The sequence below is a fragment of the Manis javanica genome, chromosome 7 (assembly GCF_040802235.1).
Source record: "Manis javanica isolate MJ-LG chromosome 7, MJ_LKY, whole genome shotgun sequence".
NCBI lineage: Eukaryota > Metazoa > Chordata > Mammalia > Pholidota > Manidae > Manis > Manis javanica.
The window spans coordinates 66691376-66761918 of record NC_133162.1 but is presented as its reverse complement, the minus strand read 5'-3'; the positions used below and the strand labels follow the sequence as shown (position 1 = coordinate 66761918).

General features: G+C 45.0%; 3 protein-coding genes across 8 annotated transcripts in view; 2 read left to right on the top strand and 1 right to left on the bottom strand.

Annotated features, from left to right (window-relative positions):
- The window catches only part of LOC140850302 (epidermal growth factor receptor kinase substrate 8-like), a 14625-nt gene extending 4699 nt beyond the window's left edge, over window positions 1-9926 (bottom strand). The window contains 2 exon segments of the mRNA XM_073240041.1: window positions 7702-9380; window positions 9382-9926. Coding sequence (XP_073096142.1) covers window positions 7702-9380; window positions 9382-9737 — 2035 coding nt within the window. The 5' untranslated portion in view covers window positions 9738-9926.
- A 24895-nt stretch (window positions 9927-34821) lies between these two features.
- MAT1A (methionine adenosyltransferase 1A) lies at window positions 34822-52297 on the top strand. 5 transcript variants are annotated; one of them, XM_037002768.2, is made up of 11 exons: window positions 34822-35059; window positions 35247-35487; window positions 38776-38853; window positions 39695-39817; window positions 40335-40448; window positions 42620-42732; window positions 43124-43267; window positions 47522-47740; window positions 48864-49046; window positions 49390-49523; window positions 50179-52297. In XM_037002768.2, exons 2-11 carry the CDS (start codon window positions 35394-35396, stop codon window positions 50279-50281), a joined length of 1305 nt encoding a protein of 434 aa, XP_036858663.1. In that variant the 5' UTR covers window positions 34822-35059; window positions 35247-35393; the 3' UTR covers window positions 50282-52297. The 5 variants fall into 5 exon arrangements, with proteins under 5 accessions (XP_036858663.1, XP_036858662.1, XP_036858664.1 ...); XM_037002767.2 differs by lacking the exon at window positions 34822-35059 and having other exon boundaries at window positions 35145-35487; XM_037002769.2 differs by lacking the exons at window positions 34822-35059; window positions 38776-38853 and having other exon boundaries at window positions 35145-35487.
- An 11698-nt stretch (window positions 52298-63995) lies between these two features.
- On the top strand, window positions 63996-68104 carry SFTPA2 (surfactant protein A2). Of its 2 annotated transcripts, none has more exons than XM_017668432.3 (5): window positions 63996-64128; window positions 64902-65096; window positions 65363-65482; window positions 66219-66296; window positions 66792-68104. In XM_017668432.3, the coding sequence occupies exons 1-5, from the start codon at window positions 64065-64067 to the stop codon at window positions 67166-67168; spliced, it is 834 nt and encodes a 277-aa protein (XP_017523921.3). In that variant the 5' UTR covers window positions 63996-64064; the 3' UTR covers window positions 67169-68104. The 2 variants fall into 2 exon arrangements, with proteins under 2 accessions (XP_017523921.3, XP_073097185.1); XM_073241084.1 differs by having other exon boundaries at window positions 63999-64128; window positions 64905-65096.
- The last annotated feature ends 2439 nt before the right edge of the window (window positions 68105-70543 follow it).

Genomic DNA, 70543 nt, shown 5'->3' with positions numbered 1-70543 from the left:
CTTCTTCTGGTATCCCTACAACCAAATATTGTTCTGTTTGGATTGGTTGCAGAGCTCTCTTATTATTCTTTCAATCCTAGAGATCCTTTTTTCTCTCTGTGCCTCAGCTTCTTTGTTTTCCTGCTAATTTCTATTTCATTTACTGTCTCCTCTACCTCATCTACTTTTAAATCCCTCCATTGTATGTTTTATTTCAGATACTGTATTCTTCAAATTTCCTATCTCTTTGTTGAAGTCCTCCCTGAGATCTTGAATATTTTTCTGTAGCTCCATGATCATGTTTATGACTTTTATTTTGAACTCTTTATCAAGCAGATTGGTGATTTCAGTTTCACTAAGCCTTTTCCTGGCATTTTTTTCTTCTAATTTGGTTTGGGCCAAATTCCTTTGCTACTTCATTTTTTAGTGTTTTGTATGGCATAACTTTGTGTAGGCAGTGCTCTCTTGGGCCCAGAAGCTCAGTTTCCTGTATGGAAGCCCTAGCTATTGATGAGCAGTGGGTGTGGTGCCTTTCTGCCTAGCTTGTAAAGTGAGCTGTGTGGGCCATCAGCTGATTGTGAGAGCAGGGAGAATACTCTCTGGAGCTGCCCTTCTGCTGACCTGCAGCAATGGAAGTAGTCACAGATGAGTGGAACCGGCATCTGCCATGAGGAAAGTGCTCTTCTGGGAGGGATTCCTGCCTTCCTGGTTGTAATGCCTGCCTCCCCTGCCAGGTCAAGTGGGCTGTGCGCACCAGGAGGAGCCTCTGTGCTACACCCCTGTAGCTGCTGTGTGTGGAGTCACCCTCTGGCTGCCTGGTGCAATGTCAGTGCAGGCAGGTGAGCAGGTCTGGCATCTTCCAGGAGGAAGAAGAGGCAGGGTGCACACTGCAGGGGAGAGCCTTGGGGCTGTGTAGGCAGAGAGAGGAATGGAGCATCTGAAACTCCTGAGATTTCCCAACCTGCTGGGCTGAGTCTGCTGGGAAAGTTTTGTCCAGCTGCCCTTTCTCCTGAGCAGAGCGCTCTGTGTAATCTTTGCCCCTTTAACACCTGTCTTGCTTCTGGGAAGTCCTTCAAACTCCCCACCTTTCTTTTGTCCTGGTTGTGTGTACCTGTTCTCCACAAGCAGCTGGAATCTTAGTCTTTCCAAGTATTCCACCTGTCTGTGCTTTCCAACCCCACTGATCTCCAGAGCACCATGTGAGGTAGGTTTGTGCTCCTGGAACAGGTCTCAAGGGCTGGGTGTTCCGAGGTCCTGTGCTTCTAGTCCCTCCCTGCTCTGTTCCTCTTCCTCTGCAGTAGGGGAGGGGGAGGGCTTGGGTCCTGCTGGATCACAGCTTTGCTGCCTTACCCTTTTCTGTGAGGTTTCTCTTCTTCCCCAGATGTGGGTAGTCTGTTCTCCAGTCTTTTTTTTTTTTTACTTTTTAAAAATTTTGTTATCATTAATGTACAATTCCATGAAGACATTATGTTTACTAGGCTCTCCCCTACCCCAAGTCCCCCCCACAACCCCATTACAGTCACTGTCCATCAGCATAGTAAGATGTTGTAGAATCACTACTTGTCTTCTCTGTGTTGCACAGCCCTCCCCTTTCCCCCACCCCCCACATTATACATGCTAATCATAATACCCCCTTTCTTCTTCCCTGCCTTTATCCCTCCCTACCCTCCCATCCTCCCCAGTCTCTTTCCCTTTGGTGACTCTTAGTCCATTATTGGGGTCTGTGATTCTGCTGCTGTTTTGTTCCTTCAGTTTTTCCTTTGTTCTTATACTCCACAGATGAGTGAAATCATTTGGTATTTATCTTTCTCCACTTGGCTTATTTCACTGAGCATAATATCCTCTAGCTCCATCCATGTTGTGGCAAATTGTAGGATTTTTTTCTTCTTATGGCTGAATAATATTCCATTGTGTATATGTACCACATCTTTATCCATTCATCTACTGATGGACACTTAGGCTGTTTCCATTTCTTGGCTATTGTAAATAGTGCTGCGATAAATATAGGGGTGCATCTGTCTTTTTCAAACTGGAGTGCTGTATTCTTAGGGTAAATTCCTAGAAGTGGAATTCCTGGGTCAAATGGTAAGTTTATTTTGAGCATTTTGAGGAACCTCCATACTGCTTTCCACAATGGTTGAACTAATTTACATTCCCATCAGCAGTGTAGGAGGGTTCCCCTTTCTCCACAACCTCGCCAACATTTGTTGTTGTTTGTCTTTTGGAATGGTAGCCATCCTTACTGGTGTGAGGTGATATCACATTGTGGTTTTAATTTGCATTTCCCTGATAATTAGCGATGTGGAGCATCTTTCATGTGTCTGTTGGCCATCTTAATTTCTTCTTCTTTGGGGAACTGTCTGTTCAGCTCCTCTGCCCATTTTTAAATTGGATTATTGGCTTTTTGTTTGTTGAGGTGCATGAGCTCTTTATATATTTTGGATGTCAAGACTTTATCAGATTTGTCATTTATGAATATGTTCTCCCATACTGTAGGATACCTTTTTGTTCTATTGATGGTGTCCTTTGCTGTACAGAAGCTTTTCAGCTTGATATAGTCCTACTTGTGCATTTTTGCTTTTGTTTCCCTTGCACAGGGAGATATGTTCATGAAAAAATCGCTAATGTTTTGTCCAAGAGATTTTTGCCTATGTTTTTTTCTAAGAGTTTTATGGTTTCATGACTTACATTCAGGTCTTTGATCCATTTTGAATTTACTTTTGTTTATGGGGCTAGACAGTGATCCAGTTTCATTCTCTTACACATAGCTGTCCAGTTTTGCCAGCACCATCTGTTGAAGAGACTGTCATTTCCCCATTGTATGTACATGGCTCCTTTATAGAATATTAATTGACCATACATGTTTAGGTTAATCTCTGGAGTCTCTAATCTGTTCCACTGGTATGTGGCTCTGTTCTTGTGCCAGTACCAAATTGTTTTGATTACTATGGCTTTGTAGTAGAGCTTGAAGTTGGGGAGTGAGATCGCCCCCCACACTTTATTCTTCTTTCTCAGGATTGCTTTGGCTATTCGGGGTCTTTGGTGTTTCCATATGAATTTTAGAACAATTTGTTCCAATTTGTTGAAGAATGTTGTTGGTAATTTGATAGGGATTGCATCAAATCTGTTTATTGCTTTGGGCAGGATGGCCATTTTGACTATATTAATTCTTCTGAGACTGAAGCAGGGGATGAGTTTCCATTTGTTAATGTCCTCTTTAATTTCTCTTAAGAGTGTCTTATAATTTTCAGGGTATAGGTCTTTCACTTCTTTGGTTAGGTTTATTCCTAGGTATTTTATTCTTTTTGATGCTATTGTGAATGGAATTGTTTTCCTGATTTCTCTTTCTATTGGTTCATTGTTAGTGTACAGGAAAGCTACAGATTTATGTGTGTTAATTTTGTATCCTGCAACTTTGCTGTATTCCAATATCAGTTCTAGTAGTTTTGGAGTGGAGTCTTTAGGGTTTTTTCATGTACAATATCACATCATCTGCAAATAGTGACAGTTTAACTTCTTCTTTACCAATCTGGATTCCTTGTATTTCTTTGTTTTGTCTAATTGCTGTGGCTAGGACTTCCAGTACTATGTTAAATAACAGTGGGGAGAGTGGGCATCCCTGTCTTGTACCCAATCTCAGAGGAAAAGCTTTCAGCTTCTCGCTGTTCAGTATGATGTTGGCTGTGGGTTTATCATATATGGCCTTTATTATGTTGAGGTACTTGCCCTCTATACCCATTTTGCTGAGAGTTTTTATCATGAATGAATGTTGAATTTTGTCAGATGCTTTTTCAGCATCTATGGAGATGATCATGTGGTTTTTGTCTTTGTATTTGTTTATGTGGTGGATGATGTTGATGGATTTTCAAATGTTGTACCATCCTTGCATCCCTGGGATGAATCCCACTTTGTCGTTGTGTATGATCCTTTTGATAAATTTTTGAATTCTGTTTGCTAATATTTTATTGAGTATTTTTGCATCTACGTTCATCAGGGTTATTGGTCTGTAGTTTTCTTTTCTGGTGGGGTCTTTGCCTTGTTTTGGTATTAGGGTGATGTTGGCTTCATAGAATGAGTTTGGGAGTATTCCCTCCTCTTCTATTTTTGGAAAACTTTAAGGAGAATGGGTATTATATCTTCCCTGTATGTCTGATAAAATTCTGAGGTAAATCCATCTGGCCCGGGAGTTTGTTCTTGGGTAGTTTTTTTTATTACCGCTTCAATTTCTTTGCTGGTAATTGGTTTGTTTAGATTTTGTGTTTCTTCCTTGGTCAGTGTTGGAAGGTTGTATTTTTCTATGAAGTTGTCTGTTTTTCTAGGTTTTCCAGTTTCTTAGCATATAGGTTTTCATAGTAGTCTCTAATAATTCTTTGTATTTCTGTTGGGTCCGTCACGATGTTTCCTTTCTTGTTTCTGATTCTGTTGATGTGTGTTGATTCTCCTTTTCTCTTAATAAGTCTGGGTAGAGGCTTATCTATTTTGTTTATTTTCTCAAAGAACTATCTCTTGGTTTCATTGATTTTTTCTATTGTTTTATGCTTCTCAATTTTGTTTATTTCTTCTCTGATCTTTATTATGTCCCTCCTTCTGCTGACCTTAGGCCTCATTTGTTCTTCTTTTTCCAATTTTGATAATTGTGACATTAGACTATTCATTTGGGATTGTTCTTCCTTCTTTCAGTATGCCTGGATTGCTATATACTTTCCTCTTAAGACTGCTTTTGCTGCATCCCATAGAAATTGTGGCTTTGTGTTGTTGTTGTCATTTATTTCCATACATTGCTGGATCTCCATTTTAATTTGGTCATTGATCCATTGATAGTTTAGAAGCGTGTTGTTATGCCTCCATGTGTTTGTAAGCCTTTTTGCTTTCTTTGTATAGTTTATTTCTAGTTTTAAACCTCTGTGGTCTGAAAAATTGGTTGGTAGAATTTCAATCTTTTTTATTTTACTGAGGCTCTTTTTGTGTCCTAGTATGTGGTCTATTCTGGAGAATGTTCCATGTGCACTTGAGAAGAATGTCTATCCTGTTGCTTTTTGGTGTAGAGTTCTGCTAGTTGTCTATTAGGTCCATCTGTTTGAGTGTGTTGTTCAGTGCCTCTGTGTCCTTACTTATTTTCTGTCTGGTGGATCTCTCCTTTGGAGTGAGTGGTGTGTTGAAATCTCCTAAAATGAATGCATTGCATTCTGTTTCCTCCTTTAGTTCTGTTAGTATTTGTTTCACATATGCTGGTGCTCCTGTGTTGGGTGCACATATATGTATAATGGATATATTCTCTTGTTGGACTGAGCCCTTTATCACTATGTAATGTCCTTCTTTATCTCTTGTTACTCTCTTTGTTTTGCAATCTATTTTATCTGATGCTAGTACTGCAACACGTGCTTTCTTCTCTCTATTGTTTGCATGAAATATCTTTTCCATCCCTTGACTTTTAGTCTGTGCATGTCTTTGGGTTTGAGGTGAGTCTCTTGTAAGCAGAATATAGATGGGTCTTGTTTTTCTATCCATTCAGTGACTCTATGTCTTTTGATTGGTGCATTCAGTCCATTTACATTTAGGGTGATTATTGATAGGTATGTTCTTATTGCCATTTCAGGCTTTAGATTTGTGGTTACCAAAGGTTCAAGGTTACTTTACTTACTATCTAAGAGTCTAACTTAACTCACTTAGTATGCTGTTACAAACACAATCTAAAGGTTCTTTTCTATTTCTCCTCCTTTTCTTTCTCCTTCATTCTTTATATATTAGGTATCAAATTCTGTACTTTTGTCTATCCCTTGATTGACTTTGGGGATAGTCTATTTAATTTTATGTTTGCCCTGCAATCAGCTGCTCCACCCTCCCTACTGTGGTTTTACTACCTCTGGTGACAGCTATCCAACCCTAGGAGCACTTCCATCTATAGCAGTCCCTCCAAAATAGACTGCAGAGATGGCTTGTGGGAGGTAAACTCTCTCAGCTTTTGCTTATCTGGAAATTGTTTAATCCCTCCTTCAAATTTAAATGATAATCTCACCAGATAAAGGAATCTTGGTTCTAGGCCCTTCTGCTTCATGGCATTAAATACATCATGCCACTCCCTTCTGGCCTGTAAGGTTTCTGCTGAGAAGTCTGATGTTAGCCTGATGGGCTTTCCTTTGCATGTGATCTTATTTCTGCCTGTGGCTGCTTTTAACAGTCTGTGCTTATCCTTGATCTTTCCCATTTTAATTACTATGTGTCTTGGTGTTGTCTTCCTTGGGTCCCTTGTGTTGGGAGATCTGTGGATCTCCATGGCCTGAGAGACTATCTCCTTCCCCAGATTGGGGAAGTTTTCAGCAACTACCTCCTCAATGACACTTTCTATCCCTGTCTCTCTCTCTCTCTTCTTCTTCTGGTATCCCTATAATGCAAATATTGTTTCGCTTTGATTGGTCACACAGTTCTCTCAATATTCTTTCATTTTTAGAGATCCTTTTTTCTCTCTGTGCCTCAGCTTCTTTGTATTCCTCTTCTCTAGTTTTTATTTCATTTATTGTCTCCTCCACCATGTCCCACCTGCTTTTAATACTCGCCATCGTGCTCTTCAAAGATTGGATCTGTGATCTGAATTCATTCCTGAGCTCTTGGATGTCTTTCTGTACCTCCATTAGAATGTTGATGATTTTTATTTTGAACTCCCTTTCAGGAAGAGTCATGAGGTCCATATCATTTAAATCTTTCTCAGGAGTTGTATTAATAATTTTACTCTGGACAAGGTTCCTTTGGTGTTTCATGTTTGTATATGGCACCCTCTGGTGTCCAGAAGCTTTACTCTGGAGCGACTCAGTCCCTGAAGCAATGTCGGGGGTCGCAGGGGAGTGGTACTGGTACCTGGGGGAAGGAAAGAGCTGTTTCCCGCCTCCTTGCTGCTGTGCCTATCTCCACTGCTTGAGCCAGTGGGCCGGTCACAGAGGTATGTTTTTGTCCCAGAGCAGCCGGATATGGATCCCTGCTTTCCACAAGCAGCTGGAATCCCAGTCTCCCCAGGAACTCTGCCTGTATTAGCTTTCCAACCCGGTAGTCTTGCGAGTCTCATGAAAGCACCATGAAATGTAGGTTTGTGCTCTCAGCGCAGATCTCTGGAGCTAGGTATTCAGCAGTTCCAAGCCTTCCACTCCCTCCCTGCTCCATTTCTCTTCCTCCCGCTGGTGAGCTGGGGTGGGGGAGGGGCTCTGGTCCTGCAGAACCACAGCCCTGGTATGTTACCCTGTTCGCTGAGGTCTGCTCTTTTCTCCAGGTGTATGCAGTCTGACGCTGTCCTCTTTCCTGTGGCTCTCTCAGGATTAGTTGTGCCAATTAAATTTTCTAATTGTATCAAGTTTTAGGAGAAAGCCTCTGTCTCTCCTCTCATGCTGCCATCTTTAATCTGTTCTCCATTCTTAAGGTCATTTTTTCAGGATTAGTTGTATTTGCTGTATTTTCATGTTTTATGTGATTTTGGGAGGAGGTTTCTGCCTCACTTCTCACACTGCCATCTTTTCCCTCTCCTCAAGTAATGCATTTTCACAGAATCAAGACGTTATTTTTGTATATTATATCACTTAAACAAACTGTGTTTCATTTGCTCTAATTAGTTTTAAAAGTCACATGGAGATGGCAACTGAAGTCTTAGAAAATTGAAATATAATTTTTTTTTTACACTCAGAAGCACTTTTAATTTGCAGAAGAAACTGGGTATTTTTGCCTCTGTGGGACACTTACGGTCCACAGGAAGTTGCTTGTATCTCTGGCTGTCGTGCACAATACTGCCACCGCTGTCGCTGGAGCTGCTGTTCTGACGGGTTACATTTGCTGGGACCTTTGACACAGGAACAGGTGCAGGAGTAGAAGGTGGAAGGGGGACGGGAATAGGAGCCGGTATTGGAGGAGGAGATGGAGCGGAGGGAGGGTCACCTGCTCTTGGACCATATTCCATCCTTTGTTTCTGTATGGCATGTGTGTACGGTTGATCAGCACGCCCTGATCCCGATTCGGGAGGTCTCACAACATCCAAAATGTTATTTGGCACAAATTCGGAGTGTCCCCTTGCATTTTGGACTCTCCACCATTGCTTCCTGTCGTCAAGGATCTCTAAAATATCATCCTTTAGAACGGAGAGCTCACTGCTGTTCCTCGCCACAAAGTCGTACTTGGATTTGGCATATTTCTTGGGCTGTGTTTTGAGGGGATCATAATTTCTATCTACATGGCGATCAGGAGTTGGTTTAAAAGGGGCGGCGGCTTCCCCTGGGTCCATAGGAGGCCCTCTTGTGTAAATGTTGTTGAAGCCATACCCATCAGCCAGAGGATACTCTGATACACTCGATTGCTCTGTGGATAATCTTTTTGATTCTTGTTTGCGCTGATTTTCTGCATTTGCCACAGATTCCACCAGCTGATAAATCTCTTGTTCCACTGGGGGTCCCATGAAGTTCAGCACTGGGGGCTCCCAACCATTGCGGAAACGTGGAACATATGGTGGAATAAACTGTTCTTTTGGCCATTCTGTTCTGGCTTTCATCCAAGCATCTTCCAGTGACACCCACAGCTGCCTTTCTTCGGCATTGACAGTATAATTTAAGAAATCAATTGTGTCCTTAGTCAGTAGGGGGCTGAGTACTGAACTGGCTAGTTCAGGACCTCCTGTTGCCTGCACCACCATATTTAATGGAGTAAATAAAATATGAACCAAATCTGCAGCACTAGGGTTCTGGATATGACACTTTAATTTGGCCAGAAGGTTAAATCCCTGTTTAAACTTTTGGAAACAGTCAACAAATTCATCAGGAGGTGGAGGTTTTGCCCGCAGAGTTAAGACACCCTCTCCTGGTCCTTTCCTTTTATTTTTCTTAGTTTTCTTTCTTTTAGAAAGTTCAGAAAATGCTTCAGCTGCTTTTTGGAGTTTTGTGATAAAAAATTCAATGTCATCCAAAATGTGGTTTAAGATTTGCACATCTCTGTCAATTCGGGCTGCTGTCATCTCAGGTGTTCCTTCCTGCTCATGATACTGCCTTGGTTTCTCAAGGTCGCCTTGGTCAGCTGCCCATGCAGACCAGGCTGCCACCCGACTCTGAACATCCACTTGGGTAACAGTCCCGGGGGGCACAGGGGCAGGAGCTCTTGGTGGAGGTGGTATACCAGGGTCTGCTCTGGCCATCATCCTCAAGGCCTCGGGACGCCTCTTCTGCTTCCCTCCTTTACTGTCGCTGATTGCGTTTTCAAGATCTTCGCTAATTAGGTTTGCCTTAATTTCATCACACTGGAAAAGGTGAAGATCTGGCTTGTTCTGAGTTGGCTCTTCGCACACCAAGGCAAGAACTGAATCATAGCTACAGGAATGCATCACAGCTTGGCAGTGTTCGATTGTGCTTAAAGGAAAATTCTCCAGTTCATTCTTTGACTAAATCAGTCAGGCTCACTGCTCTGTCATCCACTTGAAGAATCATATCTTGAGTCCATACTTTGCCTTTGGCATCTAGTAATTTCAGTTTCCTTATTCCATCATCAACAGTAATCATAGCATCTTTCCAGTCCAGAACAAAGGTAGTCAAGTGTTCAACACGGTATTGAGATATATCCGACACACTGCTGACACTGTCCCGTGCATAATTCTTCCTTTGTTCGTAAAGGGCCTTTGCACTTGCTTTTGAACTGTGTTCTCTGTCCATCTGAGAAAAGGTGGGTGATGATCCATAGCCATTTATTTGAGATGGATACACTCCCAAACCACTAGGATGATTAGAAATATGACCATTCATTGTGGCCTTCACTCCTATATTCTCAAAAATGAATATATGCTAATTCTCACGGTTCCGCTTCAGTCCAACAAGAGCTGTTTTAAAGCTGACCTTGGATCCGCCCTCGGGGCCGCGGCACTCCGCCGAGGCTCCGCGAGCCCAGGCGAGGCAGGAGGCGGCCCGGAGAAAGCCCTCGAACCGGACCGCGCCCCTACGAGCCTCCGCGAGACGAGAGCCGCCGTCCGCCTGCAGCCGAAGAGCGGCGGTCTCCCCGGCGAGCACAGGCACCAGGCGCGCTCTGGGCAGGACTGCCGCGCCCGCCGCCGCCAGCGAAGTAGAAATATAATTTTTAACTATTCAATAAAGCTGGAGGAGGGAGGAGAAAACAAAAAATACTATGAATGCCTACTGTGCTCAGTTTCCTCATCTGTATCATAAATAAAGTAATGGTGCTCACCTTGTCATGACAATTACATGACTTTATTCATGTAGCGCTTTTACAGCAGGGCCTAGCAATTATTAAGCACTCGGCAAGTGGTGACGTGGTTCCTACTATTGCTCCTTGTAATTGCTAGGCACTGTGCGAGGTAAAGAGAGAGCTCCTCAGAGTGTGTAGGGCATGTTCTCCAGAAGCCCAAAACAAACTCAGAGGTGGGACATAGTCAGTGGACAGTGGAGGCGCCTAGAATTGAGGACTGGCTGGCTTTCATGAGACCAAGGGGATCTAAAGTCAAGTGAGAGCAGCAATAAAGTGTGTGGCTCCCATGCTCACTATCGGCTGGGTGACAGCATTGTGGCTTTAGGAAAGGCGGTTGGAAGAGGATTCCTGGCTACGCACAGAACTGTGGTAGGAAATGGGAGGAGTCACGGTAGGAGAGGATACAGCAAAGGGCACAGCTCATGGGAGAGAAGCTCAGTGTTTAGAAAGGTCTGTGGCCCTTCCAAGAGCTTAACTATGAATCAGGAGCAGGACCAATGCCCATTGTTCAGCTTAGACACATAGTGTATGGACTGGGGCAAACAGAAGGGTGCTTGTGACTGAGTAGGAGACGTCAGGCATGAAGGTGGTGGAGAGGGAGGACTAACATTGACTATTAATACCAAAGGCTTTACTGAAAGTTTACAGGACTGTTGATAAAAGCCTGTGGAAATACGTGGAGAAAGGAAGTTTCATAAAGTAACCAGAGTTGTTCAGCTAATAAGTGTTGGAGCCTTGCTGCTCTGTTCTGTTCTGTTTGATGTATTATAATGACTAAATATATTTGGGTGTAATGAGGGCTTTAGAAAATACCTATGCCTAAAACAGAGCTGACTATTTTCCTAAAAGCTTTTCCCCCTCTCAATTCTTCAGTATTGTAATTTTCTTATTGTTGAAGTGCCCCATTTATAATGTAGGAGTCAGCCTTGGCCCTTCTGTGGTTATTATACCTCTAGCCCAATGTACTGTGCCTACTATTTGCTCTTTCTCTAATATTCTGAAGTCAAAGGTGATGGGTTTCACCAGCTTAATTCTGCTGGGGTCACCTTCTCCATTTCTTGTCAAAATGGAAAAGATCAGCTTGTTTAAAACATTACTCAGAATCATGTGCCAGCACTTCCAGATTAAGGATTGCAAGGGTTTATTCCAACGGCAATCAATGCCATCCACCCTTTACCTAGTTTTCCTCCTTTCAACAAATCTCTCTTAGTTGGCTCCCCTCTGAGGAATTAGTTTCTGAGTGCACAAGCTGGTGTCAGAGGCGGTCAGTGCCACTGAGAAGCACGCTTCTAGCTGGTGAGCAGGGGCCTAGGCGAGAAGGTAAAATGGTGATGCAAACTCCAAATGACTGTTTGATTAATAGTGCTGTGACCTTTCTCCATGGAGAGAAGTCTCTTAGAGCTTCTTGGAAGTGAAAGACCAACACACACACACACACACACACACACACAGAACACAGGAAACGATTGATTGTGGGTGGACAGGAGGAAAAATGTGAGCAGAGCCATGGAGATGGAATGCCTGCAGGATGCTTGAAGAATAGCAGATCCATACAGGGATGCAGTGAGGGAGTTCAGGAATGTCGATCTGCACCAGCTAAGCGTAGCATATTAAATCCCAAGCTAATAAGTTTAGAAGGTATAGGCTGACTATGGGAATGGAAATGAGAGTTGTACATGGAAAAGCTTTATTGGGAATGGGAGATGAGAAAGTGCTTTTATGTTGCAAAGAGATGTTTTAATATGCTTAATTGATGGTATTAAGGATAGATTAGGCTTAGAAAGCTGTTGTCATACTCTAGGTCTAAGGTGATGAAGGTCTGAACGTGGGTTGTTGCAGTGGAAATCCATTCAGTTAACTTTTGTTGTGTACCTACTAAGTGCAGAGAATAGTACTAGGTTTGCATGGGGAACATATGTGCAAGAAATGGTTCTCTCAAGTTCTTCCCAGTTTAGTAGGGGATGTAAAGAAAACAACTGGACTTGGAAGCTGACTGGATAGGTTTGAAGGGCATAAGAAGAGTCTGGGACCTGGAGCAATGGTGGGGCCACTGAAGGTTCAGAGATCAGGCAGAGTTGCAGGTCTGGGACAGGAAGGGACACCTGGCCTGCTAGGTGTGTAGCAGGGTGTAAGGGAGAAGCTCAGAGCTTCCTCCTGCTGTTCTCACTCACACAGAGAGTGGGGTGGGGGTGGGGCACTGTTTGGGTGACAGTAGAACTGACATCATTGGTACATTTTTCAGACCAGTGGCTGAGCCATGTAATTAATGTATATAAGATAATAAGCCTATTCCAAAGTGTCATCCCCACTAAAAAATTAAAATATAGACCACTGAAAACAAAAGCACAAGCTTTTAAATTTTTATGAAAATTTAATTAAACCAACAATTCAGATATTAATACATTGAAACAAGTTTGCTTCTAATTATGTATTAAATTGAAAGTATTTCTGCTACCACTAGATGTCACAAAGATTCAGTTTTTAAAAACCCTATCTCTTGCTGCTGTGGCTTTGAAAGATTTTTGTACAGAAATAAGGTTTTCTAGTATTTACAATTATAATGAAATACTCCACATATGCACAAGATTTCCTAGAGTAATCCAAGTAATATCTAGTATCCCAACTCAGATTTAACAAATACTAACCTTTTATCATGTTTGACAGCTTTAAAAAAAATTAGTTGGTGTTTTCTTGTATTCTTCCATCCCATCCCTGTCATTCTTGCTCACAGATAACCATTATCTTTTTTTTAATATAAGTATCATTGATATACAATCTTATGGTGATTTCAGATACACAACACTGTGGTTCAACATTCACCCATGTTATCAAGTCCTCACCCCCTCTGGTATGGTCACTGTCCACCAGTCATAAGATGGACAACCATTATCTTAAGATCAGTAGATGTACATCCTTGATGTTTTCAGGCGAATGTTTATCCAAAAATAACATCAATATTTTAATGAGATCTTAATGTTAAATGGTATCATACTATAAGTATCATTCTGCAACTTGCTTTTTTTCATTCAGTATTGTGTTTTCAAGATTTAGTCCTGCTGATTCCTGTAAATCTACTGCATTTATTTTAACTGCTGTATGTAAATGTACCATTGTACATATTCTTCTATTGGCAGGTGTATAGACTGTTTGAAATGCTTTATTTTTAAACATACATCCTTTTATATATCCCTTTATGCAAATGTATTACATTTGAGGAAATCTGATTGCACACTCCCTTGACTCTCAGTGACACTCTGTATTAGTGTAAACCAAGGGTTGTCAGACCGCTTTCCTAGGGAATGTATCGACCTTGTCCCTAGTATTCTGACACAAGACCATGGGTGAAATAGGTGAGAAGTAATGTGTAAATGTTCCTCTGGGGCCATGGTTCTGAAACTTGAGCTTGCGTCAGAAATTGCACAGCCAGTAAGGCAATAAGTCTGAGCCAGGGCTGGCAGGCTGGCCTTCCTACCAAGCTCTCAGGTGCTGCTACTGCTCAGCAATCGCACGTTCGAAAACACTGCTCTAGCATAGATAGGCCCATCTGCCCAATTCCTGGTGCGTGTTCTCTGCATCATGCCACATTGCTTTCCAAAGTGGTCATGAGAGTTTATTAGACAATCCTACTAGCAGGATAGGGGGTCCCTGTTTTGCCATTTCCTCTGCAGCAGTTGGCAATGTCACAGTACAGTATTTTTGTCCATCACAGAAATGTACTGTGGTAGCTTCTTTGTTGTTTAATTTTTATTTTCCCTGATCATTAGAGAGGCTACAAATCTTCCCATGTTTATTGGACAATGGTTTTGCTCTTCTGGGAATTGATGTTCATATTATTTGCTAATATTGCTACTGATTTGTTTGTGTTTTATTATTGACTAAGTGTTGGGAAATCTCTTGGTGGATTGCCTTTTAATTTGGCTTATGGTGTTTATTGTTTGGCAACAATGTTAAGTTTTATTATAGTTAAATGTACCCTTTTTTCAATTATGGTATGTGCTTTTTAATCTTTTGTTTAATAAATTAATGAAACATTATAATTCTGAAAAACTTAGAAGATACTAGTCTGATTTAAGGATTATCTTTAAACATTAATTTCATGTATTTTAATTTAGAGTTTTTAAATTAATTTCCTTTAAATATAGCCAATAATCAAACTGACAATCTAAATATCAGGCAAAGCGTAATTTTTCCAGTAATATTGAACAATTAAAACAATTCTAGCTCACTCCTCACACACTGATGAAGTTGCTGAGGTATTTTAAGTGCTGAAAATAAATCTATTGCAGTTTAAATATTCCAGCTTGCTTTCACCCTTGGTAATATTTTTGTCCTCTTAATTTGATGATTAAACACTTTCTCCAAAGAAAAAGGAAAAAAGAGCTTTTAAATAAGAGGATTCTAAAGTACATTAGTGCAGGAGAAGTTATTAAGTGGGAGGGGTGCAGTGAGTAACTTCACTGCAGCAAGGCTGATGGTGGTTGGCAGATGTGATTTTATACATCAGAAGAACTGCTTACTTACTTCAGAGTGTCTCCCATGTGGCCACACTGGCTGGAGCAGCACCAGCTAGATAATTATTTGCATCAACACTATTTTGAAATTCATTTATCTCCAACATTATGGTTCATGTATCCAAAAGGAAGAGAGGGTATTTACTGTGTGCCAGGTGTGGTATGCAAGACACTTTGCATTATGCCTACGCCCTACTCCTATGCCTACAGAGACAGAAATAGAAGTTCAGAGAGTTGCTTAAGCTTCTGAGATCCACACAGCTGATCTTCAAGAGAGCTAAGATCAAAACCCATATTTTTCTTATTTTTTAACACTTTCTTTCTACCACTGTGTTCTCTCAGTAACATTTCACCAGCATCTACTGTTTGTAGGCATTATTAGCTATTCATATTTTCGTGGAAAGTAGCCCAAGCTGTATCGCTAAGCCATAAAACCCAGCTGAATTGGATGTACTCAGGAATAGGTCAGCAGGTAGGCTGGTGCTGGAGGGTTTGAACTTAGTCATGACACTCTGAGAGCCTGAAGAACTGGGACCCAATGATTGCACAGCATGGCAACCATACAGGAGGAAGTTCATTTGCTTTGTCCTTTTTCCTAGGGCATTGCTTCTCAAATTTTAATTCCTTATAAATAATGGAAATTTTGTTCAACTGCAAATTCTAATTCCTGAGTCTCAGATGGAGCCCCAGATTCCACATTTCTATGAAGTGGGCGGGTGATGCTGAAGCTGCTAGTTAGGGGACCACACTGAACAGGAAGGGCCCAAGGTGTACTGAGAAAGTGTGTGTGGTGGAGAATGGACTGGAGAGAAAAGGAAAAGTATTTGATAGAGACTTGGGTCACTGGAAGAGTTTGAGCAGCAAACTAAGGAAGCAGTTCTAAGAGTTTGAGCAGCAGTTCTAAGGAAGGTGGTGGAGGGCCTGGGCGATGGAGGCAGGTGGGTGGTATGCGCAGTGCTGGCAGTGCCTTTAGCTCATACCCTATGTTCTGAGCCCAGGCTGAGCACAGTGTCAGATGTCTGATGATTCCCTGGACACACTACTGCAGTACAAGTGATCCTTATGGCTCCAAAGCCAATGGAAACAGACCATGCTGAGTGGTGGAATTAGGGATGTGTTTGCAAGGCTATCTCTATGGACTTATTAACATGGGAGACTGGTGTTAGAAATGGAGTAAGGATGGGAGACCGCTTCCGCATAGGTTTTCAAAATATGCTCTCAAACCCCCCAAATGACACTATTATATGGACATTTATAAACATGAAATACTTCTGACCAAACTCTGTTTTTTTTTGATGGGAGGGTAGGTTTAGGCTATATTACTTAAATAATCATTTTAGTTTCTTATTTCATTTAACATATTTAGAAACCAACAACACTATAAATTTATATAAAATATTTTCTAGAGTATAAGGGAAAGACAGTGTGTCAGGAGAAAACTAAAGCCAGATTACTTCATGACTATAATTTTCTTTTTCTACAATTTTTGCCTCTGATCTGTTCTAACTCCCTGTTTGGTTGTTTGGGATGGGGATTTGTTCATTGAAGAAATTGTATTCTGGGAAAAGATGACTCAAATTCTGTCTCTGCCATAGGCTTTGGCTGTATTGCACAACCTTAGGTCAGTGATTAACTCCATTAAGCAAGGTGTGAATGAGGTCATACAGTTCTTTGTCAACCTGTGCACTTCGAACATCTCCCACCTGTGTTGTTGACTGATGGTGAGGTGACTTAGAGGGAAGGATACGATCTTTTAAATTTAAACTGTAAATCTAATAAGTTAGTTGAGATAATCTTCAGTTTTGAAAATAAACTGATTTATACTGATGGCTATGGCCATTATGGTTATTTCAAAATGGAAGTTGTGTGCTTCCATGTAGTCTTTAGGGATGCTGACAAATCCCTAAAGACACTTGTCTTCTAAGTTTAGAGCTGGGAGTTGATAGCTAATTTCTTGAAGCAAGTTATAGTGTATTTAACATTCATATTGATTGCTATGAATTGATTCTTAGATTTAACTCAGTATTTTTCTACTTTAAAGTATTAAGTCATTTTACAGCAAAGCTATTATTAGCCAAGTTGAGGGTCCCACAGACATGCTCACAATTTGTGCTTCCCTATCTAACAAAAATTGAGCTTGTGTAATACAACCCCTTCCTTCCCTCTACCAAGGTTACACCTTGTGTTCGGAGATCAACTGGCCAATCATATGCTTCTCTTCCATCCCACCCAACTTCCTGCTTTTTCCCTCAGAAATTACTGGCTAATTTTAAAAACACCCATGCTGGCTCCATTTTTACCTCAGTTGGATATTTATCTGTGAGTGTGTTTGTTTATGTAAAATGAATACTATTTATTTAGTGATAACAACATTCAGAATATTGCTTATTTAATATAGAATCACATATTTATAGAAATTTTTGTAGAGGTATTTTTCAGGATGTGAGATTTTTGTATTTTATATCTATAAAGAATGTTTACTTTAAACATTTTGGATGCTCATTTAATACAACCTGACCTGTTGAGCAAGACGTTTACTTGGAAGAAGGCCTGAGAAATGCACGTAAAAGGCAACACTAGTGTTTGTAGGGTAAGAGACTAGAACAGGTCGCTGAGAGCACCCAGTTCTCCCTAGGGCACCAGTACTCACTCACCTCCTGGCAGTGTCTAACACATCCTGGGAACACACAGTGTCTGTGTTTATTGTCATTATTACTCTGCTCTGGCATCACACATGTTCACCTGACCCAGATACTGGAAAGTCATCCCTGAATCCTCCCATGCCTTTATCTCCTACATCCAGTGAGGTATCAAATTCCAATTCTACTTTGGCTATGCCATGTAATCTCCCTGCCTCCAGGGTAGCTCTGTCTAGTCTAGTCTCCACCCAACAATGGCAGCAGCTAGCAAAATGGTTTCTAGAAAAGGCTACATATACATATGATCTTGTGCCCCATCCAGACACATCTTTTGTTTTTGAAACCTTTTCTTGACTTCTCTTTGGATCAGGAAAAAGTCTGAATTCCTTATAGGATCCCCAGAACCCTTCACGATCTTGGCTCTGCCACCACCTCCAGTCTTCTGTCTTGCTGTCCCCAGCCCACACTCCATGCCTCACTGAACCACTTGAAATGTGATGAAGGTTTCATGCTCTCTCCAGGTTGTGGGCTTTAGTAAATGTTCTCCCCTTTGCCTGAAACATTTTCTCCTGGTGTTAGTTGGCATGCCTGTGTTTGTCTCTGCTGTGGAGGGCCTACCCCATTTGTAGCATGTAGTGGGTGTTGGGTTCATGTTCAGTGAATGAATGAGTGGCATGTGAGAATGGGAGGATGGTGGATTCATGGATCCCTGTGTGGTATGGTGGAGCCTGTCCCGGTCTTGTTGCCCATGTATCTTTCTACCTGCACAGCCACTCCTGAGCCCGCACCCCAGAAAGGCATGCTTCCGACCTGCCTCTTGTCCCCCAGCTGAGAGCCAGCAGCTCACCTGCCCTCTGATGTAAGCCTAGACTCAGAATAATTGTTCCAATTAGGTGCAGAGGCTGAGCCTCCTGCTAGGGATTTGCCGTATCTGACTCCAGGGCTTTCTTGTACTCCTCTTTGGAAATTCTGTTCCTTGGTTGTCAAATTGCCAAATTGTATGGTCTTCAGCCTAGGTCTTTAACTTCTCAAAGATTTTTCTTCTATAATGAAGACTCAAGAAGATAATTTTTTATTTTGAAAATGGCGACTTCTTCCTTCTGTGGTTTAACACCACTTAGTGTTATTAGTTTAATTTTCCACTGCACTGTAAGCTCCTTAATGGCAAAAATCATGTTGGGTTTTATTTGCTGTTTGTATCTCCAGAGACTGTAGTGGTGCCTGGGATATGTAGGTGCTCAGCAAATAATTCAGTAAGTAATGTGAATGAATATAGGAATGAATGAGCCAAGGTAAATGGTTTTTAAAAAAATTTAGAATAGTTTTAGATTTACAGAATTATTGCATAGATAGTATACAGAGTTTCTGTGTATCCTGAACCCATTTTCCCCTATTATTATCATCTTGCATTAGTATGGTGTAACATTATGGGATCTCTTTTCTGAGTTCTTACTTCTCTGTGATCTTCCCATTTTTTTCCCATCCTGGACCTCTACCTTTTAGTCCTTTGTACAGAGAGCTGGGTTTCAGTTGCCCCATTCTGCTGTGCACTTTCCACAACTATTGCTGTATCTGAAGCCAAGTGGTAGAAGACACACAGAGAAAGAAAGCAACAGGGATTTTCTCTACTTTCTTGGGATTACAGCTCTTCCAATCAGAGTTTCTCCTCCCTCACAATTTTAGGTACCTGCAGGTCCCCACTGCCAATTTTGGCACCATGGAATTGCCTGGACTCTAGGGAATGGAAAAAAGAAAAATACAGAGGATTTACCTTTACTGTCTCAAAATATTAGAAATCCCCTCTCCTGCTCTTGATTCAGAATAATAGGGCCTCTTCTGGAGCTTTCTCTGTGTGCACCCAGGTGCCCACTTCTGAGTTTTGCACTGTGTGGGGTCCAGGATACAACAGGAAAAAGACGGGAACCTCCTTGCCTTTTCAATGGTACTTTGAATTTTGATCTTCTTCCCCTATTTGCCTACTACTATTTACTTATCAGAGTCCTCAAATAGCTACGCCATGCATTCTGGCCAGATTTTATAGCTGCATTCAATGGAAGTGACACAGTGGAGTTTGCTTATTGTTCTATTCCATCTCTCTTGGAACTGGAACTCTACATGTTTAATTAACATTTAAATTTTTATCTAATACATGGGGACTATACCTGTGTAGCTATTTAGAAATATTTTCTTAAAAAGAAAATACTTTGAATATATTAATTAGGCTTATCAATCTATGAATGGAAGGATGATAGTATATTACTTTTCTGTACTATCTATATTTTTCTCACAGTTACTATAAATTACACCAGAGTAAAACTCAATAAATGTTATTTTTTGAAAGAAGCCTATTACAATTGACTGTTGTAGTTAGAAGCTCACAGCACCATTTCATATAAAGCATTTTGCGTTTATTTCTATCTGAGAAACGAGCCTAACAAAGCCCAGGAATTATATGATGCTGTATTGTCTTCCAGTTTTGGAAACATTTTGCTTATGCTAGTATCATGGATTACTGTAGCTTTGTAGTAAGTTTTGAAACTGGAAAATGTGAGCCCTTCAACTTTCTCTTTTTGAAGATTGTTTTGGCTTTTTGAGATCCTTTGCAATTCTGTATTACTTGTACTATAAGCTCTTATATTTCTGCAAAAGAGGCCACTGGGATTTTGATAAGAGATTGATAGTGAATATGTAAATTGCTTTTGGTAGTATTGCCATTTTAACAAAACTGTCCTCCAATCCATGAACATGGGATATCTTTTCATTTACGTAGGCTTTCATTATTTCAGCAATGTTTTGTAGTTTCCAATATCCAAGTCTTGAATATCCTTAGTTAAACTTTTCCTAAGTATTTTATTCTTTCTGACACTGTTGAAAATGGAATTGTTTTCTTAATTTCCTTTTCAAATTGTTCATTGATAGTTTATAGAAATACAACTGATTTTTGTGTTGATTATATACCCTGAAACCTTGCTGAATTAATGTATAAGCTTTAATAATTTATTTTTGTGTGGATCTCTAGGATTTTCTATATAAAATATCATGTTATCTGCAAATAGAGACGATTTTACTTATTCCTTTCCAATTTTGTGACTTTAACATCTTTTACTTCCCCATTTGCTCTTGCTAAAACTTCTAGTACAATATTGATTAGAATTGGTAGAAGTGGGAATCCTTGTCTTGTTCCTAGTCTTAGGGAGAAAGCTTTCAGTTATTCACCATTGGATATAATGTTACCTGCAGGTTTTTCATAAATGCCTTTTATTGTGTTTAGGAAGTTCCTTTCTAGTCCAAGTTTGTTGAGTGTTTTTACCATGCAAGAGAGTTGGATTTCTCAAATGAGATGATGGTGTTTTTTTCCTCTTATTCTATCACTATGGTACACTATATTGATTTTCACATTCCTGGAAAAAGTGCTCTTTGGTCACGATGTATAATCTTCTTAATATGTTGCTGGAATTTGTTTGCTAGTATTTTGTTGAGGAGTCTTTGATCTATGTTCATAAGGGATATTGGTCTGTAGTTCTCTTCTGATGTCTTTATTTAACTTTGGTATCAGTGTAATGCTGGCCAAATAGAATGAGTTAGGAAGAGTTGCTTCCTCTTTTTTGGAGGAGTTTAAGAAGTATTGGTGTTAATTCTTTAAGCATTTGGGGGAATTCACCACTGAAGCCATCTGATCCTGGAATTTTCTTTGTTGGAAAGTTTTTGATTACTGATTCAATCTCTTGACTTGTTATAGTTCTTTTCAGACTTTATATTTCTTCTTGAGTCAGTGTTTATAGTTTGTTTCTAGACATTTTTTCATTTCATCTAGGTTACCTAACTGGATACAATTGTCCATATTGTTCTCTTATAATTCTTTTTATTTCTGTAATGTCTGTGGTTGTGTCATTACCTTTATTTCTGATGTCAGTAATTTATCTCTTTGCTATCTTTTGGCCCATTGAGCTAAACATTAATCAGTTTTGTTGATTTTTTTCAAAGAACCAACTTTTCACCTTGTTGATTCTTTTGTTTTTCTAATCTCTATTTCATTTACCTTACTCTAATCTTTGTTATTTCCTTCCTCTTTTAGCTTTGGGTTTAACATGTTCTTCTTCTAGATTTTTAAGGTGTAAAATTGACTTATTGATTTTATCTTTCTTTTTAAGAAAAATATAAGGTTTTCAGCTATAAATTTCCTTCTGAACACTGCTTTTGCTGCAGACTATAAGTTTTGATATCTTGTGTTTTAATTTTCCTTCATCATAGTATTTTCTAATTTCATTGCAATTTTTTCTGACTCATTTTTGTCCAACACTATGTAAGTTAATCTTTATGTATGTAAATTTTCTAGTTGTCCTTCTCTTACTGATTTCCAACTTCATTCTATTGTGGTCAAAGAAGATACTTTATAAGATTTCAAGTCTTTTCAGATTTATTGAGTTTTGTCACCTCATATATGGTCTGTCTTAGAGAATGTTCCATGTCCATTTGAGAAGAATATATATTGTGTTGTTGGGTAGAGTTTTCCATATGCATTAGTAAGGTCTACCTGGTTTACAGTGTTGTTCAAGTCCTTTGTTTCCCTATTTATTGGCATATTTGTTCTACCCATTATTGGAAATGGGATATTGAAATCTCCAACTATTTCTACCTTCAATTCTGTTAGTTTATGCTTTACATATTTTGGCATTCTGTTGTTAGGTGTGTATATGTTTATAATGGTTATAGCTTCTCAATGGACGATCCTTTTATTAACATATAAAGTACTTATTTGTATCTTTTAAAAACTTTTGACTTAAATTCTATTCCATCAGTTATAGAGTTAGCCACTCTAGCTTTCTTCTGGTTATTATTATTATTATTTTTAAAACAATGACTTCTTTCATTGCTCTCCATGCTATAAGTTGACTGGGATCTGCTGGGTCATTCTTCTCAAAGCCTCTCATGCATTTTCTTTTTATTTTTTTTATTATTTTTACTTTGGTATCATTACTCTACCATTATATGAGGAACAATATGTTTACTAGACTCCCCTCATCACCGAGTTCCCCCAACATTCCCCATTGCAGCCATTGTCTATCAGCGTAATAAGATGTTATACAATCACTACTTGTCTTCTCTGTGTTGTACAGCCCTCCCCGTGCACCCGCCCACATTATACATGCTAATCATAATATCTGCTTTCTTTTTTACCTCCCCTTACCCCTCACTTCCCACCCATCCTCCCCAGTCCTTTTCCCTTTGGTAACTGTTAGTCCATTCTTGGGTTCTGTGAGTCTTCTGGTGTTTTGCTCCTTCAGTTTTTCCTTTGTTCTCATACTCCACAGATGAGTGAAATCATTTGATACTTGTCTTTCTCTGCCTGGTTTATTTAATTGAGCATAATACTCTCTAGCTCCATCCATGTTGTTTCAAATGGTAGGATTTGTTTTCTTCTTATGGCTGAATAATATTCCATTGTGTATATGTACCACATCTTCTTTATCCATTCATCTACTGACGGACACTTAGGTTGCTTCCATTTCTTGGCTATTGTAAATAGTGCTGCGATAAACATAGGGGTGCATATGTCTTTTTCAAATGGGGCTTTTGCATTCTTAGGGCAAATTCCTAGAAGTGGAATTCCTGGGTCAAACGGCATTTCTATTTTGAGTTTTTTGAGGAACCTCCATACTGCTTTCCACAATGGTTGAACTAATTTATATTCCCACCAGCAGTGTAGGAGGGTTCCCCTTTCACCACAACCTCGCCAACATTTGTTGTTTGTCTTGGATGGTGGCGATCCTTACTGGTGTGAGGTGATATCTCATTGTGGTTTTAATTTGCATTTCTCTGATGACAAGCGATGTGGAGCATCTTTTCATGTGTCTGTTGGCCATCTGAATTTCTTCTTTGGAGAAGTGTCAGTTCAGCTCCTCTGCCCATTTTTTAATTGGATTATTTGCTTTTTGTTTGTTGAGGTGTGTGAGCTCTTTATATATTTTGGATGTCAACCCTTTATCGGATCTGTCATTTATGAATATATTCTCCTATACCGTAGGGTACCTTTTTGTTTTATTGATGGTGTCCTTTGCTGTGCAGACGCTTTTCAGCTTGATATAGTCCCACTTGTTCATTTTTGCTTTTGTTTCCCTTGCCCGGGGAGATATATTCATGAAGAAGTTGCTCATGTTTATGTCCAAGAGATTTTTGCCTATGTTTTTTTTTCTAAGAGTTTTATGGTTTCATGACTTACATTCAGGTCTTTGATCCATTTCAAATTTACATTTGTGTATGGGATTAGACAATAATCCAGTTTCATTCTCTTACATGTAGCTGTCCAGTTTTGCCAACACCAGCTGTTGAAGAGGCTGTCATTTCCCTACTGTATGTCCATGGCTCCTTTATCATATATTAATTGACCACATATATTTGGGTTAATATCTGGGCTCTCTATTCTGTTCCATTGGTCTGTGGGTCTGTTGTTGTGCCAGTACCAAATTGTCTTGATTACTGTGGCTTTGTAGTAGAGCTTAAAATTGGGAAACAAGATCCCCCCTGCTTTATTCTTCCTTCTCAGGATTGCTTTGGCTATTCAGGGTCCTTTGTGGTTTCATATGAATTTTAAAGCTATTTGTTCCAGTTCATTGAAGAATGCTGTTGGTATTTTGATAGGCATTGCATTGAATCTGTAGATTGCTTTAGGCACGATGGCCATTTTAACAATATTAATTCTTCCTAGCCAAGAGCATGGGACAAATTTCCATTTATTAGTGTCCTCTTTAATTTCTCTTGAGTGTCATGTAGTTTTCAGGGTATAGGTCTTTCACTTCCTTGGTTAGGTTTATTCCTAGGTATTGTATTCTTTTTGATGCAATTGTGCATGGAATTGTTTCCCTGATTTCTCTTTGTGTTAGCTCATCATTAGTGTATAGGAAAGCAACAGATTTCTGTGTATTAATTTTGTATCCTGCAACTTTGCTGAATTCAGATATGAGTTCTAGTAGTTTTGGAGTGGAGTCTTTAGGGTTTTTTTATGTACAATATCATGTCATCTGCAAATAGTGACAGTTTGACTTCCTCTTTACTAATCCAGATGCCTTGTATTTCTTTGTTTTGTCTGTTTGCCCTGGCTAGGACCTCCAGTACTATGTTGAATAACAGTGGGGAGAGTGCGCATCCCTGTCTTGTTTCCAATCTTAGGTGAAAAGCTTTCAGCTTCTCACTGTTCAGTATAATGTTGGCTGTGGATTTGTCATATATGGCCTTTATTATGTTGAGGTACTTGCCCTCTATACCCATTTTGTTGAGAGTTTTTATCATGAATGGATGTTGAATTTTGATAAATGCTTTTTCAGCATCTATGGAGATTATCATGTGGTTTTTGTCCTTCTTTTTGTTTATGTGGTGGATGATGTTGGTGGATTTTCGAATGTTGTACCATCCTTGCATCCCTAAGATGAATCCCACTTGATCATGGTGTATGATCCTCTTGATGTATTTTTGAATTTGGTTTGCTAATATATTGTTGAGTATTTTTGTATCTATGTTCATCAGGGATATTTTTCTGTAATTTTCTTTTTTGGTGGGGTCTTTGCCTGGTTTTGGTATTAGAGTGATGCTGGCCTCATTGAATGAGTTTGGAAGTATTCCCTCCTATTTTTTGGAAAACTTTAAAGAGAATGGGTATTATGTCTTCTCCATATGTCTGATAAAATTCAGCGGTGAATTCATCTAGCCTGGGAGTTTTCTTCTTGGGTAGTTTTTTGATTACCTGTTCAATTTCATTGCTGGTAATTGGTCTGTTAAGATTTTCTTTTTCTTCCTTGGTCAGTCTTGGAAGGATGTATTTTTCTAGGAAGTTTTCATTTCTTGTAGATTTTCTAGCTTGTTAGCATATAGATTTTCATAGTATTTTCTAATAATTCTTTGCATTTCTATGGGGTCCATCGTGATTTTTCATTTCTCATTTATGATTCTGTTGATGTGTGTAGATTCTCTTTTTATCTTAATAAGTCTGGCTAGGGGTTTATCTATTTTGTTTATTTTCTTGAAGAACCAGCTCTTGGCTTCATTTATTTTTTTCTATTGTATTTTTCTTCTCAATTTTATTTATTTCTTCTCTAATCTTTCCCTCCTTCTGCTGACTTTGGGTCTCATTTGTTCTTCTTTTTTCAAATTCAAAAATTGTGATTTTAGAGTATTCATTTGGGATTGTTCTTCCTTCTTTAAATAGGCCTGGATTGCAATATACTTTCCTCTTAGAACTGCCTTTGCTGCATCCCACAGAAGTTGGGGCTTTGTGCTGCGTCTTGTAAGCAGAATATGTGCTTGATCTCTGTTTTAATTTGGTCATTGATCCATTGATTATTTAGGAGCATGTTGTTAAGCCTCCATGTGTTTGGGAGCCTATTTGTTTTCTTTGCACAATTTATTTCTAGTTTTATACCTTTGTGATCTCAGAAGTTGGTTGGTAGAATTTCAATATTTTTGAATTTACTGAGGTTCTTTTTGTGGCCTAGTATGTAGTCTATTCTGGAGAATATTCTATGTGCACTTGAGAAGAATGTGTATCCTGCTGCTTTTGGGTGTAGAGTTCTGTAGATGTCTGTGAGGTCCATCTGTTCTAGTGTGTTGTTCTGTGCCTCTGAGTCCTTACTTATTTTCTGTCTGGTTGATCTGGCCTTTGGAGTGAGTGGTGTGTTGAAGTCTCCTAAAATGGATGCATTGCATTCTATTTCCTCCTTTAATTCTGTTAGCATTTGTTTCACATATGTCAGTGCTCCTGTATTGGGTACATATATATTTATAATGGTTGTGTCCTCTTGTTGGACTGACCCCTTTATCATTATGTAATGTCCTTCTTTATCTCTTGTTACTTTCTTTGATTTGAAGTCTATTTTGTCTGATATAAGTACTGCAAACCTGCTTTTTTCTCCCAATTGTTTGTATGAAATACCATTTTCCATCCCTTCACTTTTAGTCTGTGTATATCTTTGGGTTTGTGGTGAGTCTCTTGTAAGCAGCATATAGATGGGTCTTGCTTTTTTATGCATTCTGTTGCTCTGTGTCTTTTGATTGGTGCATTCAGTCCATTTACATTTAGGGTGATTATCAATAGATATGTACTTATTGCCATTGCACGCTTTGGATTCGTGGTTACCAAAGTTTCAAGGGTACCTTCTTTACTATCTAACCGTCTAACTTAATTCTCTTATTAAGGTTTTTTATAAACACAGTCTGATGATTCTTTATTTCTCTCCCTTCTTATTCTTCCTCCTCCATTCTTTATATGTGAGGTGTTTTATTCTGTATACTTTTGTGTTTCCTTTGACTGTGGATAGTTGATTTTATTTTTTGCCTTTAGTTAGCATTTGGTTGGTCTACTTTCTTTGCTGTGATTTTATTTTCTCTGGTGACGTCTATTTAGCCTTAGGAGTGCTTCCCTCTAGAGCATTCCCTTTAAAATACCCTGTAGAGGTTGTTTGTGGGAGGCAAATTCCCTCAATTTTTGCTTGTCTGAAAATTGTTTAATCCCTTCTTCAAATTTAAATGATAATCATGCTGGATAGAGTATTCTTGGTTCAAGGCCCTTCTGTTCCATTGTATTAAATATATCATACCATTCTCTTCTGGACTATAAGGTTTCTGTTGAGAAGTCTGATGATAGCCTGATGGGTTTTTCTTTGTAGGTGATCTTTTTTCTCTCTCTGGCTTCCTTTAATACTGTGTCCTTGTCTTGATCTTTGCCATTTTAATTATTATATGTCTTAGTCTTGTCCTCCTTGGGTCCCTTGTGTTGGGAGTTCTGTGGGCCTCCATGGTCTGAGAGACTATTTCCTCCCCTAGTTTGGGGAAGTTTTCAGCAATTATTTCTTCAAAGACACTTTCTATCCCTTTTTCTCTATCTCCTTCTTCTGGTACCCCTATAATGTGAATATTGTTCCTTTTGGATTGGTCACACAGTTCTCTTAATATTCTTTCATTCCTAGAGATCCTTTTATCTCTCTCTGCCTCAGCTTCTCTGTATTCCTGTTCTCTGATTTCTATTCCATTAGCAGTCTCTTGCACCTTGTCCAGTCTGCTCTTAAACCCTTCTTTCAATTGTTTCATTTCTGTTATCTCCCTCCGTACTTCATCCCTTAGGTCTTGCATATTTCTCTGCACGTCCATCAGCATGGTTATGACTTTTACTTTGAATTCCTTTTCAGGAAGTTTGGTTATATCTATCTCACCAGGCCTTCTCTCTGGGGTTGTCTGAGGATTTTTGACTAGGCCAGATTCTTCTGCCTTTTCATGGTGATAGAAGTGGTTGCAGTCAGGTGGCATGTGTGTCAGCTGGGAGAACAAAGTCCTTTCCTGCTTTTTGGTGGCCTTGCCCTTCTCTGCCGCCTGTGTTGTCTACCCACACACCAGGAGCAGGCTCTGGGATAATCTCCTGACCTGCCATGGGTAGGGTGGCCCTTGGGGTCACAGCTGTGCCAGGTGTGTTCTCCTATCATAATGGTGCCCCTTCTTGCCTTCCGGACCTTGCTCTGGCTTCCGCTGCCTGTTCCGGTTAGCTGCGTGCTGGGGAGGAGACTCTGTGTGGTTGCTGCGGGCAGGGCTGCTCTCCAGCTGCTCTGCAGTGCCCCTTTGTGAGATGCTGAGTTCTCGCAGATGTAGATGTAGCCTGGCTATTGTACTGTATCTTCTGGTCTCTCTTTTTGGAATAGTTATATTTGTTGTATTTTCAAAAATATATATGGTTTTGGGAGGAGATTTCCGCTGCCCTACTTATGTCACCATTTTGAGCCCCACTCCACTCTGCCTTTTAATTAGAGAGTTTAAGCTATTGACATTTAAAATAATTGTGGATGAGAAAGGACTTCTGCCATTTTACTATTCACTTTCTATATGTCATATCTTTTGTTCCTCTATTTTCCCTTTTTTTGTGATTGATTCCCCTCCCCCAATGTATCATTTTGATTCTTGTTTCTTTTTCTGAATATATGTATATTTTTTTCTTAGTGGTTACCCTTTGGATTGCAATTAACATCTTAAATTCATAACAATCAAGTTGGAATTAATACCAATACAGTTTCAGTAGTATACAAGAACACTACTCCTTTAGAGCTCTGTCTCCTCCATCGTGTTGTGATTGTACCAAATTACAAATTTTACATAGAGTATCCATTAACAAAGATTCATAATTATTTTATGCATTTGTCTTTAAATAAAAAAGTTATGTATGAAAAATGCAATAATACTGCCTTTTATATTTACCTATGTGCTTATGTATGTACCATTATTCTTTCTGTGTATGACTGAGTTACTGTCTAGTGTCCTTTTATTTCAGCCTGAAGGCCTCTCTTTAGCATTCCTTATAGGGCATGTCTACTGTGACAGACTGTCTCAGTTTTTATATTATCTGTGAATGTTTTAATTTCTCCCTTTTTTTGAAGAAAAGCTTTGTTGATATAGAGTTCTTGGTTGGCAGGTTATTTTTTCACCTTTAATTACTTTAAATATGTCATCCTATGGCTTCTGGCTTCTTCCACAATTTCTGAAGAGGCATTGGTGTTAATATCATGGAGGATTCCTTGTATAAGATGAGATGCTTCCCTATTGCTGTTTTCAAGATTCTCTCTTTGTCTTTCAACAGTCTGACTATAGTGTGTCTCAGTGTGGATCTCTTTAATTTATTCTTCTTGGAGTTTGTTGTGTACCTTGAATGTGTAAACTTAATGTCATTACATTTGGGAAGCATTTGGGAATTTTTTCTTCAAGTATTCTCTTTTCTCTCTTTCCTGCCTCTCTGAGATTCCCATTATGCACATATTGTTAAAGTTTATGGTATCCCACATGTCTCTTCAGCTCTGTTCATTTTTCTTTATTCTTTCCTGTGTCTGCTCCTCAGACTGAATAATTTCAAGTGGCCTGTCTTCATATTCACTGATTCTCTTGCCTGCCTGCATCTGCTGTTGAAACCCTATAATGAATTTTCATTTATATTATACTTCTCAGCTCCAGAATTTCTAGGTGGAATTTTCCATCAGTTTACTGATATTCTATATTTTGTGATAAAACATTTTCCTGCTTTCATTTAGTTTGTTCACCTGCCGTGATTTTCTTTGTATCACTGAGAATATATAAGGCAGTTGATGCAAGTCTTTGTTTAGTAAGTCCAATGCCTGGGCTTCCTCAAGATAGTTTCTATTAATTTCTTTTTTTAACTTTTTCACTTACAAGTAAGCTATATTTTTTGTTTCTTTGTATTCCTGGTAATTTTTTTGTTATTGAAAAACGGACTTTTTGAATATTTATATGGCAGCTCTGAACATCAGATTACCCTCCCTGGTGTTTGTTGTTGCTATTGTTGTGGTTCATTGTTGCTTATTTAACACTTTTTGGGACTATTTTGTATTCTGTACTTTTTGTTGTGTGTGGCCAATGAAGCCTGTTTTCTATTAGCTTAGTGGTTAGCTAGTTAGTGGTTTGACAGAATTTCCTTAAACAGCTGGAGCCAAGAAAAGAAAAAGAAAAAAACTCTTCCAGTCCTTGCAGATTGCTTCCTTACTGGGGCATTCTTCAGTGCTCAGCTGGGCCATTTACAACATTGCCTTATCCTTCACTCCTGTTCCTGGGAGACTGGTTCAGCCACAGGTGAGGTCTTTTCTGAGCATTTGTCCAGCCCTGGTCATGTGCTTCGCCTTCATAATTCCTTGGTATATATGGTAGCTTTAAAAATCCCTTATTCTTTCATGTATCTCTTTTCCCAATCTCTTCCTCTGAGGCTTTCGGGTCTATTCATTGCTTGTCCTAAGTATCATCTATGGCCTCAGTTTGCTGTGGCCAATGCTTTTGCCTTGAAATACTTTTGCTTTGAAACACTTTCTGCAAATGCTACCTGAGATGCTGCCACAGCCCTGGGGATGCTCTGAATTGGTCAAAACAGAGGCAGGCCCTTAAACCAGTCCTTCAGGGAGCTGCCAGGCAGGTAAAAAAACTAACTACTATTCTTTGAGAATAAGGTTTGTTTTGTTCCCTCTGGCAATAGCAACCTGCATCAGTAGTGTGGGTTACCATCTTCATAGCTACCATTGATCTGGGAAATAAGGGACAAGGTGGGCAGTTTAAAATGCAGCAGGGCCCTTTTACTGTAATATGACAGCTTCTTTATTCATTAGTTCCTATTAATTCTCTAGTGAATTCCAGAGTTCTGGAAAAGTTGATTGAGTTATGTTTTTTTTCCAGGTTGTTAGTTGATTTTTTTTGGAGGGACAGAACCCTGGAGTTTTCTACTCTACCATTTTCACTTGGTTCTTTTTCTTTTGTATCCTTTATTGAATAACTTCATTTTTCCCTTTCTGTATTCTTTATTGAATTTTTATATATTCCTAAAAAAGTAAATTTAAAAAAATCTTGGTTTTACCTTTATTAAAAGATATTTTATATATATATATTATCATTTTCATCCATACTATTGTGTATGCTAATATGGTTAATGTTTTGACTGCTGAATGGTATTCCAGAGTGGGAGTATTTCTGGGTGATTGATTTAGCTTTCCCTGTGTAAATATTTAGTTTGCTTGCCTTAACTGAGGGTTTGTTAGCATAAGAGATTGTTCATTTTTCTAGGTATCAATCAACAGGCACTTTTAAGGCACCTAGTATGTACAGCACAGTACCGATGTGTGAAGGGTGTGTTGATATGGGATGGCGGGCCCAGCTGGTGCCTAACTCAAAAGTGACATGACAGGGATGACTGCAGAAGTGACTGTCCATGGACATGGAAATAGAAGGGGAGAATTCCAAGGCACCATTAAGAAAGAGTTGATGCAGGCTTTGTGGGAAATTGAGTATGGATGATAAAGGATCAGAACTTGAAATAACCTCTCAGGATTTCAAGCATCAGCAGTTAGGGTATATGTGTTTGAGGAATGGGATGATTCTAATAAGAAAAGCAACAGAGTTTTGAAAACTAACAGTGCATACACAGTTTTGCATTATATGAATGTCTCTGAGTCTGTTCCTCTTCAGGTTACTCCTGGATCAAGGCCGGAGTTTTAACTCTTCTCTCTAATTTTGGAATCTTCTTCCTGTAATCTAGCATGCATTTTCCTGTCTGACCGAAACTCCCATTTTATTGCCTACTTAACTACTCTGAGTTGCAGCTCCTGGCTTGCCTGGCTTCTCAGTCCTCTACCTTCCTGCCCAGTTATTTCTCAGTCCCCCAGATGGAGTTGGCACAATGCTCCTCTGCACCACTTCTGTTGTGATTTTTTGGCTAGTGAAGTCCTGCCACCCTCCCACCCCAGAGCCTCTCTGTCTCCCTGTTGCCTTTTAAAATCCTGTAATTCTTCAGCTCAGGTTTTGTTTTATCCAGGAAATTTTCCACATTTCTTTCTTCCTTTTCAGAATAGCTATTATATTTGGGGTGGACTTTTTACTGAATGACAGTCACCACATTGCCGAAATTACCTAAAATTTTAAAAACATACAGTCTGAATTCAATTTTATCTTTCTTTCATAAATAAGTTACTCATAGTCCAGGATGACATATGTGGGAAGAGTTTGTGCTTCAATTAAATTAATGAGGGCAAAAGAAGTAAATCTTGAAAATATTCCATGTGGTTAGAGGGATTTTCTCACTGAAGTTTAGAAATGTTGGCACCTAAATAGCGTTGTAAGGGTGGATCCAGTGTTTTAGGTCATCAAAGCTATTCTTTTTTCTGTCTGTGGCATAGCGCTCAGGCATGGCAGTGCAGGGGCCTGCGAAGGGCACCATCTGGCCAGGTGCTTTCTATTAGTTCTTTCTCATGGTGTTACCTGGGATCAGGTGCCTTGAGAGACCAGTCAGTATGCCTTACATACACTGCTTGTTGGAAATATCATCCTCCATCTGGTATTTTATGTTTAACTGAAAGTGATTTTTCATTGTCAAGTTTCTCCAGAGGCTTGTTGGCAAAGCTTCAGAGTTGAAGGTTGCTGCAAGGAAGTGAGATGTGCTGTGGGCCTTTGGCATGTTGGATTGTACCTCAGTAATCCATGGGGCTGGGGGGCAGCAGGGAGGAGGTGGGTATTATTAGGACAATTCATGCGTAAGGGAGGAGGGGACAGTCGGTGTGTAAGGGAGGCTTTAATTTGAGTTTAAAATGGCAAATCAGGGCTACAAAGTCCTTGTAGATTCAGCTCTCTTCGTAATGACATCTTTACCAAGATCTGCCAGTTCTTTCTGAAGGGGACAGACTGAAGCTACTATTTTAACTCATAGTCGAAATGCTACTTTTTTTTGTTTAACTGTTAAAATTTATTACAAAAGGGAAATCTTTTGGCTAGATTTCAGCCAAAAAATGCAAGGAGACAAAAATCTTTTATCTCATTACAAAATCATTTCTATCTTTTTATAAAACACATTTTATCTTTTTACAAAAAATATATTTTTGTAAGTAAATATTTATATTTTATCTTTTTACAGAAGCATTTTATCTTTTTACAAAAACATGCCAATGAATAAATATCTTTACTGCAGCATTATAGTGATATCAAACAATTAGAGAAGTTGAAAATGTTCACCTCTTATGGAATGAATAGTAATTTTATGGTACATCCTCATTGTGGGATATTATTTAAGTGCTAAAAAATAATGTCTATCAGTATGTGGAGATATAAAAGGAGGATTATAGTATATTGTGAAAAGAAATGATGCAGAATAACATATATCATCTATTTTTGTTCAGAAGAAAATCATGTACATGCACATGGAAGGTCATTAGGCAATATTTTATTAAACTCTTACTGTGTACCAGCACTATGTTGAACACTCATCATACCTAATGATCTCATTTAGTTCTCACAACAACACTGTGAGGTAGGCAATTATTTAACCTGCTTTACAGATGAGGAGTCAGCAGTTTACAGAAGTTAGGAAGCTTGCCCCAGGGTACAGAGTAGATTAGCGGCCAAACAGGACACCAGCCCTGAAGCCTACACTCCCAGCCGCTGTGCTGTGTGTGCTTCTTGTTAACATTTATCTGCGGAAAGAATGTAAGGTGGTCTGGTATTTAAGTAGGGATGTCATATGAAACTTGTACATAAGCTGGGTACTGAATTAGGTGCCTTTCAGATCCTTCCCTGAATTTGTGTCCTGGCTGCAGAAGCCTCCTGCATCGTGTTCTGAAAGGGCCACTTCCCAGTACAGGACATCCCTCCATCCCCATGTGTCTTTGCCCTTTGATGCTATCATTCTTTTTGGAATTCAGAGGACAGTTAAGCTGTTGTTGGGTGACCTCTTACTAGCTGTGGGAATGTTGAAGAGTACTTGATACTTCAGCTTCATCTTGTCCTTTCAGAACATAATGGCTGTAGTTCTAACTGCTAGCGTAACCTAGGTCTGCAGTTCACATTAAACATTAGCTCTGGGTTTGAAACCAGTGTACCCAGAAGAAATTTACAAAGGGACAGAGATGTTGAAATATTTTAAGTGTAAACAGGAGGATTCCTGTATGCTGACAAGGACAAGGTTGTGTCCTCTAAAGTCCCTGTTTGATTCCTCATTATCTCATCCCTTCCCGTGGTCTTTCTCTCTCTGTACTTCAAGCAGTCTTATGTCCTAGTATTACAGTTCACTCTTTGCTAAATGCTTCTGTTTATAATATGTATATGTAAAAATCTCTTACTTTACCCCAGAAGAAATCACTTTAATATAGTTTTAATTCCCTGTAGAGATAGTACTACCACTGCTCACCAGTTGGCAAAATTCAAGATTTGGAGTACCAGAGAAAAATGTTAAATGCTCATAAGTATAGAGGGGATTTGGTCACCAGAAATGTTCATTGGGGCTATTGCATCCTACCCTTTGCTTCCCCCAGTCCACTGTCTGATGTGTGAGGTTTTGGTTGATTACTTTTTATTGTATTCAGTGGGAACTGTTTTCTCCACCCATTCTCATTCTCTGTGATCTCAATTCCCTATTGTTCCTTAGGCTTGAGGATGCAGCTAGATCTGAAAATGGGAATGAAATGAGAGATGCTGTCATTTAGTGCATGAATTGGTTAAAGATATAATCCTATCTACTTTTCTTGGTCAAAGCAACAAAAAAATGCAGGAGTTTTGTCAGCAGGATGTTTATTAAGTATATAGGACTGAATATATAGATGTTTGATTTATGATATGAAAGCTTTGGGTTACTGCACTCTGATAATTTCCCTGTAATGAATCTGTCTCTCAAGAGTTTTTCTAAAAAACGTCGGTTTCTATAACTTGTCCAGATGCTTTTTAAACATCTTGTTTGTTAATACAACTGCCAGTGTCTTAGAGAAGTTGATAGTTTAGGTGCTTGCTATTAGCAGAAAACTGTAAGCTCAAAAGCTTTTCCTCTCAATGAATCTTGTGTAACATCCAAGCTGACTCAGGACACAGGTGCATGTTCTTGCTCTGAGAAGGTAGAGGAAGGGGAAGGGCCCAATCTAGACAAGGTGTGGGGGAAGGGGGGGACCAACAGCAAAGGCCGCCCTCTGCTGCTGTCTCAGCCCAAACCTTACCTCTGGGAGAGAGGAGCTCACTGCCTGTTGGATCCCAGAGTGACCCCAGAGCCCCAGCTTCCACCGTGGGATGTTCACCTTAGAGAGGCATGGAGATCAGCAGCAGAACTGAAGCAGAGTCCCAGAGGAGCTTCAGTTCTGCAGAATCTATACAGTCTTCTTTACCAAGCATTGACCAGATGCTTAGGGCTTGGGATATCAGAGCTCAAGACTGACATTCCTCAAGGTAAGGAGACCCCTCCCTCCCAGGAAATGGACTCCTCCAATTTTCTCACATGATTATTCAGACACTTTCACTTTTCCATATATAGGAGTCACTCAGGAGCAAGCTCTGACCAGTCGAGGGGAGTGACACATCCGTCCTCAGTCCCTCCCTTCTCACCCATCCTCACCTTACTCTCATGTGTTTGCAGGCAGTTAGGCAGAAGTGAGCCTTGTGGCTCTGCCAAAGACAAGCCCTGTAGATTTAAAGGAAAAACACAAAACAAAACACAAACACAGGCAAAGTCACAGCATTAAAGTCTTTGCCTTGAAGAAGCTGAGTGGAGAAGTGTGGAAAGATGAATGGACCGGTGGATGGCTTGTGTGACCATTCTCTAAGTGAAGAAAGAGCCTTCATGTTCACATCGGAATCTGTAGGAGAGGGACACCCGGGTAAGTAGGTTGTCCTGGGCCAATGGCAGCCTGTACCAAGGGAGTCACTTTTACTAGAGGCCTTAAAAACAATTTGTTAGTTATTATAAGGGTTCTCTGGAGGAGTAAGATAAAGTAATTTTTATTGTATTACTTTGTAGTTTTGTAAAGCAGTCACTTACACAGATGATAAACTGTATGTTAATGAAGCTGAGGGTCCTATTGCTGCCCACCATCAGCATCTCAGCATGAGGGGGCTGCAACAGAAATTATGTTGGCTAAACATGTTATACATACAAAACGTATCATCAAATATAAATGTATGTATATTTTATATATTATTAATGAGCAACTTACATTAACAGAGAATGTCCCCTAGAACAAGACTAAGTTTTGCATGTGAAAGACTGTGCAGTTCAGAAATGAAGAGCGGTGCATTCTACTGAGTGCTGAGATAGAGCTCTAGGCCCTAGAAGTTCCAGGTATATTATCTAAGAGAAGTAGAGATGACTTTGTCAAGAGGAAGAAAATTCAAGCATTTGTTTTGGTCCCTGAAAGGCAGGTGGACTGTGATGAAGGGAAGTGATAGAGGCTTCCGTGGCAGCAGTGAGGACCATGATCAGAGCCTCAGGTTCTCAGATAATGGTTCTCAAACTTCAGGGCATCAGCATCACACAGCGGGCCGGTGCAAACCAGGGTGTCGGGCCCCACTCCCAGAGTTTCTGATTTAGTAGGTCTTGGGTGAGGCTCAAGAATTTGCATTTTTAATAAGTTCCCAGGAGAACCACTGTTCTAGTAGAAGCCTGGGGCTAGACACACTGATTTATGTAGTTAAGCACTTCTTCAAAATTCATTTGAATATTTAGTGTTTTTGGCAACTAGTCACCAAATCTACCTCTTCTTCATCTTCCTCATCCTTGTTCTTTTCAAAGAGATTGAATTTTCATATCTTATAACTCAGCTTTAGATAATCAGTACACTCACTACTCCTTCCATATGCTTTAGTCAGTGGTTCTCAACTGGGGGCGATTCTATCCTTATTCCCCCAAGGGCATTTTGTAATCTCTGGAAACATTTTTGGTTGTTACAACTCTGCGGGGGGTGGAGAGTGATATTGGCATCTCAGTGGATAGTGGCCAGGCATGCTTCTAAACATCCTGAATGCACAAGACCATCCCCCGACAACAAAGAATTTTCCAGTCCCAAATGTAAATAGTGCTGCTCTTGAGAAACCTTGGCTTATGCTAAGTTTTGTATGTGATTTAGCTCAATTCAATTTGAATGACCACTTTCATTGTGCCTTTAACTTTATAAAGTTTCTCGGTTTACTGTACTCATAAACTAAGATTCATTGCTATGTCTGACCCATTCTGCACAGATCCATGGTTTATGAAGGTCATTTATAGGTTAGGAGAAGGATTTGCTCCACCTGGAGGAAGTGGGTATTTTGGCCAGTGGGCCCATCATACACAATGTGTGCTCCATGGACAGAGAAGGAAAATTCCAATCAGTCAGTGGTCTTGTTTACTTAATGACAGCCCTTCAATTTGTCTGATTCTCCTTTCACTTGCTGCTATAAATGAACTGTCCAAATTAGTCAGTTTCTTCTAAGGCTTGGTGACTTTCTGCCTGTCATTCCAGTGCTGGATTCCTTTCCACCTGAAGGGTAAAATTAATGTTTCTCTTTCAACTTCCAAGAAAACCAACCATTGGCTGTCTTAAAGCTGCTAAGTGACATTGATAGAAATTTCGAAAGTCTAAAGAAACTGTTTAGAGAGGGCCTCCTTAGGCATTATTTTAGTCTGTGGAACTATCTTAATACCCTTGCTTAACTCTAGTTTTATCCCTTATATCCCTAATCCTGTTTTCCTGTGTGGATTGGGAACATGTGACCTTTGTCCTTTAAACAAGCAGAGTCATCCATGGTCAGCTTGTGAGTAGCCCCTAGGAGTCCTAATGGGTAAGCCTGAAGTGGATATGTTAGCACAGCAGGTCCTCATTAGTAGGGGTGTACAGAGGCTATAGACTCAGATAAACCTAGATTTTCAACCAGGCTCTGCCACTGGCGGGAGGATGGATAGAAGACCTCAAACATATTTAGTGGCAGTTTCTGAAGGTAGGATCAGAGAATTCACCTTTAATGGCAGACTAACATTTAAATTACATTAATGTTTTAAACAATGCACTTTTGAGAGAGAAACTACTTGATTCTGGATCTGGATTCTTAATTTAAAAACTAAAACACCCCGGCACCCCCAAAAAAACTCCCCAGACCAAAACAACAGAGGGACACAAAGAAACTTTTGGAGGTGACGGGTATGTTTATTACCTTGATTGTGGTGGTGATAGCATAAGTATATACATATGTTCAAACTCACCAAATTGCATGCAGATGTTTTACATACCAATTATACCACAATAAAGTTGGAAAAAAAGACTTATTAATCTAGTACAAAGCAGACTCTAGGGTTATTTTAAACTCTAAATGAGATCAATGTATATAAATAGATGTCACTTTTATTTGTGAACATTGAAAGATCCCATAATCTCAAAGCAATAGTGGGTTTGTCCATGGTGCCTTTTAGTGGCCCACATACTCATCCATGTAGTGTTTAAGGCAAAGAGTAGAAGAATAAGACTAAATCATAGCTCATGTTGAACTTTTGTCAGTCCCACCTTGACTGAGGGAGTCAAACCCATTATTAGAACATCTAGCCTTCAGGAGACTGTGGGACTGTGGGGCAGATCTGGGAACTGTTTATGGAAATGTTTTGCACCACAGCAATGATGCGTAGAGGGTCTCTGACAGACCTTACCAAGGGAGTCATAGACCCGGGCATGCATGGTATTTTATACACAGCGCACTGCGTCTCCTGGAGCCTGTAGTGCAATATATCTGTCCCGCCTGGTTTTACATCTTGGCACCTAACCTTACTGACTTTATTAGCTATTCTAACTTCTATTTCTAGGACTTTTCTAGATGTTACACTTAAAGGGAATATGTTGAGGAATGAGAGACTTCTTAATAAGTGAAATATATTTGTGTATATGTGAATTACTTCATTGTGTTACAATAGATTTTGGAATGTAGTTTACAGGGAATGCTTTATATAATATACATCATCCAAAATTAGGCAGAAATAGTAGAAATAAAAATTTCAAAATATTTCTATTTTTTAATATTTGAAATATATCTTTTTAGGTAGGTGGGTTTGATACATAAACTAACAAAATAACTAATGATTTTAATATTTCAGTTTGTTATACCTAATATTTCTGTGATTCCTACACATGCTCATGCTTGTCCAGATAAGATCTGTGATCAGATCAGTGATGCAGTCCTGGATGCCCATCTCAAGCAGGACCCCAATGCCAAGGTGGCCTGTGGTAAGGAACACCCAGTCCCTTCCTGCTGGAGACCTAAGTGGGCAAGGCTTGAAACCTTTGCGTATGTTGAGGCCCTTGGCCAGCAGAGTCAGGGACTCCAGAGACTGGGAGACCCCAGAGCTGACTGTGTCTGACTCACTTTACTGAAGGAATCATGGGTGCAGCCAAGTCAGGGTCTTAGCAAGGTCACAGGTTAGGGGTGTCCAGCATGGAGCCCAGAGTGCCACCCTCCTCACTGTCAGCACCCTGTCCTGTCTGCCGCACAGAATGGCCTTCTCACTCCAGTGCCACTCTAGCCCCTGGGTTGAGCACTAGAGAGTCCTGTGCCCCTCTGAGGGTAGACTTCACATTGAGATCTTTGTAAATAGCTGGAGAGAGGTTGGCCTGCCTTGATTCTATGTTCAGAATCCTACTCTGTAAAACCTGTGGTGAAGTTTTAGCAATAAAGGGGCAGGAGAAGCCTCACATATGTTGACTGCATTCTTTATGATAACTGCATAGAGCCACTGTCTCATTTTAATCCACACCACAGTCTTATTCTTCATCTATTAGTTGAGGAAATAGAGAGGCTACATAAGTTGTCCAAATGCACAATTGGGAGGTGATTGCTACGAAAAACACAGGTGTGGCCAGTTCTTTCCAGAGCATAGTTCTCAGGCAGCATTTGCAGATGGTCAGCACTTAAGCTGGGATTTACTCTTTTTATTAGCACTATTATTTTCTTTCTGGAATCCATTCCTTGTAAGGTTCTTTGTGAGTCTCTTTTTCAGCTTGTGAGCCATCTATGTATTAAGCTTCCCTTTGGGGGCATGTGGCCACTAACTTCTCTCTTCCCTGACAGAGACAGTGTGCAAGACAGGCATGGTACTGCTGTGCGGAGAGATCACCTCCGTGGCCATGGTGGACTACCAGCGGGTGGTGAGAGACACCATCAAGCACATTGGCTATGACGACTCTGCCAAGGGTGAGGGCGGGGATCCTGGGTGTGAAATATGGGTGGGTCTCTGCTGAGAGATCCCCTGAGGCTAAGTCACATCTGAGGCTCTCTGTCTTCTGGAAGTGCAAATATCACCAGAACGAAAAACATCCTGGGCCTGCCTGTCAGGGTCCAGGGGTCAGAATCCATTTCATATCTCCATCCGTTATTGACTCTGGTCTTTGTTAAGGTCCTGCCTTCTTGGTGCTGCCAAAGGCTTTGGAAGAGAAACAAGCACCAAGTAAAAGGGGCTGCGCTTTGCTGGGACATGTTCTCTGCCAGGCATGGGTGCCGGCTTCCTCGTATGCAGCCTCTTACTTGCTTGAGGAGCTCTGCCGTACTTACCATGCAGATCAGGAGACTGAGCTTAGGGATGTAAATGATTTATGTAAGTCGGCACAGTGGGTAAATGGTTGCCGCATTTGAGACTCCTGTGCTTTTGCTAAACTATGCTGCTTCCCATCACAGACAAAGAGATGACAGTCCAGAGCTCTTGTTCTCACAGCAAGTGAAGGAGACAGACTGGCTGAGGGAGGCTCCCATGTGGGACCCTACAAGCGGAGACGGGGCCCCAGCCCCAGCAGGGGTCAACAAGGCGCGAGCACTGTGATCAGGTGGGGTGAGTGCTGAGGGCCCCGAGGCAGACCCCACATCTAAGACTGCGCGGGCCAGGGAGGGGCCCAGTCTGGAGGGGTATCAAGGACAGCACACAAGGGCCAACTGCTGAGGGCCTGCGTACAATGACATCCCATTTACTGGTCGTTCAGGGTGACGTGCAGCATCCTGGTGGGTCAGGGAGGCTGGATGATGCGCTGAGCCTTTATAAGTGAGAGTCACTCATTGCATGAGGGCACAGACTCACAGAAGCTCAGGGCCACCAACCTCTGACTTGCCTGAAATACTCACCATTGAGTGCAGGTTACATCCCCCGTGCAGTGCACGGGGGTATTCATAGAGGAAACACTGTCCTGGAGCAGCAGCTTCTTGACATGTCACCGCACAGACCCTTCACCCAGTTCTCCCAGGAAAGCTGATTGTTTACGTACATATAGACCTTCCTCAACAGCAAACCTTGTTCTGCATTAGGTAGAAAGGAATTTCCCAGGAGGTAATGCCTGCTAGAAAGGGAGAAGTGAGAGAACCCAGCTGTGCTGTGGGCTGCCTGTCCGTGGGCCTGTGCCAGGTGGACAGCGTGTGATGTCATGGAGGCAGCAACCAGGCCTGTGGCTGACCGTCCTCACTGCTCCTGGCCACGGAGGTGCTGGGCTTACTGCCCTATCCAAGCCCTCTCCTTGGTCCCCCAAACTCCTCTCTTTGTTACCCTAAACTCCAGTGTTCCAAATCGGTTGGACCCTGATTTATTTTCAGCACTGGATTTATTATTTAGACAGTAATTAGGTATAGTGATAAATGTTTCATTCAGAATTGGTGAGTCCTTGGCAGCTCTCTAAAGATTGTTCACTGGTTTTTGCTGAATGCAAAGATGATTTTTAATAAGACATTCACTGGGAACAGGAAGCTGCAGAAGACAAAGGTGATGTGATGGTCCCAGAGTGGGGGTGTTTACTGGCATTAAATGCTGCAGTATGAGGTGCCCAGTGGTGAGTCAGGGGCATAGGGGGAATGGAAGGCAGGTGCAGGAGGGTCCAGGGACATTTACTGACAGCTAGTCAGATTTGGGGGTGTGGAGATCAGTTGAGGAGGAGCATTCTAGGCAGAGAGACTTTGTGGGGTAGAAAAGTCATGTTTAAAGCTACCCCCAAGTTCCTGTTGGCTCAAAGACTCCAGCGGGGAGAGACTAAGGCATTTCAGTTTTACTTCATTTGGCAGTAGGTCCTCACTTGAAGCATGTGCAGAAATAATAGATTGGGTCTAGATTTGTTTGTTTGTTTTAATAAACCCATTCTGGCAGCTTGGATAGAATAGACTGGAAAGGTGACAGTTGATCTTGTGGTGGGGTCTCTGAACATTTTAACTTATAAATCACATGATCTCCATAGCTGAGCTCGGCAAAGCTGTGAGCCCCAGCAGGGAGAAGAGCATGCTGTCTATGCACAGCAGCTTTCTCGTAGGCTGCTTGGGCTGGGCTGTTCCTAGCCAAGACCTCTTGAGCCAGTTCCCAGCCTGCTGCACCGGGCCTGGGAGGACCAGCCTTTGTCTCTGTGCTGAACTTCAGGAATGGGCAGACAGGACCTTGGCCTCCAGAGGTGTGCCTTCTCTTTTGCATCAGGCCCTGTGCTCATCTTCAGATCAGAGGACTCTGGCTCTGGAAGTCTCTTTGGAAAGTTCATGCGCACTGTGTTTATTCAGTGTCTTTAATACTTGGATTAGACATATACCTGGGCTTCTGAAACACAGTGTTGGAGGGCCCTTGCTTTTCACTCTGCAGTGATTTTTAACCTGGGTCCTGGGGGCACCCTTGGGAGAGACTAAGAGGATGGCAGGGCCATGAGTCACCCACCTGCTCCTCAGCCAGGGCAGCTGTGGCTGTTATCTGGATTTCATACTGCAGTTCTGTGCAGGATATATATTTTGATCAAGGTATAATTTAATGTAGCAAACATAGCAAAATCCATGGAGAATTTTCTTCTACTAGAGCTCCATGCAATAGTATGGGAAAGGTACATAGCCTTCCCCATCCTGGGCCTCAGCTCTGGGCCCAGACAGACCCCAGCTACTTAGAGACCACCTACCCCAACACTAAATGCCATGTCAGGATGTGAGTGGTTCACCAGGAATCACAGCCACCCTGTCTGACGTGTGTTCAAGCCTGCATTCCCTTCTTCTTAGGCTTTGACTTCAAGACTTGTAATGTGCTGGTGGCTTTGGAACAGCAGTCTCCAGATATAGCTCAGTGTGTCCATCTAGACAGAAACGAAGAGGATGTCGGTGCCGGGGATCAGGTAACTGACTGCTGTACATGGGTGCTGCCTCATGAGCAATGCTGAGGAGCTGGCTGGGGAAGTTCATGTGGGATGGGTTAAGCAGAGTGTGGGGTGGAGCCCTCATCCTAGCCTGAGTGCTGGTAGGTACGTGCCTCAGGGCAGTGACTTGCGGGTACAGTAGGTTGTGGAAGGCTGTGGTCCCTGATGCCTGAGTTAGGCTGGTCTCCCACTTCTAGAGCACCAAGAGGGCGACAGGGACCAAGATGTCCTCTCCACAGGCGCGCAGTGCAAATGTTGCACACACAAGCACCCACACACGTTGGAATGCCTGAGAAGTGCTAGGCTTGAAGGAAGTCTTTGCCCTGTTATCTGAAGTGGGTGTTGCTCAGTCAGCCCTCTCCTGCCGCAGGGCTTGATGTTCGGCTATGCCACTGATGAGACAGAAGAGTGCATGCCGCTCACCATCATCCTGGCTCATAAACTCAACGCCCAGATGGCAGACCTGCGGCGTGCTGGGGTCCTGCCTTGGCTGAGGCCTGACTCTAAGACTCAGGTGAGACCCTCTTCCCTCCTGTGGAGCTCCCGACACACGCCTTTTAGCACCTCCAAGTCCTCTTGATTCATGTCATTGTAAAAATCAAAATGTTCAGTCTGAGCAATCTAAGAATTGTTGATTTTGAAAAGAACTATTTATTTGAAAAATCTTCAACTTTAGGTACTTCCCCCCAAACATTTTATAAGAAAAGTCTTAAAAATACAGAAAAATGGAAAGAATACTTGATTTTTTTTTCCTTCTTAGCATAAATTGACTCTGGTAATGTGATTCTCTGATTTCTGATGCACACATACTTCGTAACAGGTTTCAGGCTTTTGGTCACTGCCCTCCCACACGCAGACGCACACACGCACACACACAGGTCTCCATATCTTGAGCAGGACCTGGACACAACACTAACAAGGACGGTCTGCACCTCACTGTGTCCCTTTTCCTTTGTTTCTCATAAAAAGGCTTTACCTTTACTGGTTTTGACTCTCGTCTCCATGGGCCCTGACCTCTCTGCTCCCTGCAGTGTTGAAATCCTCCCTGGAGCCTCTGTGTGAAGGCCAGCAGTGATGCAAGTGTCAGCACACATGGAGGCCCTGCCTGCCTGCACATCCCTGCCCTGTTCCTCCTGATGACCCCTATGGCCCCTTTCCGTGGGGCTGCTTTCCCTGGTTCCTCTCCCCCATGCCAGTAGGTTCTTGCCACTTCTCCCATACTCTCTCCCGTCTACCCACACCTGGGGGTCATTTTCACCTCTGCACAGCTGGTTCCTACATCTTCCACCTGCAGGTCTCTGAATCACCAGCCCCATTTCTTGTTTATTATGCAAGCAAATGTGCGCAAGAGCTCGTTGGGTGCAGTTGCCCTGTCACCACCTCCTCGTGGAGCACCAGCTTTGGCCCAGTCCTGCACAGTACCCTGCCCTCTCTGCATCGTCTGCCTGTGCTCCAAGTTCCCCTACAGGGCAACCCTTCTGCTCCAGCCTGTTTCCAAGACCAGGGCCACATCCAGGCCATGCCCTCCCAAAGATTCTCCCTGCCTGGAAACTCCAGTGAATTCCCTTGGGCTTCACTTTTAATTTCCTAATATCTGATCTGAATCCTCCACAACTTTCTACTTCCTACAGGTGGTGGGGACTGGGAGGGCACATGTTATTCTGGTATTCCAAGCCTTTTATGGTCTTCCAACTTCACCTCCCTCTGCTCCCCTCCCTGATCTTTGCTTCATGTATATTATTTCACTCATGTTCCCCTTATTCCAAAGTGCTTTGCACCTGAGTTCTCACCCTTCACCTTACTTGGAATCTTTTTCTGGTTCCCGCCTGTCCATCAATGGCCAGTAAAGTGTCCACTTCCTCATGGTTTTCCCTGGTCACCACCAGGCAGAGACTTCCCTTACCCTTGTACTTGGAATTTGGCACATGTGGTTTCATAGCTCAGCATGGTTCATGTGGCTTGTCCCATTGCTTTAGCTGCTCAGGCATGCATGCTTCTCACCCCCAAGCCTAAGGCCACACTGGGCAGAGGGTTGCATATTGGCTGTACCTCGGCAAGGAAGTGCATTTGCAGCCTAAAGGAAACCCTTCCTTGGGCCTTCTGGTGTTATCCATGTGACCAGTGAGTGGCAGGTACTGTCATCAGCATTCCTTAGGTGTTCTTTGAGACTGTGGGGCAGGAGAGCTAAATTCTGAAGGTAGGGATGGAACCAAACGAAAGGGGCACACAAATGGCACACCCCGCCTATCCTGTACCAGGGCTGTGCTGTGATGGGAAGTAGGGTGGAGGGAGAGTCACAGAAAAAGAAATCCTAGAACATGGCTGGAGGAAGAGTGAGACACAACTGAGCTTTATTTTCCTTGCATGAGAGAGGGCCTCCTGCCCCACCAGCCGATGGGAAAGGCTGCCTTCATCCTGCTTAGTAACAAGGCTTCCCAGTTCAGGAGGCACCAGGACTGGAGGGGGCAGGATGGGCTCCTTCAGGGCTTCACTTCCTGCAAGAACACACTGAATTCTCTTAAAAAGGCTTCTTGGGCTACCGAAGTCAACCTCACTGCCCTGCCGCAGGCTGACCCCGAGCCCACTGGCATTGGAAAGGGTGTGGGTTTGCCCCTCGGAGATCTCCCAGAGCCCCCGTGCTGGCCTCTGGGCAGCCTGACTCATCCCAGGCAGCTGCCTCATGCCGAGGGGCACTGTGCCAGGAACAGTTTCTAAGCCTTCTCCTCTAGCCTGTTGGTAAATGTTGATAGGTGTTTCATCATCTAACCAGAGTGCTGGCTGTGAACAGGGTTTGTCTTTCCACCTGAACAAATTCTCGCTGCTGATATTGAGAGAGGGGCAGTACGGGTGGCTATTTTTGTACCTGGTCAGAGTTCTGTTTTCCATGGTATGTTTTTCCCCACATCTTGCTGACATGATGAGATAAGAGCCATGCTTGGAGCCCCTTTGCTCCACCAGAGTTCTGTAATTCTGCAAGGCTGATGCTTGAGGTCTGCAGCAGGCAGAGTGGGAGCCCGAGGGATGGGGAGCAGTGGAAACACCTCCTGAGGCCTGGTGCAGGGGGTCTGCTGCTCCTGGGAGCCCTCGCCCCGACTGCAGCTCTGCCCACAGGGCCCTGTGTACACAGCCCCGCACAAAAGCGTTGCTCTCAGTCCTCAGACGCTGGTGCGCATCTGCCCATCTCACCAGGAGCAGGCGTCGCATGGGCAGGGCTCTTTTCTCTTCCTTCTCCTGGGCCCCACCCTATTGCTCTTTGGACCAGGCAGGATGCCGAATAGGAGTTTGGTAAGGATCTGGTGTTTGATGGATGTCTCAGGGGCTTCAGGCAGGCCGAGACCTTGCTGCAGGCACAGCCCCAGGGAGGCTCTGTTTGCTGCCCTGTGGTCCTGTCAAGGCGCTGGGGTACGGAGTAGTTCTGTACCAAGGCTGTCGGACTCAGCTAAATCGCTGCAGGCCCCACACACCCCATAGCCCTCCAGGCACTGCTCCTGTGGGTCCACATTGCCTTGGTTATGGGGTCAGGATTCCAACATGTCCCTCAGCAGCTGAGTGACAGCCTTCTGCTAGGCAGAACCCCCATACTAGGACAAACAGCTCCAGGCTGTGTATCTTGACCAAGGTGCTATGTCCTGGAACCTCAGCTTTCTTGACTTTAAAATGGGCCCACCAGCAGCTTCTCATAGCTTTCAGCATGGCTTTTTGCAGAGAAGCGCGAGCCATCGATGGGCGTTTCTTCCCAGCCTCACCTGCCATCCTTACTGCCTCGTTCTCTCTCCCTCTGCAAGCCCGGGGTGCCCAGGCTGCCCTCCTTTGTTACCAGTCAGGCTGTGACATTGGGCTCGCTGATATGTTAGTACAGGATGGTGTCTACGGAGAAGCATTTTGTCTGCACTGCTGTGGGAATGACACACGTTTTTGGATCAAGAAAAAGCAGAGTTTGGCTCTTTGGCTTTTCACTGACTGGTGCGTGACCTCAGACCAGTTGTTTCCCTTCTCATAGCCTAGTTTTTCTCATTTGTAAAGTGGAGATGACATTGCCTCTCTTTCCAGGAAGGCTTAAATATTAACTGATAGTGCATAGAATGGCACGGGACTGCCCCGTGCTGGCGGGTGTGAGTATCAGACCTGCCCTGTGGCCTGACCTGCAGGGGTACCACAGGCAGGTTGCTTCCCCCCATGTGCTCTCTGCCTTTCCTTTCTTTTCTGAAATGCCCAGAGGCTGGCAGTGCTGCTGCTCCTGCTTGCCCAGGCACCCTGTGCAAGTCCTCTCACTCTGTCCCTGTAGCAGGCGAGTCCCCTGCCCCTGTACACCGACAGAGCTCCTCCACTGAGGGGCTAGGGCAGCTGGCGTGCAGCCCACAGACTCCTGGGTCCCTTGGCAGGAGCTGGGATACCTTAGCCCCAGGCTGTGGAGGGTCTGGAGAGGACCGTGGCCAGGGGCACAGTCACCGGCATCCAGAATGTCTGAGATAGGAGGAGAGGAATGTAATGGGTCACAGATAGAAAGGAAACTCTTTAACACCTGGGTCTCCTCCAGGGGTCACTAGTTGTGGTCACAGGTGGGAGTAGCTTATGCCTCATGCTCAGTCATCCTGTAGCACTAGGCAATTATTCAAATACAAGAATACACCAGATTAACTTTCCTGGAGGCCCTGGGAGGACTGGAGTCCCCCTTTGGCTGCTGGGAGCTCTGCCTACCTCCTGGCAGCGACATGTCCTCAGCTCAGGGCAGGTCCTCACAATGTCTCCTCCTGCTTCTGGCCACCAGGTGACAGTTCAGTACATGCAGGACAATGGCGCGGTCATCCCTGTGCGTATCCACACCATCGTCATCTCCGTGCAGCACAATGAGGACATAACACTGGAGGAAATGCGCGAGGCCCTGAAGGAACAGGTGATCAGGGCCGTGGTGCCAGCCAGGTACCTGGATGAAGACACCATCTACCACCTGCAGCCCAGTGGGCGGTTTGTCATTGGAGGTCCCCAGGTATGCCCTTGTCTCTGAGCCAGGTCCTGATTTGCCTTTGTTACTAGAGCTGCTTAGCAACCCCAGCACAAGCACAACAGGAGGTGGGTTTTTGTGGCTCAGCCAGGTCTGGCCCTGAACAAAATGTGAAGTCAGCTCCGTCTCCATGGGGCCTGCTATGTATCTGTCAGTACAGGAGCATCAGGCCATGTCCCCAGGGTGCTCCACTCAGTGCTGCTGGCCCTCCCATTCCAGATGGGTCCTACTTGCCCAAGCCACCCTCTCTCCCTCTAAGGTGCCAACTCACCATTGCAGACAGCCGGACCGTCCAGCTGGCACTTACCAGCTCTTTGCCACAGGTACCTTCAACTCTGTGGGCAGCAAGGTGGGACATCTGCTGCCCCCACTATCCCCCTACAGGAGTAAGGAACTGGAGAGGGCAGAGCCCCTCTGTGAGGCTGCTGACCGCTGCCAAAGGGACCTCAGCTGTGGTTGTGTCACCCCAAAGCGGAGCCCCCTTAATAGGTTCTGTGGCCCCATGCAGTGTAGAAACACAGGGTGAGAGGAAGGGAAAGCTTCCCTTTTTTCTCGTAGGACTTGTCAAAGCCTAGAGCCGACAGCGCGGCCGCAGACCCCAGAGCAGGGGATACAGTACTCAGATTCCCCCCAAATCACTTAACGTTGAGCACCCTGCCCTCTGAAAACATTCGCACTGACTGGTGTTGCACAGAGCAGACGCTGGAGAACATGTGCAGCCTGGTGTCATGGGTGGCCCAGCCGGGGCCACAGCCGGGGTGTGTTTATCACAGTGCAGCTCCTTCCTGGGGTTGGGTTTCTCCATTGCACTGACTCAGAGAAACAAAGGCCTTGGGCCTCCAGAGGACCTCCAGCCCATCTTCACTCTCTGATGAGGCTGTGACAGTTCACCTGACTTCCGTAACTGGCCAGTGACTGAACTGGGGTTAGAGCCCAGGATTCCTGTCTGCCTCCCAGCCCAGGGGTCTTTGAAAAATGCCCACAGGCAGCATCAGGGCCCCCTCTCGCAGTTGTAGTGCAGTGGCCATCACGGTGCTTCAGCCTTCTCCCAGCCATCCCCCGCTTGCATTCTAATCTCCTCCCTCTGTCTCTTCCTTTCTCTTGGCAGGGGGATGCTGGTGTCACTGGCCGCAAGATCATCGTGGACACCTACGGTGGCTGGGGGGCGCATGGCGGTGGGGCCTTCTCCGGGAAAGACTACACCAAGGTGGACCGCTCAGCAGCTTATGCCGCCCGCTGGGTGGCCAAGTCCCTGGTGAAGGCAGGGCTCTGCCGGCGAGTGCTCGTGCAGGTGGGTCTGGCCCATCCGACCCCAGCTCCGCCCTGAGAGAAGACGTGTTGGCAGGGCGGGAGGGTCATACTGCCGAGGAATTGTGACTATATGTTTTGCATCTGGGCACAGTGGCCAGTATCCTAAAAACCTGGGGGAGGGAAAATAAGTATCTTCAAGGAGAAGGGTACACACAGAAAATATGCACTGTGAGGATGGCAGGGATTTCTAGGCAGAGGAGGTGAGGGGAACATACTGGACCAGAGAGGCGTGATTCCAGCTGCTCCTTCCTGTGGACACCCAGGTTCTGTGAGGGGTTCCCTGCACAGAGGCCTCTGTCCCTGACTTTGGTCTCTTCTGAAAGGTTTCCTATGCCATTGGTGTGGCTGAGCCACTGTCCATTTCCATCTTCACCTATGGAACTGCTCAGAAGACAGAGAGAGAACTGCTGGATGTGGTGAATAGGAACTTTGACCTTCGGCCTGGTGTCATCGTCAGGTACAAGTTCTGCCCCGCTGTTACAACCCCCACCAGTCTCTCACCCCTAGAGGCTCAGCTCAGCTAAAGGGAAATGGAAAGGATTTGCGGCTTCCCAGAAGCGAGAGGGTCTCTGATCTCTGGGCCCAGCACAGGGCACACCCAAGGCAGGCTGTCAGGTCCTCTGGCTGAAGGAGGCCGTGTCAGGTCCCTGCTGGCCCCACAGACACTGACTCCACAGGGCATCTGAGCAGGTGGGAGGATCTTAGGAAAATGATAAGGCTGCCTGCTGAGAACTGAGTCCACAAGTCTAGTCCCATCTGCTCCCATCTCTGATGCCTTCTGGAGCCTTGGGTACTGGTGTCAATCTGGTCAGCTCAGTGGGTGGAGGGGAAGGCACAGGGAGGCCAGAGCTCAAATCTGGGCTCCCTGTGGTGCCTCTGTGTGATCAGGCTGTCCCTGAACCTCTGGAAGCCCCTTTCCTCAGGCCCACTGACAGTCACCTCATAAGATGTGGTGTAGCAGAGAAAGGAAGTTTATGGGAAATTGCTCCGAGTGGTGACACTTCACACAAAGACTGTCTTGGTCTGTTAATTCTTCCCATGCTTGAAATTCAGAGAAAGAAACTCTGTCCCTTTTCCATTTAAAATGGCCTTCTTTTCTGATGACTATCCAGGGATCTGGATCTGAAGAAGCCCATCTACCAGAAGACGGCATGCTATGGCCATTTTGGAAGAGACGAGTTCCCGTGGGAGGTCCCCAAGAAGCTCATGTTCTAGAGCTGGTGGGTGCAGGGCCTGGCCTCGCCCTGGGGGCACCTGGCAGGCCGCTTTCTGCCTCCAGGATCCTCTCCTAGATTTCTCAGCCACCGACTGCTCCCTGAGGAGTGCCTTCCCCACCTGTGGCCCCCTCCTGGGATCCTGGCCCCTCTGAGGTAGCCCCATCCTGTCATCACTGCACATGGCAGGGGGCAGGGGCTTCCTGATCCTCGGGATCCGGTCTCCTCATGAGCATAGTCACCAGGCCCTGCCTTTCCCTCAGAACAAGTCAATGTTAATTTAGTGGAAAAACTGCCCCTTTCAAGAATAAATCCCCTCGCTTACCTCCCCTGCCAGCCTGGACCCTGACTAGCACCTCCCGTCCCCTGCATGTGCCAAGGTCAGCACATCTCACAGACCTCAGGGCTCTGCTTGGGCCTGAACACGCCGGGTGTGCCCTTCACATCTGCAGCCAGTACTCTGAGCCAGGGCCTGCAAAGGCCCTCCCAGGCTGGGCATCTGCTGGGGATGAGAACAGGGCCTGACGTCTCCTAAGCATCTGTGAGGTGTGAGGGACTGAGGCAATGACTGATTTCATTTCTTCTTTACTGCAACCCGAGAGGTAACACTTCCTGTTATCCCACTTACATATAAGGACACTGAGGCACAAACAGCTAGGTGACTTCCACAAGGCCCCACAGCCACACCTGTCAGGGCCTCGACATCAGTCCTGGAACTTTGACTCGGGAACCTAACACCCTCACCCCCATCTCACACTGGAAACAGGTCTGAGCAATGACAAAAAGATTGAAATGAGGCTGTGGCTCTGTCCTGAAGACGCACGGTGGCTAGGCAATAGGGGATTAGCCTACTGGCTCTTGGTGAGCCCTGGACAATGATCTGCAAAGTTAGGACAGAACGAAGGACTATTTCATTTGCCTCATTAATTTGAGAAGACAATTCAGAGTGAGCTGGCTATCCTGACCCCTGGGGTGGGGCTTTGTTTGGGAATAAGAAGAAACCATGTAATCCTAGCCCCTGATCACTCGGGACATGCAGGGCTTGAGTTTTGTGGACCTCTTTCCAAGTCCAGTCCAGTCCTATTTGGGCTTCCTGGAGCAAGAGAGCAGCTTGTCTAGCAGGTGGCTAGCAACTTGGACAGAGGCCGGGACCCTGTATCCTTCAGGTCTCTCTCTTGGCCCTTTATGCCCCCCGCAGTCTGAGTGCTACTGGAGTAAGTGGGCGAGTGCCTCAGATGCCTCTTCCAAGAAGGACAGGCCTAAGGCCCAAATATCCCATGTGAAATAATGGCTAGGGGAGGGTGTGACTCCTAGTGGGGAACAAGTTGGCTGCGACTCAATGAGGAGAGTCTGCCTTTGTCAGGTGGCGTCTGGGGGCAGGTCAACTCCTGAGAGACCTGAGTGGTGCTCGGCATGCCAGCCTCCTGGAACCTGCACATTACCTCCCTTTCCATCTGTAGCTGGCACTACCTACCTGCACCTGGGGCTCTGACAGCATCGCTACCTTCTCCCTGCTCCCTGGACCAAAGGCTCCGGCAGGGGCCTCCATGGGCCCCAGGAGAACCCTGCAGCCTGGGCTCTTTTCTGGGGCACACAGTGCTAATTTTGGCTGGGGCAGTAGCCTAGGAAGCCTCATCTAGGGAGCAGACAGCCTGCATCTAGGGAGCAGACAGAAGCACAGAGACCCTAGGCCCTCACTGTCTCTTTAGCACAGAAGGAGGGGCCCAGTTACCATAAAAACCCAGAGCTCGTATCTGATACAGAAGCACTGGTTCCTGTGGGGCTCCTGGGGACTCAGGGAGTCTCAAGTTCCTTTCAGGAGAGGGGAATATAGGTTTGCAGGCGCTGAGTTCTTCTGACTTGGGCCATATTCAAAGTGAAAATTCAGAATTTTATGCTTTCCCTACTCCCTAGAGAAATGAGATTTTTTTTTGTCACCATTGTTTATGTGACACTAGAGCTTTTATTTGTTAATATTTCCTAATAAGACAGTGAATAAAAACAGAAGGAACAACTACTCTAAGCTTCACTTTTGTCTGCAATCCCTCTGAAACCTCCCCTCTGAGTAGCATAACCTGGGGCCCCCACCCCCCAACAAAGTGGGTGAATGCCCCTCAGCCTTCCCCACACCCGGGGCCATCTGTTCCCAGCTGTGGGGCTCATGCAGCACGGACAAAAGTTTTCTCTTCCACCAGCTTCTGTGTTAGGTCACCACATTGTTGTGCCCTGCACCGCACTCTGCAGAGGCGGACATGCTTCAGAACCCCAGGTCACCTGTGGACAACAGGCCCACGGGGGTAGGAGTGTGACCAAGGGCACCTGGCTGCCAGGTGGCTCCGCGGACTTCAGAGTGCTCTCAGTCACCACATGGTGCCACCTGCAGTCCTCGCCTGCCCTTCCTACCTATTAGCTTCAGTAAGACTGGCATGCAGGGGCACTTGGGCAATGCTTATTGAACAGTTGAAGAAGTGAAGTCAAATGAAACGAGTGAACCAAGGAGTTTGGTCTGCAGAAAGATGAGCCAGACCTTTAAATGGGTGCACATTTCCCTGCCACGCAGATTGTGAGGAGAATTAGCAGATGGTTGTTCTGATTAGAAGACCACCCTGTGGTAGCCCCAGGAGAGGAAGTCCCAAGGGCTTGTCGATGCAGGTGGGGAGGTGGGGCCTGCACTATTTCCCACAAGCAGATGGTGAGGAAAGGAGTCCGCCTCCAGGCCAAGGGGAGAGCCTGTGTGGGAGCCTTGATGAGACCCTGACAGGAGAGAAGCTGATGCAGGGTGCCCGGGAGGGCCGACGTGCAGAGAGACCTGGGAATGCGGCACAGAGAGGAAAGGAAAACCAAAGGCCAAAGGCAGGAAGCTCCTACAGACGTGTTTGAAACAGAATGTGTGTCTTGAGAAGCCACTACATGGGCTGTGCAATGAAATACTTTCCCTACAAATAATACACATTTCGTAAGAACACATACAAACAGAAAGATAAGCATGAAACATTGGAATGCTAGCCTCTGAGGGAAGGTGTTCAAAGAATGGGCTTTATAGGCATGAAAGGCCAAATAGTGAAAGCAAGAAGGAGAAGCAACTTATGAGCCGTGAAACCTTCAAGTACCAGAATGTCACAGTAACCATCAGCAGGAAAGGAGATGGGGAGGGAGCAGCCGGGGGTGCAGGGTGGGGGAGAAAAGCCAGGAGAATGGGGTGGAGTGACAAGTGAGGACAGGATTTCCAGGAGGAGGAAGGAGTCTCCTGTGTGAGATGATCCTGATGGGTGGGATGGTGTGAAGGCCATCAGCCAAATGGAGGTCATCGGTGACCTGGGCAAAGGACAGTCGTGTGGCCATATTCCCCACCACAACTGCAGTCCTTTAGTGCCTTGCATACATTCTGAATAAAGTTTAAGGGGCATGACTAAGCTGTCAGTGTCCTGCATGCCCACCCAGTGGCCGTCTCTCTGCCCTCCTTCTAGGCTTCTCTCCCGGCCAGCACCCCTGCGCTCCAAACTCCCTGCCTGCTTTGGCTTCCCCAGACATTCCTGCCTCACAACTTTTGCACATGACATTCTTCCTCAGATACTCTGCCCTGTTGTTGAATGGATGTGCCCTGTTGTAGGTTTCAGATGAGATTTCTGGGTTTCTGAAAATCCCCTTCCTTGATAAACCTCCTTTTCCTACTCCCTTCCAGTTTTAGTTGCTCGTTTGGCGGTTGACCCAGTGTGTAAATAAGTATTTCTTTATCTACTTCCTGGGGCCCCATTCCCCTCATGACCCCTTCCACACCCAGCCACTGGCCCTTCTCTTCACAGGGTGGGGCCTTGAATCCTTTCAGTCTCATTTTACAAGTCACCCTCAAGACAGACACTCCCAAATATCCTAAGTTATGCTCAATACCACCTTTATCTGTACAGGGATATCGAAGACTGTAGTCATTAGCGGATGTCAGTGCTGGCTTGCCTATTCCTGTTGGCCCTCAGGACTTGAATTCTTGAGGTCTTACCTTGTCCGCTTTGTCTGCCATTTCACACCCAGCTCCGGTGCGGGCCTGGCACAGAGCAGCTGCCCCACGTGGCTGGATCAGAGCATGAATTCTAGGTGTGTTCATCTCCCCTGCCTCTGAGCTCCCTGTAGCAAAGAGGTTCTGCGAGATGAGGATCCTGCTTACCCTCTGGTAGGTTCTGTGCAGGCTCAGGCCTAGAGGTATAAATAATTATTTAGTGGAATTATTATTTTAAAAGCACTTGTTAAAGAGCATGGTGCTGTGACTGACACAATTCATTATTTCTTAAACAACATACCATCTGGGAACAGTTCAGCCATCAGGGCCTTTGGAAACTTCACAACACTTTCTGCTGATGCTTCATTGTTGCTCAGTGATAAGAGAACAGTAGGGATTGCTTCATGGGTTCCAGAAACAGTTGTTGATTAATGGCTGGGCTCTGATGATTGCATGAGGGGCAGGTGTGTGAAATGAGGGGTCCCTGGGGGGCTCCTGGTGGTCTGGGCCTGGCACAGCTGCTGCCCTCTTGTTATGAGGACCCTGGCAGGGGCTGGATGAGACTCCACTTCTCCAGACAGCAGGAGCACAGGCTGGGATTCTCAGCTCTGCCCCACCTCTCCAGGGCATCTGGGCCACTGGGGCCCTGTTTCTTCATCCAGAGTCAGGAATCTGCCCCAGCATCACGACTCTTACAGTGCATGTGCCGAGGGCTGTGGGCAGCTTGTGTCAAGCTGTGGGATATCGGCAGCCTTGGGACTGGAAGCTGGATGTGAGTCGCTATACCCAGCAGCTCGGCTGAGCCAGGGTCAAACTTGTCTGGGGCTGGATGTTAATTATAAGCAAAGAGCAAGGCTGGCACCTCGGGTGGTCTGGTAAGCAGTGGTGGAAACTGAGGCTTGGATGAGGCCCGCCTTCCACAGTAACAGTTCAGGCAGAGCCTGTCCAGGGCCTGATCCATGGCTGTAGGCATTGTGGGCAGAGAATGCACTAGATTCTTCATGGAAACCATGCAGAAGATGTTCTGGAGTTACTTGGAAAGCGGTTTGACCCAGGTGATGGAATTTACAGGCTGTGCCACCTCTAGTGAATTACAGAGCCTCACTGAACCTCCGATTCCTCCTCTGTTACAACGGAGTGAAGATGGGCCCTCACTTCAATGACTGTGGGAGAGAGATGGCAAATGTGAAAGGTCTAGCTAGTGCCTGGTACACAGCAGGTGCTCAGAATGAAAAGTGGTTCACATTAGGCTTCTCCAGGCATATAACACTGAGCCAGCCTTTGCAGACAAATAGAAACAGGACAATTAGCCAGATGAGCTCTGACAGAAGGAGGCACCCCAGGGCAAACTGTATCTACCAGACTAGAGCACGGGAGAAGCAGGGAAGTGGGGAAATTGGGGGCTCTCATGGATACAGCCTGGGTGAATCAGAGGATTAGGCTGTGTCTCTTGTCCTGCGTTGGCATCTGGTACAGAGTAGTCCTCTGTGAAGGTGGAATTGATGAACAGGGAGTGTGACCTGTGGCATTCCTCTACGCATCCCCATCAATTGGCTGCAGTTCTTCATGCAGCCAGCAGAGGGCAGAGCTGACCACACATTACCTGCGAGATTGAGGCGGGGCTCCTTGGGAGCTCTGTGAGCTACCTGGGGGATGGTGAGCCTCAGCGCTCAGGGAGCCCCCCATCCCTCGCCATGGGTGCAAGCGGCCATTCAGAGCCCCTGAGAGGTCAGGACTCCTTCACCAACATTCTGGGTCTCTGGAACAGGACAGACCTGTTGAGACAAATGTTCATGCATGTGTCTGACCAGATTTCTCAGGGCTTTAGTGCACCTGCGCCTCTTCTTGTCCAGGGAGTGCTCCCTCTTCCTCCTTTGTTAGGGAGGAATTTTCTCAGGGGGAAATACCACGCACAGGAATGCTACCCCGTGTATTGTTTACAACCAGTGATTGTCAGCTAGGAGCTGTCTTTATGCTCATTTTACAGATGTAAAGAACAGAAGCCCATTGCAGCATCGTTGTCATCAATGAGAAGCAGAGCCCCAGTTGAGCATGGAGTGCAATTGTGTCTGTGCATTCTCTGGAGCCCCCTTCCCCTGTCCCACTTTGGTATGCTAATGGCTGGTACCCTTAATGGGAGGTGGGGTGATGGCTGGGTACCTCGGGAGAGGGAGAAGAGGCCACTGGCATCAGGCTGTGCTGGTCTGGGAAAAAGTTATTTTTGAGTCTAAAACACTCCTCTTGTTAGGTTGCAGTCCTTGCATGGGGCCTCCCAGGACACCTTTGCTTGATGCCACCCTGTCCCCAGCATGTCCCTACTGCACTGCTTCTCACTGCTTGGGGCTCTCTAACCCCCTGTTCAGGGTTGACCTGTCTACTGGGACCACTATGGGCCACTGGGATCATAGGTGGGTGTGGGCCCCATGACACATACAGCAAGGCTACCGGTAAGCTCTCCACTGCTCCTGGACCAGAGGAACGTTCAGAGGTAGCCAGGTGGCACCCTCCTTCCAGGGGTAGCTGTCCCTCCCTAGGAACTGGTCACCCCCGACCCCCACCCTGCAGACATACAAACACAGATGTGACACACATCTAGACATTCCTATGTTGACATAGGCAGAGACACGCATGTAGAAATGCAGAACTGATGTGATACAGATGTGCTGTCCCTGCATTCCCCCTCAGACCCAGAAGTCACACACGTATCAGCAGGCATGTCTCCAAGACATGTCCACAGGGACAGGGCTGCTGGGTTGCCTGGACAAGGCATTTTGGTGGAAGAAAACCTTGCTAGTGGCCAGTGTCCTACAGTGTTCACCAGCCATAGTTGAACTCCTGAAGGCACCCCAACCCTGAAAGTCCCTCCAGGCTGGCTCCTTACCTTGGGCAGAGTGGGGCCCATGGCCCGGTGTGTCCTCTGAGTTTTGGGTGGGGGCACGGCCATGTAGCTTAGAGTTCGAGTCCCAGCTCTGGCAGGGTGGGGCCTGCACTAGGTTTGCAGAGAGCTGAGTTCCTCTAGTTCAGGCCATATGCGAAGCACACTTTCAATTTTTTGTATTTGTATTCATAATTTTCATATGGACAGCATTTCCCAGAAAACCAAGATGGATTTGGTTAAAGCTGTTTCGATGAGTATTGACTTGAAGCTGGAGTCCCTGTTTGCACACAGTCAGCTCCTCTGGGTCTGGGTCCATGTCTAGCTCTCCAGTGCCCACCGACAGGTGTCTGGTGTGCCTAGACGGGAAGGCAGCGGAGCACACGGGGTTGGGGGTTTCGGAAGGCCCTAGAGTTAGGAACAATGCAGATGCCAGATGAGCCCTGCGTCCCCTCAGCAGAGGGCAGACCTTGGGCCACTGTGTGGGGAGGTGGTGCCTGCCTCCCTGTAGGTGTGGGACCCTGCCAGCAAGGGTCAGGTTTTCCCCACACCAGTCATCCTGCTGGGTGCTCTACCCGAATTACCATCTTTTATTATCTCTTCAGCCCAATGAGATCGAAATTCATAGTATGCCAACTTTATAGATGGCAACCTGAGACCTGAAGAGGCTTAGGGCCATGCCCAAGGGCCACTAGGAAGTTTAAAATTATATATGTGGCTTCTAGTTTATTTATAAAAGTGATGTGCTAAAATTCAGGTAGCCCCAGCATCGCTGCGGACTCCCTGCTGCCTGTTGAGGGTGGGTGGGTGCCAAGCGTGAGAGCAACACCCTGTCTGAGGTCAGGAGCCCCGGGCCTGGGGCTGGCTGCCCCCAGGGTGCTTGGAGGGAGCAGGCTGGGCAGTGCAGGGACTTCTGTACCTGCCCCTTTCTTGAGCCACCTTAAGCTGAATGCTCCAGAGAACTCCCTCTCTTCTTGGACATCCTGGTCTTTTAGAAGGAAACACAGACCATGACCAATTATTAGTCCCATGTCAGGAGCACCAGGGCCAAGTGTCACAGGCCTTTATGAGCAGAGACTCTAGTCCCTTCTGAAATGTTGTCAGAAGTCTAGGATGAAGATCCCGAGGTGTTATTGCTGTGATCTGAGTTGTTAATCACAGGAGGATTCACAGAGGGGCATTGCGCACAGAAGGAATAGAACATGTCCAGGCCATAGGGGCGTGAAGAGCGAGCCTCTCCAGAGAGCCCGAGGGAGCACACGGAGCTCACATGGTGGTGCTGGGGGACTGAGCTCCAGGATGAGTGGGAGGAGGCCAAGGGTGACACCCAGGGTTGAGTGTGTCAGGCTGTGGGCTCACACTGTCTCTGAGGACCGGGGCCCAGGATGAATGAGATGGGGGTGGAATGGGGAGACCCACAATGGGAAGGGTCACTTCAATTCCAGTATGGACACGAGTCAGCCAGATTGGAGGCCAGTTGTCTCATGAAGCAGGGAGAAGAGAGCCCCAGGTTGTCCTGAGCCTGGAATTCCTCCCCGGGGAAAAGCTTTGACAGTTTAGAGCACATGCTCATGTTCATGTTGGATTGTGAAGATCAGGACCTCTCTGGTCCTGCGACGTGCTAGGGCTAAACCAAAGAGCAGAGTGTGCTGCCTGGGATGCAAGTTCTCTGTGTTCACTGTGGAGGGGGCAGATGGTTTCTCTAACTCCCTCAGGCCGGGCTCTTTCCTGGATTGGTGAGGGGAGGCAGAGCCCACCCTGACTGTTGCTAATGCCTCCCTGTCGCATCCACCGGCTGAGCACAGCTCTGCCTCCACAGGCAGCCTTGTGTCAACAGCCCCTGGAGCCTGAGCCCTGGCTGCGTGCTTGTCTCTGGGCTCTGCACAGTTTCAAAAGTGTCTGGAACCCCTGTCCCAAAGAAAGGGACAATCGCACCCTGAAAAGCCTTTGCCCACATTCAACATCCCGGAAGGCTGGTCGGAGGCACGTCAGCCTCACCTGGTCCTTCCCTGGCAGTCCTGGTCTACTTTGTCTTACTGAGCTCTGTATCCATGCATGGAAGCTCCCCCGGGAAGCCCCAGGAGAAGGCTCACTCTAGTCCAGATGCATGCAGGGCAACTGAGAGGATCTACATGAAGCAGATCCTGAATGTTCTTATTACAATGCTGGCTCCTGTGCCCTGCCAGCTTCAGAGAGAGCTGGGTTTGTCTTAAATAGCAGCCTTGCTTATGCCCATATACTCCTTGCTTCACAGCCCCTGCTTGCCAGCCAAACAGAGCTCAGGAAAAACTTTTCATAGCAACCACCAGGCTGGGTTCTGCTTCGCCTCACCAAACTAAACAGCATAGCATGATAGCAAGCCAGGGAAGTCTCCCCTGCTTCACCCAGAGCCTCCACTTGTCTGGCCTCTTCAGGTAGATGCCAGATAAACTACAGGAGGCACAATTACATTTGAACTTCACATAAACAATGAATAATTTTTTAATATTGCTTGTGATATAGCTATATTAAAAAATTGTTCCCTTGTGCACTGTTGATGGGAATGCAAATTGATGCAGCCACTGTGGAAAGCAGTATGGAGGTTACTAAAAAAACTAAAAATAGAAATACCATATGATCCAGTAATTCTGCTTCTGGGAAGAAAAAATCACCAGTTTGAAAAGTTTTGAAAAGATATATGCATACCAATATTCATTGCAGCATTATTTACAATAGCCAAGGTATGGAAATAACACGTGTCCATTGATAGATGTATGGATAAGGAAGATGTGATACATATACATAATGGAAATTTTTTCAGCCATAAAAATGAATGAGGTCTCATCTTTTGTGACAGTGTGGATGGACCTTAAAGTATTATGCTCGTGAAGTAAGTCAGACAAAGAATGACAAGTACCATATGATTTCACTTACATGTGGAATTTAAAAACAAAACAACTGAACAAACACATAAACTCAACAGAAACTGACTCAGAAACATAGAGAAGAGTTGGTGGTTCCCATGGGGCTGGGAGGTTGGGGGATGGGCGACGTGGGGGAATAGGATAAAGAGGTGCAGGCTTCCAATTATGAAATAAATTAGCCGTGGGAATAAAAGTACAACATAAGGAATATAGTTAATGGTATTGTAATATCTTCGTATGGCGACCAAACTTATCTACATATACTGCAGTGAGCATTTAGTAATATATTTAATTGCCACATCACTATGTTATATACCTGAAACCAATGTAATGTTCTGTATCAACTAAATTTCAATTAAAAAAAGTAATGCTAAGGACAAAGAAGGACGAGAAGGTTGTATTGGTAAAAATTGAAGGAAAAGTAATGTGAATTTTAAGTAGTCATTTTCAGGTAATAGAACTACATTTATTTACTATGTTATTCTTGTTTTAATGAAATGACATTTATTGGAGAGGCACCAGTGTAATGTGTGTGTGTGTGTGTGTGTGTGTGTGTGTGTGTGTGTGTGAATGTTTGTGTATAACGTACACACAGATGTATTTCATGTGTTGACTGCTTCAGGGCATGACAGCCTGAATTCCCTTTTCTGTGTTGGTGGGCTGGCCTGAGAACACACCTTGAACTGTATAATTTACTGTAATAGTAAATTACCTTGTTTATTCCTTTGTCTCTAGGCACAAGTAGGGTGAGCACACCCCTCTGAATGTGGGATATTATGTCAGAGAGTTTTAAATGGCTTACAGGAGACCTGTAATGACCCTGCCAGGGTGACCCAGACCATTCATGCAACCTCCCTCAGCCTCGTTGATTGAATTCTCAAGTGAGGAATCACTTTCTCTCTGAGTCATAGGGTTGTTGTGATGGCCCCAAATGAAAGCTCTGTCAAGGCAGCTGCACACATACTCCTGAGCCAGAAGCAGGGCAGCTGGAGGGGAGGGTGGGCGAGGAGCCATGGAGACAGAGGTCTGTCTCCCAGCTGCTGGCAGGGTGAGTGCGTGGCCTCCACTTAGCACCCTTCGGTCTTACTTTCCCCCTTCTGACAGCAGGGTTTCCTTGCTGGGTCCGGTCACACTGAGCGAGGAGGCGCCTGCGTGGGAGGGGTCCTGTTGGCGGAATGGCGGAAGGGGAGGGCACTGAGTAGGGCCAGGACGTCTGCAGTGAGGTGGCTCGCGTGGGCTCCTAGAGTCAGGGCAGGGAAGAGACAGGTGGCTCGCAGGCGAGGGCTCAGAGTGGGGTGTTAGAGCTGAGGGAAATAAACGTATTTTTAGGGAGAGGGTTATTTTATTGGTGACACTAAGTTGCTGGTGCAATGTGCTATTAAATTCTCTACAGATAGTATTATTTAAAAATTATCTACAGAAAATGCAGCCTTTTATTACCTGCATTGTGAGTGGATGGTCTCCCCCATCCTCCTCACTCTGACCTGTGACTGGTGTGCCTCAGGCATGAATTCATGCTAATATGAATAAATAAATGAAATAAAATGCAAAGAGAAAGCTTGATGAGGGATCTTTACATAGTACTAAAGTACCTCCTTACAAAAGAGTTATTAGTTAAAAAGAGAGAAAGCGGTAACTTTAGGGTGGGGTAGTCTGGCATGCACCATCTCCATCAAATGATTAAAGTCGACATATCATAACTTTTGAGATGATCAAATTCTGTGCCACCTGCTTGAATGCGATGAGAACAAGGCAGGTGATTCCTGCCAGAGCTGCGGACCCAGAACCTAATCATGAGGCAATACATCAGAAAACCCCAAACGGAGAGACATTCCACACAATAACTAACATCTCTGAAATGTGTTAATGTCACAGAAATTAAGGAAAGCCTTGGGAACTGTTCCAGATTGAAGGAGATGAATGAGACACGATAATTCAAAAGAATGCACTCTCTAAACTGGATCCTTTTGCTGTGAAGGACATTACTGGGGGCATTGAGCACATTTTGTACAGGGCCTGAAGGTTACTTAGAGTTGTATCAGTGTCAATCTTTCCTTCCTTCCTCCCTCCCCTCCTGTCTTGCTCTTTCTTTTTTCTGTGACAGAAAGGGCAACCAGAACCCTACAGACCTGTGAAAAATCACAGTCATAGAGCACCACCCAGGTCTGTGAACTTGGAGCATTCACTTGTAGAGGCTGCAGAAGGCCGAGTGGGGAGACCCAGGGTGAAGGAGGTAAGGCCAGACAGCTAATGACATGAGTTGTTTTATCATAATTTTGTATCACACATTTAAATATATATATATTGACATGAAGCAATGATAGTGACTTCAATGATGAAATAAGATATCCCATGATATTCTACCACATTTTAATAAAAATAATGAATGAATCTGTTAATTTCTTGATTTTGGTTATTATAGTGTGGTTGCAGAGGAAAGCATCTTGGTACGAAATATAAAGTATTGGTGTGAAGAATTATTGCATTGGCAACGTACTCTCATAAGTGCAGAAAAAAGTTGTATTATGCCTGCAGCTTTTCTGTAAGTTTGCTGTTGCTTCAAAGTTATAAAAAAAAAAAGAGAAAACCATGACTCAAAAAGTTACATAACCTGACCAAGGCCACATGGATAATAGGTGGCAGCTCCCAGTGCAGCTGAGGTGTGTCTGCTCCCAAAGCCACACCCTCCGCCAGCAACCTCTGGCGCCCCAGATATCTCAGCTGCCTCCCCCGAGACCCTTCAAAAGACTCTGTTCCTGTTCCTTCCCCTACAGAGCAGCCTCCCCTCCCAAGCCAAGCCAAGGTCCTTTTGGTGGAGCCACCCCCCACCCCCGCTGCCGCAGCCTTGTGCAGGCCCTGGCTCCCACCCCACGCCCAGCCGGGTGCCTGCAGCGGCAGGAGGGCAGCTTAAAGGGCTCTGAATAGGCTCTGGCTGCTTCCAGAAGCGGGGTTCTTTTAGCTGAGCTTGCACTCCCCCAAAGTTCTCTCACCCTTCCTGAGGATCTCACAATTTTTCAAATCCCTTACAAGTATGCGTGGCGATTCTGTCTTGTCGTGGATTCTGCTGTCACCATATAACCATATAACCTCCATATAACCATCATCCATATAACCTCTAAGTTAGAGGTTCCCTCCTAATCAAGCAGCTTGAATAGGGGATCTCATCAATCAGGGCTTCTTAATCATGCCACCACTTAAGGTAATCACCACTGCAGGTTATCAGACATTTCCCACCCCCAGAGACAGAAGCTGCTGCTCTCCTGGGACCTCGCAGGCTCTGGCCTGCCTCCCCGCAACATAGCCTGCCTGGGCAGAGGGCAGGGGGCCATGCAAAGGGTGACCTGTGACTCCGAACCATGTGCCCACCAACTCAGCAGCAGGCTCCAGAAGCAGCAGCTGGGAGGCCTGAGGGGCCCCGTGGTGAGGCAGGTCCCATGACAGCTTGTTCCCGCCCCACCTCACCACCCTCAGCTTGAGCCATGGCCCCTGTGCTGTGTGGAACCTAATGGGCCGTTCCCAGTGCTAGGAGGCTCTGTGGCTGGGATGGCCCCAGGAAGGAGTCCCCTGGAGACATCCTGGTCATTGCTGGTCCGCCTTCTGCTCCCCTGGGAAAAGAGCCCAACCTAGTATGTGCTCTCCTGCTGGTGGACACTTGGGGGATGGTGGTCCTGGGCCTGTGAATGTGGCACCAGCTGGACTGGCAGGCAGGGGCCCTGGACGGGGAGGGGTTCTCTGCCACATGCCTCCCTCACTTTCTGTGTAAGTGCCCTCATGTGTCACGCCAGGGGAGCTGGCTGGGGTAGAGGGTGTGACCTCCGGCCCTCAGGACACCCCCTTGTTAGAGACTTGGGGCTTCCCTTCAGCAGGTCTCCTAAGTGTCCCTCGAGCCTGAGTGCTCTGAGGAAATGCTGTGTAAATAAGATGGATGCTTCCTGCCTGGCCCTCCCCGGCTAGAGCCCTCGTGATGGGAGGCTCTCTGGGGTGGGGACGAAGGTGGTAGCCCACATCCATATAAATGGTGCCATCTGCCTCTCTGCTCTACCCAAAGGCACAGATCCACATTGGCTCTGCTGGTGCAGGTGAGTTCACCCAGTGTGGTTGGTGAGAGCCAGCCCTGCAGTCATAGGCTCACCTACGGGCTGGCCTGGGAAGGAGGGGGCCTCCCCATGCACCACGGGTGTTTTTCCACAGGATCATAACTATGGATGCAGGAAGATGGGCTTGCAAATATCCCCATCCTTCCCTGTGCTTCTCAGCCAGGTCCATTCCCACCAGGGACTCAGCAGGGCCAGCCAGAGGGAAGAGCATGCTAAGGAAAAGGGGACACCCCAGCAGGGGAAGAGGACTTGGGGTGAACAGGCTGTCAGCCCTGGTCATCTCTGTTCATTCTCAGGAAGATGATCCCCTAGAATCTGGAAGGAGGGTGGCTGAGAGGATGAGGGACAGATGGAGTGGGTGAGTGACCTCCCTCCCACCAGCAGGCTGGGAGGGACAGGTCAGGATTGAAGCTGAGAGAGCTGAAGTGCATTGCCCATGGTCACAGTGAGGTGTGAACAGAGCCTCCTTGAGAACCCAGTTCCTCTGACTCTCCAGAGCCAGAGCTCTTTACTCCTTGCCCGCTGGGTGCCATGCCACCTCAAGCCAGAGGGATGGGGCGTGAGGCCACGTCAGGTGGCGAGCAGCCCCGGGAGTTTCCAAGGATTCTCTGGGTTTTCCCAGGCCTCTTATCCGTACCTTCCCGGGGCCTCAGGCTCTGCATGTTCCCGACTCTGGACAAGTCGCAGGACAAGTCGCAGCGAGCAGGGGCCCTCTGCCAATGCTTCAGAAGGGCAATGACCCCTCCTTTCTGCAGCAGAGGTCACTGGAGCAGGAGCCATGCTACCAAGCTCTTTGGCCCTCGCCCTCGTCTCGCTTGTGGTTTCTGGCATTGAATGCGATGTGAAGGAAGCCTGTGTTGGGAACCCTGGCATCCCAGGAACTCCAGGATCCCACGGCCTGCCTGGCAGGGACGGGAGAGATGGCATCAAAGGAGACCCCGGCCCCCCAGGTACTCGGGGGAAGACTGCCCCTCAGCTTCTGGACAGCGACCTGTTTCTAGGAGGCCTGCCTGTCCAGGGCCCAAGGGTCAGCCAGATGTTGGGGAGTGGTGGGAGTGTCCCGGGACCATCAGACGGCAGCAGCTCTGATCCACCCTCAGAGTGCCTGTGGAGGGACAATGAGGCAGCCTGACGGGTAATGGAGGCCCAGCCACATCAGCCCCACCCCAGCTGTGGGTGACTGATCCCACGTATCCATGTCCCCTTCTCTCTGCAGGCCCCATGGGCCCTCCTGCAGCAATTCCAGACTTCTACAGGTGTAATGGGCTGTCTGGGGCCCCTGGCATCACTGGAGAGCGTGGAGACAAGGGAGAGCCTGGCGAGAGAGGCCCTCCAGGTGAGCAGGGTGGGAGAGAGGGCAGGGGCAATGTGGCACGGTGCCCATGATGGGGATCAGACAAAACCGTGGGGTCCCCCAAAGGGCATACTGCTCAACCTCAATGACAGAATCTGAACTGGAGGAGAGGAGTCAGAAGTGTGTGGGCCACAGGCCACAGTGCAGGGACTGATGGGTTTAAGTGCCCTGCAACTCAAGACTGCTGATGAGGGAACACAGGGAGTCGGGTGTGGGAAATGGGGCAGCACTGGGAGGCAGGGGAAGCCCTTCCTGGGGCTGAGGCATGGGGGGCATCTGAGAGGTGTACAGGCTTATGTGCGCCCAGGATCCAGGCAGATGGTGTGACCAGGAATCCCACATGCAGAGAACTTGAAGCTCTGCGTGGTAATCAAGGTCAATCAGGAAAGTGAACAGAGAATCAGGGTGCGGGGGAGGGCTGCCCAGAAACCAGATAAATGCCCAGAAGTGGACAGACAGAGCTGCTAAAAAGTATGGCAGGAAGGAAGAGCAGGGAGAGAGCTCCACAGGGGCAAGGGAATGAGGAGGAAGTGTGAAGATACACTCCAGTATTGTGGACCCGATAACCTGGGGACTGGGTAGTGCGTCTGCACGAGCAGAGGGCAGAAGGCCGGGATGCATCTGGACAGGACGAGGCTGCCATCACACCTGCTGGGCAGCAAGTGGTCGGGGGTCTTTGTTGGCTCCCTCCTCATCCTGGGTGGGAATCTCTCCACAGGGCTTCCGGCTTATCTAGACGAGGATCTTCAAACCACACTCCACGTCTTGAGGCATCAAAGCCTTCAGTCACTGGGAGGTAAGGGGACCCCTTAGGGTATTTTAGGGTAAGTGGTCTTCCCTAAGTTCCCCTCATCCTCAGCATTAGGCTCCCACCCTAGGGACTTGACAAACAGGTGTGGACATGCAAGTCCCGGGGAAACAAATGATACTTTCCTTTTCTGACATCTTTGAATGGCCCAGAGGAGACAAAACTAGACATGGTTTAGCCCCCTGTGTCCTGATTTATGGGAAAGCAAGTTCTCTTCCTAGAATGCTTTGTAGTGAATCCCAGGAAACTATAGTTGCTGGCACATAATTGACAGTGAATAACTAATTGCTAGATGGGTGAACGAATGAATAGAACAATGAGAGCTTAGGGGAGAAATTTGAAAAGACTAGGATTGGAAGAGGAAGGGAGACAGAGAGAGGCAGAGATGGAGAGATTGGAGGGAGCAGAAGGGCAGAGAGCCCCAGTGAGGCAGAGGGACTGAGGCAAAGCAGTGGGTAGCCTGACCCAGTCCTTTGCTTTCAGTCCTCAGTTTGCAGGGGTCCATGCTGGCAGTGGAAGGAAAGGTCTTCTCCACCAATGGGCAGTCAGTCAATTTTGATGCCATTAGAGAGTCATGTGCCAGAGCAGGCGGCCGCATTGCTGTCCCAATGAGTCCGGAGGAGAATGAAGCCATTGCAAGCATCGTGAAGAAGCACAACACTTATGCCTACCTGGGCCTGGCCGAGGGCCCGGCCACTGGAGACTTCCACTACCTGGATGGGGCCCCTGTGAATTACACCAACTGGTACCCAGGGGAGCCCCGGGGGCGGGGCAAAGAGAAGTGTGTGGAGATGTACACAGATGGGCGGTGGAACGACAAGAACTGCCTGCAGTACCGATTGGCCATCTGTGAGTTCTGAGCAAGCATCAGGGCCCTGGGAGAGATTGAGTCCTGCCTTGCCACTCAACCTCCATCTGTAGGAAGCACCTGATTTTTATGAGATACTCTCTCTCTTTTTCAACAAAATCCATTTGTGGCTATTATAGTTGGAGGCACTCTTAGCCACTCTGCTTCCCAGTTGGGCCCTGCCTCTGCCCCCAGATCACTAATCAGTCTGGCGCTCACCCCAGAGCCCTGTCGCAGCTCTGCACTCTAGGCCACCACTCCTAACTTTGCCCTTCGGCAAGAGATAGAGCCTTCCTCTTCTCGTCCAGTTCCTTCCTTTATAGATGGTGAAGTCCTAGGATGGAAATACCTCAGAGTGTGCCTGCTTCCTGGCCCCCTCTACCCTTTTTCTGCAGTCCACCACCTGCCCAGCCTCATCAAGATTTAGCATTCTAGACAAGCATGATGACAGACAGGCAGACTTCTCAGAAACTCCAAATGTGTGGGGAGGCCAACCCAACCCTAGTGACTGGCATATATTATCCACTCCCTTGAGTCCTGGGGTGCAACCCAACTCCTGGACCTGAAATCAGCCAGTCTATGCCCCACACCCCAGAAACAATCCAAATAATTTCCTGCTGATCGACATATCCCCACACCACTTGCCACACCATGGACTATTTATTGAGCACCTACTGCCCAGCACCTTGATAGCACTTCTGATACACCTTCTAGAATATTATTTAATCTTCACACAATGCCATGGGACCACCATTATTTCCCCATTTTTTTATATGAAGATATTGAAACAGAAAAGTTAAATGTTTTGAGTTTCATTACAGTGAGTTTATTATAAGTGGCTGTGACTGGATTCAAACCCATCTATGTGGACCTGAAAATCATGCTCATAACCACCCCACCTCACACTGAACAGAGATGATTTAACTGTAATAAATCATGAATGTGTTAACATGAGCCTCCATTGCTTTGGTTCCAAGAAACATCACATATCTGCATTTTTATAAATCAAATTAACTCTGGCTCTCAGCCCCCATTTGCCCAAAAAAGGGAAAATTCAATCTCAAGTTATGCTTTCTTTGTTGGGTGGGAGTGGCCACCAGCTCTCCACCCTTAGGTTGTATGGGCGGGTGGTGAGTTGCAGGAAACATCTGGGAGAACGTGTGGGTGTCAGCGTTGATGGCTGGCATTGAGATAACTTGATCTAAGACCATGTGGTCCATTTCAGGGGGGTGGTAGCATGCCTTCCATTCCGCACTCAGCCATCTGGATGTTTTCCATAGCCCAAAGAGGGTGGCATTCAGGGCTCTGTCCCAGGCCTCTGTGAATCACCTCAGTCTCAGTCCTGCATGGAATGGGGCCATGCTCCCACACCCCAGAGCTGTGTCAGAACCAGACCAGGCCCCACATATGTGTCCTGTCTCTAGAAAGGTCCCCGCTTCTTCCACCTTTACATCTTCGACTGCTCTCACTGCTTCTACTTTTCTTAGACAAGAGGAAGCTCTGGATCAAAGACCACAAAACCACATAGGATTGAGTAGAAACATTTCTCTTTGAGATGTCCCCAAAATTCAAAAGTGCAAGAAAAAGCACATTTCCCGTTCTGTAGATGAACAGTCTCAGCCTCCAGAAACTGATGTCTTCTTATTTCTTGTTAGGTTTATTTTTGCTTACTTTATATACCAAAAAACCCATTATGTGCTATTTTTAGTATATTATTTTTAAAAATCACTTTTTAAATGAATTGTTCCTAGTTCAGAAGAAAACTGTTGATTTATTTTTTTGTTGATCTTATAGCCGACCACCATTTTGGATTCTCATTTTTCCTCCAATATGTCTAATATAATTGATTCTTTCAGATTTTATAAATATATGATGATTTACAAATGACAAAGTTTGCCTGTTCTGTATGATATTTATATTTCTTGTATGTCCTTCTTATCTTTTTATAGGGGCCAGGAGCCCCTACCTATTGTTGAAGACATTTAATGATAAGTGACACGTTTTGGGGGACACTAAATGTATAAAGGGGACACTTACAATATTTTACCATAGAAAATGTTGCTTGTTTTGTGTTTCTGATAGATACCTTTGATTGACGTAAAGAAGTTCCCTCTTTTTGCTGTTTGCTGAGATGCATTTTAAACATGAATGTGTATTGAATTTGTATCACATGAATTTTTTTTTTAGTCATTTCCAAGTAAGTCAAGTGTGGATTGAATCATTTCTCATTCCTGGGTACTGGGATCTGGAACCCACAGCTGAGAATAAGAGGCTCTAAGTGCCTCATCTTCTAAGGTTATAGAAATGTCCTAGGGACACCATGGAACTGCAAGGAGGGGGCCGTGCGGCAGGAGTAATTTGGTGATTTCCACTCCCTTGGTCAGTATAAGGAGGACTGAAGAGGGGAGAGGAGACTGACCGCTGGGTGGAAATTGTCCTTCCCCTCCACTCCCTGTGGGATCTTAGCAAGTAGGGATGCTCCTATTCTCAAATTGCTGAAGCACTGAACCAGCAGGGGATGAATCTTGAGGAGGCACGGAGACATGGGGTGATAGAATTGTGAGCAAGAGTGTTCTGGGGCAATGTGGATTTCTACCATTTGGAGGGAGTTTCCCTGGGGCTGTGTGAATGTCAGTGCCATGGAAGCTAGCCAGGGTTTAAACCCTGCTCAGAGCAGGTTGCCCCTTGGAACACAGGGAATTGAAAAACAAGAGACTGTGAATTGGAATATCCACTGACATGATGTTGAGGACAGGGAATATGCAGCTGGAGGCTTTTACAGAGTCCCTTCTCTGAAGAACAAGACCTGAGGGGAGCTGTCACTGCAATCAGTCGTCCAGTCAGTCAACAACCCGGCAGGGTGGCCTGAGAAGCAGCTGCACCCCACTGACATGTGGTTCCTCCTGCGAGCAGGTATTGCCCATCCTTGTCACCATCAATCTCTCTACTCCCCACAAGTACAAAGGAATAAGAGAGATGGTCACAGCCACCCTTCAGTTCACCCACAGCCTACCACCATTCTATGGCCAGGGTGGTGCTGAATCAGAGATGAAACAGATCTCAGTGACAAAACTGGAGGTAAATAATCATTTGTTTGGACTCTGTTTTAAATTAATCCCAGAAAGTTTGCATTACAGGAGTCCAGAAAGAAAATGAATGATGAAATTTGGGACCACGTAGTTGTTTTGAGAATAGGGTGAACGTCAAGCTTCAGGATTATACATATCTGCATTAGGCCTTTTAATTAAACTTGTTATATATTAAATTAGTGAGTTACATGAATTTATTTTTTTGATGTTGAACCATCCTTGCACTCCTGGTATTTACCCTAATGGCTGGTACTCTCATCATACTATGGATTAGGTACTATACTTGTATTAACTCATGT

Bases quoted from the DNA above. Each gene is read 5' to 3' on its own strand.
- MAT1A (XM_037002768.2), top strand. From the start codon at position 35,394: ATGAATGGACCGGTGGATGGCTTGTGTGACCATTCTCTAAGTGAAGAA. The intron at 35,488-38,775 runs GTAAGTAGGTTG...ATGCTTGTCCAG, and splicing joins TGTAGGAGAGGGACACCCGG to ATAAGATCTGTGATCAGATC. The intron at 49,047-49,389 runs GTGGGTCTGGCC...CTCTTCTGAAAG, and splicing joins GCCGGCGAGTGCTCGTGCAG to GTTTCCTATGCCATTGGTGT.
- SFTPA2 (XM_017668432.3), top strand. From the start codon at position 64,065: ATGGTGCCATCTGCCTCTCTGCTCTACCCAAAGGCACAGATCCACATT. The intron at 65,097-65,362 runs GTACTCGGGGGA...TTCTCTCTGCAG, and splicing joins AGGAGACCCCGGCCCCCCAG to GCCCCATGGGCCCTCCTGCA. The intron at 66,297-66,791 runs GTAAGGGGACCC...CTTTGCTTTCAG, and splicing joins AAGCCTTCAGTCACTGGGAG to TCCTCAGTTTGCAGGGGTCC.